Consider the following 58,434-nt stretch of genomic DNA (forward strand, 5'->3'; position numbering starts at 1 on the left):
TCTTTCCCAGTCCTAAACAGACCACACACATAAGAAAAAAGTCATTTGTGTAAGTCTTTTGCCCAAGAATATTCAACATAGGAAATTGTAGAAGTTTGGCATTGTCGGATGGCAGAAACTCAGATGCACGGACACAGAGAACAAGGTGGAACACATGAGCAAAACCAGACAGAATATGAGAGTGATTACACATGATGGTACTCATTTTCCTGATTTATTTACGTATGAAACATTCCATCTATATCATATCTATCTATGCTTAAAGGCTGAACAACCTTAAAAGTTGGATGCTATTTTCATTTTGAAGTGCTAGCCCTTAATGCATTAATCATGAAACCAACTAAGTAAACAGGAGACTCACTCCCATTCTTTATTGATGAGGAATTTAATATCGGAGTCGTGATGTGCGTTTTTGACTCTTCTTGATCGTTACTTATTTAAATGGAGCACAGAGATACTGACTAACGGGGTACGTCATTGACAGGGCCAAAAATAGACTTCCCTGGAATGTGACTGGAATCTTAGAAAGTGGTGAGTGAGTGTTTCTATCATTGTGCACCTTGGTCCCTGATTCACTCACTGCTTCTTCTGTAACTTTTACTGCTGTTACTTCATTCATCCATATATCTATCTAGCTATCTATTTATCTATCCTTTCTCCCATACTTATGTTCATTCATGAATGCCATCCCTCTGTCAGCCCTGTCAACCCTCCCTCCTGGCTATTTATACTCGCTGATGAATCATATGTTGTCATGGATGTCACGCCTGCGCAGTAGACAGCGTGAAAATCTGAATCATCGATGGAGAGTAAGGGAGGGAGAGCAGGGTGACTGTAGAGTGATGGGACCCGGCTGAGGGAACAGCAGCGAGTGATCACTCTCCGAGCTGGTAATGACAGGTAAATGCAGATTTTTGTATCATTTTTACAAATCCTGGCAATCCTGTGTTGGCAAAGCTGGACTGTTGCCTGGCAGAAAGCCAAACGGGAATTCAATGACAGCACAAATCATGTTGCACATCTGGAAGAGGCATCCATGTGGAGATTAACGTCGAGCAAATGCTGATTAACACTTCGTGTTGTCATTTTTGTATCAAAAGTCGATTATTTCTGTCCGCATTTGCAGGTCTGTTTCGGCCGTTTGTTTCTTCATCACATTAACTGAAACTTCGACCGTATGATTACAACAACAGAGCTCAATGCACGTTTTGGTTTGGCTGTTCTTTTTTTCCCTCTCTTTCTCTCTCTCTCTAGTGCTTCAGACGTTAGTCGACTTGCTTTGGTTGAAAGTTCGCATTTCTGAGTTTATGTTATTATTATTATTTTTTTTTTAATCGCACTGTGCGTCTGTTTGTGGCTCTCTGTGGGAGGTGGGGGGTGGTTGGGAGGACGGATGGATGAGGTCTGTTTTCAGACTGGCGTCACATATTACGTCTGTGTTTTCCTGTTGGTCTTAAATGCTGGATGAAGCTGATGGCGTCCATATCCCAGTTCTCTTACGTGCGTGTATATTCCCCCATCGGTAATCTGACTGTACCGCGTCCACATCTTTATTTTTGTCCAACTGTGTCAGTTTAGCAACCAGGTTATCGAATTTAGGCTTTGCAGTTGAAAGCAACAGCATAATTCGATAATTCGGTCAGTTTTCCATTATTTGGCGGCTGCCTTGCACATATGCAGAAACTGGAGCAGGCAGTCTTTGTAGGATCTGGGCCGAGACAAATGTTTACCAGCCAATTAAGCAGTGGCGTGATGTACCTCGGAACATTGTGCCCTATCTTAATGCTGCGTCTCATCAGTCACACTCATACAACATGATCTTACTGTTTAAGTCCCCATGTCCTCTGTGTGTGTATTTTGGAAATTTATGGAAGTGGGACGCTGCGTACCTGAGGTACATATTGACGAGTTTCTTGTATACAAACATCACTGAATGCGCGCGCAGCAAGGAGGCAGACAGTGGTTGGCAGTCAAAAGGTTGGATCCCACTTCTCCAATAAACGACCATTTTCTTCGTTTTTAAGTTCTTGTTGAGTCAACAATCACATGATTTTATCATATAATGCTACTTAACATTTCAGAGTTTTGATAATAATACAGAAAAATGTAAACGCTGCTGCTCTCCTTTTCTGACTTTGTCAGCGGGGTTTCACTGAGGTCATTATGTGGTAACGTCCGTGACAAGTTACTTTACAGCCTGCTACAGTTAACAGAAGTGACACCTCAAACCACCCACTGCCAGGAGTATTCACCATTCCTACACTACAAACAGTTCCAGCCGCTGGCCCAGACTGAGCGAGCTGTCACATTTTTTTTTATGTGAGGATTTGATACATCATTGAGAAGGTCATTGAGTGTTTTTTTTCTTCTTCTAATATCTATGTCTTCTGTGTAGTTTCTTGACACGGGTTCAGAGTGTTGCACGTGGAGATACAGAGACACTGCTGCATGGGACTCGCAGAACCTCCGTCCTCTTTCACTGACACGGATCCTCTTCTGCTGCAGGCCGTGGTCCCCTTGGAATTTTGAACAATTTCCACCCATGTTCGTAGGCGACTGGTTAAGTTTACCACCTTGCTATCTCTTTGTAAGACCTCGGCCTTGCCAAACAAATCAGCGCTGGTTGAGCGCTTCGCTCGAGTTGAGTTGCGCGCGCACTATTGTGATGACGTACAGAAATCCGTCTATTTCTGAACGTACATCATCTTTAATGTCCCAACGTCAGCGAATATATCCAAATAACAAGGTCAGTGGCTGGATAGGATGACTCCTCCCACGTGGCTCTGTCACCGCACAACTTGTGTCATCAAGTGAATTATTTTACATTTTACGCTCACGTATAAAATAGAGATCTAAAATGTTGTTTGGGGGAGGTGTTTCCCCATTAAACCTGTTTCAAGAGATAAGTAACCACTGTTACCCTATTCAACACTACATTACCCACTAGATCGACTATGCATTTTCATTACTGATGAACCACAGTGGTTATTGAGTGCCAGGTTTAGTCTCTTCCACCCAGCTGTTGTGTGTGTTGTCAGAGCACACCTCAGTATTATGGAACTGTAACACACACTAAACCAAATGTGGTGTGCTTCGTGACTTTTTGATTCTGTTGACATTTACAAGAAAAATATACCAACAAAGCTGTCTTTTTAGTCACACTATCGTTCCCTTTTCTAAGTCTTTTGCAGAAAGCCAGAGGCAGCAATTGAAATTTGGTGCCAGCTGACTTGTTTTTTTTTGTATGGAGGCTCTTGCTGTGTAATCACTTTGGATTCAAAAGACTGAGAGCCTTAATGTGTATAAAATTACATTTCCAGCAGGACTTTCTCCTCATCTTTTCTTCTAGAATCACTACATAGCTCTTCTGTGCAATATAAAGGAGTTTCACAAACAAGAGCATTCGTAACAGGACTGTTTTTCCACGTTCACCGGAGACACATCTTACCTGATGACATACATGTTTCACATCTACCAACATTCTCACTATTCAATTTTCAGCTGCAACGTGTCACTGCATGATTACATCATTTACCTGCGCCGTCCTGCTACTCATATACACCCGTTACACACTGTCGATTGTCTCACTTATAGGGAGCAGGATAAGGGGCGGTGGGAAGCGTTACTTCATTGGCTCTCATGCACAAAGTTTTCCCGCAGTCTTTTCACTTTTCTGCTTCGCTCTCAGTGGTTAGGGTTCATAGTTAAAATCACACGGTTAGAGTGTGGATGAATGTATATGGTCAGGATTAGAAAAAGTACACACTGTTTCATCTGACGCATTTCAACACAAGTACCGAGATCGTACCCATTTTTGAAGAAATATATTCGTATACACCTGGTCATGATACTTCATATGAGGGTCGGACTGTATAAAATGTTCCCAGCTGTCAAGTTCCGGGACTTCTTCTTGCAAAGCTATGACTAAATCTGTCTGCAGACATGCACACATCTGACAAAGAACTCAACAGTATTTTTTTAATGGTTTCTGCTACATTGGATTGTTAGATCCAGCATGGCTATATATATATATATATATATATTCATAGCCATGCTGCTGTGGCTGATTAAAAACTGTGTTGATATTAAGAATTTTTGGAAAATGTACACTGCGAGAGGAAAGTAATTCTGTGCATTTCAGCAGTCTGTATGTGCCACTGAAACAATATCAAATGTAAAGATGAAGATGACTTGTCTTTTTTCATAACAGCAGACAAGGAGGATGCATAATTCATCTCAATGTACTGAGGAGCCAATCCCTTCAGTAGAGTGTTACATAATTAGCTTTGTTAGGGTACAGTACGTGTTCATGAAAGCATAAATGCGTTGTGTACGTGTGTGTACATGTGTGTGTACATGTGTGTATGTTTATGCTAGCTAAACGTGTGTTAGAATAGTGCACGTATGCACTCATGCCGTTTGTGTGTGTGTTCTCGAGTAGACAGGTGTGAAGGATGACTTCATGCTCAGAGATCTGTGGGTCAGAATACGGTGAGCAAGCTCAAGCCGGTGGAAACTACCAGCAGTATGGAGTCCGCTCCTACCTACACCAGGTAACAGTGCAGACACACGCACACAAACAGACATGAGTGTGTAAGGAAGTCTAACAAAAATCCTAATCACATACAAGTGTGGGGCACCTTAATGTGGGTTTCGGTTTCCATATTTAAATACCTACATAGATGAATAAATCAATGAAACCTCTTGAATTTCTTGCAGTTTTATGAGGAGTGCACAGGTTCTATCTGGGAGCGTGATGAAGATTTTCAGATTCAGAGATCGCCTAGCAGGTGGAGCTCTTTTCTCTGGAAGGTGAGGTTAACCTTTGCATTTGTCAAACTATTTACCATCTCACAAGCTTCAAATGTGAACACACTTAACCAACCAGTGAGATGCAGCTAGAGCAATTCTTGGATTTCCCGAATAATCTTAAGGGATCGACCACTGAGAGACTTCTCTCCCTCTGTGCAGGTCTGTCTCGCGTTTGGTAGCCTGATCTTATTTGCTGGCCTCATTGTTCTTTTGGTGGGTTATGCAACTCCAGCCAAGATTGAAGCATTTGGAGAAGATGACCTCTTCTTTGTTGACAGGTACAGGAATATGACAAATATGTGAATGAGAATAAGCCGATGTTTAATCTTGCATAAAGCTTCACTAAACACTTGGCACTAATGGTCCCTGTCTACATTTTTTTTCCATTTACTTCCTCTTACATTTATTCATAACATTGTTCAAGTGAGACAAGGGAAAATCCCGACTGTTTAATTTCAATAGCAATTAAGGGAATTCTACAGAAAAAAAGAAGATATTTATGTGGTCCTTTCCCAGTCTTAAACTTGGAACCTCTGTTAAACAATGCATGACATAGAACACAATGGCATCATTTTCAGGCATTCTTTTATGCAAAGCTCTTTATAGGTCTGCACTTCCACTGAAGAGTTTGTGGTCAACTCAGTGTGTGCAAAGTGCCTGGGTTCTGTGGCTTCAAAACAAGCCCAAATCACTACTTCCTCACTTCCGTGCTTGGCAATTGCTATGAGGTGTTTGTGCTTATATGCTAAATGTGGTCCTGCGTTTTGTGGCCTAACATTCCACTTTGGTCTCATCTCTCCAAAAACAAATTGGTGCGGAAATTGTAAAAAAAAAAGTAAAACTGACAACAGGCAATACCTGTTCAGTCTTTTTTTTTTTTTAAATGAATTGTTATGAACTTTAACATTTAATTAATGTGATCACTGAAGTTCGAAGAGTCTGAGACGGTTGGGAATTTGGAAATATTTTGAGTATTGCGCAGACTGACCTTGGGTTGAGCTTGCTGGGATTTCCACTCCTGGAAAGACTGGTAGCAGTCTTCAAGGTTTCCAACTTGTGAATAATCCTTCTCACTGTAGGTTGATGGACTCAAATTTTTTTTAAATAGCCTCTTATAAGATGGATGGACAGCAACAATTGGTTTTCTAAGATCATTGCTGATGTCTTTCCTCCTTATACACCTGGATGCTTCCAGACCAGCAAACTGACACCTCCGCTTTTATAGAGGTGGTATCACTTACTGATGTCCAACAGCTGACTGATGTTAATCTACTGCATTTGATTACCTGCACCTGTCTGCTACTCATCCTGTTATTTCCTATGGAAGCAGTGGGAGTGTACTTACAGTGGTCTTTCACACATTTCTGCATTTTAGCTTCATCTTCCCAAATATGATAATAATGAATACGTTGTGACATGAACAGACCAGATGACTTTGTTATAATGTCAAGAGAATTAACATTTTAATTCAATGACGAACACATTAAAGCTTTAAACTTCCTGTTATGCTTTTGAACAGCCACGCCGTCAGCTTCAACCGTGCACTGGATGCTTGTAAGCTGACGGGTGCTGTGCTGTTCTGTGTGGGTGGCATCTCCATGGCTGTGGGTCTCCTGCTGTCTGCCTTTGCCAAAAGCTACTCCAAAGAGGAACTGTATCTGCAGCAGAAGTTTAAGGAGCGGTTGGCAGATCTGCACGCGACAGTTGGTAAGGTGGCATCCACCACTTTTATGCGAACACACATGAATTGATGACCTTAAAAAAAAAAAACGTTTTTCCAGGCTGTGCCAAGCTCAACTAACAGTAACTGCTTATGTCGCAGGTACGCCAATAATGAGAGCACCGACCCCCGGAGAGGGAAAGGTGCCTGTCACGCTTTCCAAAGTGCAAAACATCCAGCCTGTTACCACAAAGCCAGAGCCCTGATCGAAGTCCAGATGAAGGCGTAAAGTGAAGTTTGAATGAGGAATGATCTGTTTGCAGACTGTGTGTGAGAGCGTGCTTGTGTGTGTGTAAGTCGATCAATGTGAGCAGTTTCTCTATTTGAAAGGTCAGCTTACATGACTGATAGTATTGGTTCCTTATCTTCATTTGCCTTGTTCAACATTTTAGCTTGTCTTTAAGGAGTTAACGTAGCTGAACAAAGTTGTGTTGTCATCGTTTCATCTCACTACCTGGAAAACCAGAGAACAAAGCACAGCACAAGCAAATAAGGATAAAGCATCTATTAAAAAAACAGCGCTGTCATTTCCACAAGATTCTCTTCTGGCAGGAGGATTCACTTCTTTTAAAAGTTGAGGGTATTGCTGCTGAAGGGTGTAAAGGAGCAGACGCGATGCTGGGCGATTGGCCTCTATTCAAAGAGATGATCAAAAGTAGCACTGAATACAGCAATCATTTATTCTGCCTCAAGGGAAAATCAGAGGATGATTGTTTGTATGTTTGAGAATACTTACCTGCATATTCAGCTCAACTGTTCATCCAAAGACAGACAATGACAGTGGTGAATTTCAATTTGAATAGATGTAGTACAGCATTTTAGCCAATGAATGCTTCTTTTTAGTGCGGTTTACATGTGACAGCAACCCAGAAGTCAGATAGTTTGCTAAAGGCTCACAGTGTCAGGTCAGATTAGACATGAAGACAGACTGGAACAGAGCTTCATGGCAGATTTCACACTGACATTTCCCTCTGTCTTATTAGGCCTATGACCCTGTTTCTGTCAGTAAACCTTCAGACAAAATCAATAGATGAGACCAGACACGGGGACAGAAGGTACATTAAAGCAAACAGAACATGCGGAACAACAGAGTGGGGGAGATTATTTTCCAGACATGACGAATAAGTGATTTTGCCATTCCATCGGCTGCATCTATGAATATAACTAGCTTTTATGACATGTACTTACTCACACTCTCCCCTCTTTTGTCTCTCTCTCTTATCCCTTTGTAAAAAATGTGAGCCTGTAGACACACGTGCGTTCACACAAGCGTGCACATTTTGCACCATTCTGAATCCAAATGTTGTCACAGTTTGGTGCTACTTGTGAAAACCAAGACAGAACAAGGGTGCACCAAGAGAGACAAACAACACGACAGGCAGGTTACATAATAAGATGGATGAGGAGAGCGCATTCAGCTCTCTGTTGAGCAGCAGCATCGTATTTGACAGCGCTAATGGTCGGTCTGTCAGGATCCAGACATTCATAATGACATCCTTCCTGCTCTCACACACTGGAACTTGAAGTGACATTGGTGCACTCAGCTTAACACAATGATGCATAATGCCACTGAAATAATCACCATGAAAGCATTCATGACAGTATTTGCTTATGTGCAGTTTTTTTCAAGGCAAATTTTGAATGAAGACAGTTTTAGTTTTATTTGATTCTATTCAGGTTAAGCATTCACCCTTACCATAACTGTAACTAACAAGCACAATAAGCTACTGATGGTCATGTTTTGCTGCTTTTTAAAAATGCTGTCTACATGTATTATTATTTTAAATATATATATTTATAAATTATGATCCTGCTGCTTTTAATTATGTTTTTTTTGTTGTTGTTTCTCTAGTTCTTTATCTGTTTCATTAACTGTACACAAAAACAGCATGTAAAGTAAAATACAACACTTTGTACTGTACATGGTGCGAGCAATGTTACAATAGAAGTCACCTAATTTTGCATTAATGCTGCAGCTCTTTCCAAACGGGCTCATCATGAGATCAATGCAGCAACACTGCGGGATACTTATAGTTTAAAATGATACATCTCTCCTCTGGCCATTTACAGTCGGTTAGTGTGAGTTGACCTTTTAATAATCCTTCCCACAATCTCCATTCACCTGTTTTTCTACTTTTAGTCTAAAAAAAACAAACAAATTCTGTGATGTGATTTTAAACCATTTGGCCTCAAATGCAAACTGAAAATAATGCTAAAACTATGAAAAATGATGTAACAATAAATAAGGAGTTTACTCAGCCAGTGAGCTGTGAGGAGAGGCCAAGCTGTTAAGCAAGCTGTCATTGACAAACCCTCCAGTATGGTCAGTACTTCAGCAAGTGATCAGTGGACGTGCAGATTTAATTTTCGAGCTGTTCCATGCTCCATTACAGTTTCATCTGCCCTGAATCTTTTTATTTTGATCTAATTTCCTCTGATTCTTAGTCCATGTCTATCCTGATGTAACAGTGGATTCTCCCGGTCAATATAAAATGACTGTACTTAATGGGAATTGGATTAAGAAAGAAAAATCTAAGAGTGTCTACATACAGTGTGTCTATTTTTCAAAGAACACAATAAAAAATGATATATCCACAGCTCAGAAATGTGTGAAATTTGTATTTATCCTTTTATTTCACTCAGTTCTGTTTCATTCTTGTAACACAACTGCATAACTGAAGTCATCCCAGAGAGAAAGCAAGCTCACCTTCATGTCTGATTACATCATACTCTAATCTCATCTGATTCAGATTCATTTGATTTAATTCATTCCAATTTATTATAAAGGTATGTAACATTAGATTTTGCCACAGTGGAAAATAAGACCTCCCTTTACTAGAAAGAGACATCATCAGAAGCAGATTCAGGGATGTTGGACATCTTCCTCGACAGGTTGTGAAGTGAGAGGGCAGGTCAGTGACGTAAACAAACACAGGCCAGGGATACATGTGATGGGATAGAAAAAAAAAAGAATAATGTTACATACATGCAAAATAAACAGAGAAGGAAAGTAAAGAGAGAAGAGTGAGGCGAAGTACTAATTTTATCCTATGAGAGGTCCCACAGCAGTCTAGGCCTGCAGCTGGATAACTAATGAGATATTTAAGCTAACCCTAAATATAAGATTTGTGAAAAAAAAAGTCATAAACCTAATCTGAAAGGAATAGATATTGTCTGCCTATCGGACTCAAACAGTGAGTTGGTTCCACTAAAAAGGAGCTTTCGGTATAAGTGAAGGCTGTGCCTCCCCTTGTACTCCTGGCAACCCTAGGACCCACAATTAAGCCTGCAATCTGAGATCAAAGTGCTCTGTTGGGAAAGTATGAAACTGCGAGGGCTTTATGCGATGATGGACCACAGAAAACTACCGTTATCTCCATTATAAGATTGACACAATTAAAGAAAGGCTCCCTACATTGATGTTCCTCCAGCCTTCATTACATTAACAGAATTAGAATCAATCAGGGAAGAGTGCTATTCAGTGGCATCATGACACGCCCACACATACGCACAGCCGGTGGAAGAGATAAGCCTGAATTGATAGTGACTCCAGAAATAGTATCTTGAGCATCATCACCTCAACCAGTCAGGCCTCATGACTCACACTCACCTCCTCTGCTTTTCTGTGCATCTCTTGCTCTTCGCTTTCTTCCTCTTCCTCACCCTCCCCTTCACCCGTGTTTTCCATGTCTCATGGGACGGTGACTCACAGACACACTGACTGCATAAATCTCAATTTGAACAGCTGCAGGGATAAGAGGGCAGTGAGGCCATCATGGACACCAAATTAGATCACAGTTTGCATTATAGTTTTCCGCCTGTGGGAAGCAGCTTATTGTGGTTTTATGCAGCTATGTTGTTGGGGTGAAACTGTGAAATAAAATACTGAATGAAAGAGAGGAGGCAGTCTTTGCAAGAGTGTCTGGGTTCTCTCTACCAAAACACAGCCCAGGAGAGATTTAAGAGTTAAAAAGAAATTTAAGAGATACAATTTTTTTCAAAAAGTGATGTATTAATATAGATCTGTTGCACTACTGCAGTAGAGCAGAATGTCACAGAGAAGGTCTTCCCTCAGTATAATTTGCTCCACACCATCATCAGCAAACCACATGTTCTTCAACATTTTCAGTAGGTTACAATTTCAGTTAATCACTTACAGTTGTCAACTAATCAAAAAATGAAAAGGGCACAAAACTAAAGTTTAGGCACCCTGCAGAGTCATTTCTTAAAAATAACCCTTTCATGGCTGCACTACTCCTCATAAAACACATTTTGTTTGGGCATCTTGTGTTGATTTATTTATTTTTTTAAATGCATCTAAATCTGTTGGACTTCTGGGCCATTTTCAATGCTGTTCTCTTTTTAAATCGGTGTAAAGAGTTCAGTTTCTGTTTAAGTAAGGGAAACTGCAAAGTCATAATATAATCTTCAGCTTGTCTTATTGTGGATTTTGAGGTGCGTTTAATATCTTTATCTTATTTTGAAAACAATCTTTTCATGTCTGCAGCAATTGCAGAACTGATGCTGATTTGGTTGGGTTTTTTTTTTTGTTTTGTTTTTCCATAAAATCCTTCACATGCATTTCTCCAAACATACCTTTGCCCGTTATGGCTAAAGAAAATCTATTTGACTTCAATGAGTCCACTGTACTGTTCTCCAAAAAAATGCATCAGTCTTTTGATTTGAAAAGTTTCTGAAACAGAGGGTTGAGATAAACATGCAGAAACTAGATAAAGCCACATCTCCAAATAATGTTACCGCACTCTACTCCACAGGCCGCTAAATCTTCCTCAAGAGCTTCTGTAATTCGATAAAGGTTGTGATTTGCCCCTCTGGCAGTCTCCCAGTCAGTATCTTTAGAGAGTTTTCTCATTCTTCCAGTATTTAGCGTGGGCTCTGCTTTTCAACTGCTGCCGTTTCTTATTGACACGAGAAACGGAGACTGTGGCATAGGTATATGTTAATAGGTATCAGTTATTTAAATTTACAAGGCATCCATTTAGAAAAAGCAATGGCTGCTTATCGTTGGGATAATGTTAGAGTTATCAGGACATTTTTAAGGTTTTGCTATTTGTATCACCTGGCCACCAATGATTGCGAAAATTTCTATGGGTACCCAGACTTTTTATATTATGCCCCTTTTCTTTTCCCTTCTGTACAAAACAAAGTGTTTCACAGGTGAAATGTCTCATGTCTCCGTTGGACATGTTCTGTCTGGTCAGTTGGTGCCAGCGGTCAGTGTTACACACGTTACTGCATCCTACCATGAAAACAAGTTTTACTCCCACAGCGTTCTTGGGGTCTAATGACTTTTTATTTTGATGAAAGTGTTGAACATTAATTAGACACATTTCTAATAATAAATCTGTTTGTAAAAATGAAAAAAAAAAAGAAATGAAGATAAACATGTTTAATAGGCTAGAAGGAGGACATTTTAGACAACAAAGAATCCTAGAATAGCTTTATCGTCACAAGCAACATTAAAAAGCAACTGAACACCAAAGACAAAAATATTGAAAGACAGTTATTGAATCATTACCACACCTCTAAATATATTTCTTACTGTTATTCACGAAGTTTTATTTTTTCATCTAAATAAACAAAGAGGATTTTCACAGTGTGACTACATTATGAAGGCTTTTAAACTCTGCTCACTGTGTAATTTAGCTTAGCATTCAGACTGATACAGGATTATACTTAGCTTAATTTGCCTGCTTAAATAGTTCATGTGCATCTTTTGCCCAAGAAAACACGCCAACATGCCAATCAAAACCATCCTCTTGTTTCAAATAGTTCTTTAGACGTGGAGCTATTTGTTGGTTTCTCAGCTTCATTCACCTCATTGCTCACAGACAGCATTTACTCAAACAATAAAGCAGCTTAAGAGGTAGCAGTGTGCCTTAATGCAAAAATAAGGATATATATCTATAGCTTTCATTTGTTTAGCATGTTAATGTTAGTGATTTTGTACTTATTCTAATTTATATACCAGCCATTCAAAGATCAAAGATTATCTAGTCAGCATTTTAAAACTGCTTTCCTTTTTATCCAACATCCAAGACCTTCCAGCAAAACATCTCTCACTGCTCTGAAGTCATTGTTTTATATTCTGCATCTGTAATTCGTTTTGATTCTATTGCTTAATATTCACAGTACTGCTTGTCATGTACCTTTGATATTTCCTCTTTCTTTCCTAATCCTTCTCTTTTTTGCTGTTCTGCTCATCCCCATTGTTTCCATTGACTGTGACATCTTTGCAGCTGGCTGAACCTTTCTCCCCCATTTCTGCTTCCATTTCCACTTCATGATCGCCTGCACTCATCTCTCCATTCAACTTGTTCTTTTCTTCTCCTTCTCCTGACTCTTTGGTGGCTTCCTGTTTTGATTCTTTCACATCTTCCTCTTGGTTACTATTGCTAATACTACTTCTACCATCTTCAGTTTCTTTTGCCTTGTTATTTGACTCAGTCTTGTCTGAGTCACTGCTGTTTTCCGTCTCTTTCTGTTCCTTCCCTGTATCTACATCCTTAGCGTGGTCATCACCATTTTCCTCTCTGTTACTACTGTCTTCCTCTTGGTTACTGTTGCTAATACTACTTCTAGCATCTTCACTTTCTTTTGTCTCGTTATTTGATTCAGTCTTGTCTGGGTTGTTACTGTTTTCTGTCTCGTTTTTCTCCTTCACTGCATCCACATCATTAACGGGATCATTACTGTTTTCCTCTCTACCACCACTCTCTTCCTCTTCCTTGTGTTCATCTTTACTTTTGTCCATCTCCTTCTCAGCCTCAGTGGACGTATGGTTTCCATCCTCTTTCTCTTTATTCTCCTGTGTCTTATCACTGTTAGCACTGCCAGCTTCCTGTTCCTCACTCTTCTCCTCCTTCTTGCTCTCATCTTTGACCTCCTCTTTCTTTTCCTCTTTCACTTCCTCCACCTTCTCCTCACCTACTGCTGTTGCTCCTTTTTCATCACTTTGGTCATCAGCTTCCTTCCCTTTTTCTTCCTCTTTTTCACCATTTGTCTCTGTGTTTTCCTCCCTGTCTTCTTTGCTTGTGGATGCATCCTCCTCTGTGGTGTTTTCAGCAGCAGATTCTTCTTTCTCTGCAGCTTTTCCACTCTCGTCCTCTGTGGCTTTTAGATTAGCATCAGATTCCTGTAATACAGTTATACCACTGAATCATTTCTTCAGCTTAGAATGTTTTAACGAGCAGTATGATTTGACTGCTTACATAAGAAACTTCTGACTATCCCCCTCCTAAAAGGCAATGGCTGTTCTGTTGGTAAAATTGACAATTCGGCAGGTACACATCTTTTTCAAGACATATATGGCATGAAAATCAATAATTAACTAATAGCAAAGACATATTTGAGCCTCCAGATGTCTCAAAAGTACATCAAACATGTATTTGTTTAATTATTTGTTAAATAAATTATTCTGAACTGTGTATGATTATGATTTTCTACAATTTATAATTTTTATTTTGAAAGAATTGAGGAACTAACAATGTCAATACACATGAAGATTTATGAGTAGGGTATGAAGGTTATGTCAAATGGAATGTACACCTTTCAATGCATATTTTGTCCCTGCAAGAGCCTCTCATGCACAGAACAACATGTTCATGTTCATACCTCTTCAACTTTATGGTCTTGGGGTTTTTTTCCATCCGTGTTTCCTTCTTCAGTCTTCGGCTCTGCATCATCTGGACATAGAAAGTAAGACTGAGCAAATGGGTGAGACTCACTTAACAGAAAGGTGGATGTTTCCTTAAAGTAAAAATGTTGAAAGAAAATAAATGTTTGCCCTCCCAGTGTCAGATATTGTGTCCATATTGATTGTTGGGGGCATTGTAATATGTAATATGTGGCCATATCTCACAAGTGTGATAGTAACCTTGAACCATCAGGACAACATCAGATACAACTGAGAAATACTGTAAAGGCAGTAAGTTAATAGGATTCAGTTTTGACAGCTTCTAGTCCTCCACTGACAAGCAAAAAATAAACATTTTCCTTGTTAACATTTTCTAATTCTCTACAAGACATATTGTGAGCAAAATCACCCATCAATACCATGGCTGAGGATTTATGTTTGTATCTGCAGAGCAACACCAACAGCCTATAAGAGGTCAGACATCCCATATGTAAAAAAAAAAACATCGGAGGAGCAAATTCTGTGGAAGCCGGGAATGGCCTTTTTTTTTTTTTTTTTGCACTGTTATCTCGTGATAAAGACTTATTATTTCGTTATCTCGATATAACAGATAGTTTTTTTCATGATAACGAATTAATTTATAATGTGTTCGTCTTGATTTCAACTTACAAGAGCTGCTATGAACAGCTTTACATAGCCTACCCGTAAGTTACACTTTACGTTAGTTTGTTTGCTTGACTGGGTTTGTTTAGGGGTTAGCAGATGAGAGGCTGTCAGAGCCCTATCTATCCAGCTGCTTTAGCTAAGGTAAACGGAAAGAAAGCGATCTTTGTCATATCGAGATAATAAAATAATGAATTTGTTATCACGAGAAAACACTCTTTGTTATATCGAGATAATAAATTGTTATCACGAGATAACAGTGAATAAAAAAAATTTTTAATACATGGCCTCAGCTTCCATACAACTCTGACCTGAAAATGTCAAATTTTGAGGAACACACACAGATCTTCAGGGGATTAATAACAGTTTGAGTGGGACTACAGATTAAACAAAGATTGCACTCTTTCAACAAATGAAAAAAAAGTGTCTGAATTCTGTTTCCATTCTATCAAATGTAAGTTAATCTCTTCACATACACACTGTTCTGCTTTTAAAGACCCCGAAACTACATTTCTCAAGTCACCTCAACTTAATTACCTAATTTTAAGAATCCACAGAATCTGTCTTGGAAATAAGGAAGCTTTTGTTCAATATCCAGTGAGGGACTTGTTGAAATCATTCTTCTCAACAGCTGTACACACACACAGCACATGACTGACACCTTGTGGTAAAGGAGAAAAGCTATGTCTTGCGAGTAAACAACTTTCACCAGACAATGGAGCCGCTCTAGGTAGAGACCAGCTCATTTGGTGATTCAACATCACATTGGATCAATTACAATGCCATCATCATCATCCTTGTAGATGCCATCCTAATAATCAGCAGGACTATTAAATGAATATAGAGCACATCTCCATACACAAAAGTCAAGGCTCACACCACAGGTGTTCAATGATAATTCCTTAAATTGCGTAAATACCTCAAAATGTGACATACTAGTAGACAAAAAGACAAAGACTAAATACTTTTTTTCAATGCAGTATACTAATTAAAAACCTGCCATCTCTAAATAGCCATAATGTGACACTGTGAGTCCTGATATTCAAATGAGGGTCTCATACTGCAGCTCAATGCACACACATTTCTATTGAAGCTATCAGCTCAGTAAGGCAGGTTTGTTGGAGTGCAAAATGAATATAGGAGCTTTTCAGTCTTCATGTGAGCATGAGCATCAAATGCTTTGGAGTAATTAACCCTACACATCATAAGAGGAATACAACTACACGCTCTGATAAACAATATAATTACACACTTGTTTAGAAACACTGGATGTGACTGAACTTTCCAATCAGAAATAAGCACAAAAAGACTATGAAAAAAAAAGTGTAATAATTAATGTCTTTAATATGAGTTTCCCTTTCTACACATTCTAGTTAAGGAAGAAAAATGACTTGGGTAGAGATTAGAAGAGTTTATGGAGACATTTAATGCATTTCAAATGCAAAACTGATTGAAGTTTAGCCATGGTGGGAGATGAAACGTTATGGTAATAATAGCGGACCTCTTTAAGAATATTTTATGGAAATCACCCGCATTCATTAAGAGCGAGGGCCGAACGACGGAGAGTGAGCAGTAAGCGGCATAGAGCTGCTACGACTCTAAACATCCTAACGTGATTTGAAGATGAGGCACTGGCTCATGAAAATGCTAAATCAAATTAAACACAATATTTAGAGTATCTGCTTCTTGCTGTTGATTAAATCCAGTAGAGTTGGGTTCTGGCACTGTAAATGATTGGACCGTTTGAAATATGAGTATGCAAGTAAGTGTATGTGTCCTTTTTTCAAAATTTCGTTAGCAAGGAAACATATGCACAAATCCCTTTTTATACCACTGGTACAAAAACAGACAAACACACCCTCATTTCAGGGCTATGGCTACATCTCATCCATCAGCACGTGGTACAACAAGGATGCAGCTCTAAGTGGGCGTAATTACTCATATAAATGGCTCTTACTGCCATCGTCCTGGAAGGTAAAGTTATAAATGATTGTTGTTCAACGGAAATGTAATAAAAAGCAACTGAAGATGAAGTAGCAGCTTAGAAAGATAATATTCGACTCCTCGACAAGCAAATTCCATCTCTGTTTTCACGCAGACCTTCATTTTGTGACCTAATGCTGCTTGAGTTTTGCTCAGATGAACCATGAACCTATATACCAGTGGACAACTCGTCGCATGGCAAGTTTCTGTATTTTATTTATTTTTCTAAAATGAAATCCCTGCTCAGCATAGGTAAAGAGGTTATTTTGCTGCAAACTTTTTTTGTTTACTTACATTGCAATTAATCTAAACTTAGTTTGGAAAGTTGGATAACAAACCAGTATGAGCCCAGCTTTTCTTTTGACCCACAGATATAGAAAGATACACTTTAATATCATCTTTGAAAGCTTTTCAACTCCCTTGGAAACGTTATTTGTGAAGAGTCAAGCAGTGCAATCATGCTGACTCCACAGGACTTCTAAAATACACCGGGGGAGGATTTTATTTTTATTTTTCCCTTTGCAAATAGGCTTATTGAGAATGTATGTGTGCTTCTGTGAAGTCGCCATTCTAGTTTTTAATGTTGGGCAAATTGTTTACTCTGAAAGGCTATGTATTTTTTTCAGGATCAGAAGGGTGGCTCTCAGGGTGGTGACACCCTGAAAAAAACAAATAAAAATGAAAAAGCCTTAAATAAAAGAGAACAAACTTTTGAAAAAAATTCTAAAATGTTTGCATCTAACTTATAGGTGATAAATACTTCTCAACAATGCTTCACAAAGTTTTTGATCCAGAAAAAGAGCAAAAAAATCAAATGCGCTCAACTAAAGCACGCAGCTGCTCCATCCCTCACCTGATTTGTATTATTTTGCCAAAGCTAAGAAATGTAAAGCAAATAAAGTCGATCAATCACCACAAATAGATCCACATTTGTTATTACATCCTTTCCGTTTCTGATAGTCATCACGAGATGCGCAGGCTTTATAACCCCTGACGGGCTGACATCTGCCTTACGGGCATGCTGGAAATATGTGCTGCTGCAAATACTTTGAAAGTCATGGTGTATGAAATGACTGCGCTTTATGATTCTATAGAAATACAAGTAACTGCTTTACATAGTGTGATTTGATTATAAGCCAAAGCATTAAAAAACTAAATAAATTCATAAAAGAAAATAAAGAAAGTAGACATTGCTTCTACTTTCGATGAATTAGCTTTGTGATATAAACAATGATACTGTGAAATGCCCCTTAATGTACCAACATCACTCCATGCAATGCTCTATTCTTTATGCTTTATACCTACTTTATATCATCATATAGTGCATTATATTGCATATTTACACCCAGTGCATTTAATCCACTCAGCACATGCCTGAGTTATAGTGCGGTGTAAAACAACATGGGTAGTAACTCTGAATGCTAATTATGAAACATTGCCACTCAGCAAGTGTGCTCCAGTCACTGATCAGGGCCCTGTAAAAACATTTAACGACTGTATGGCCAGCTATCACAAGAGAGGCCCGGTTGGTGTTGAGTTTATAGTGATCTGACACGGAGAAAACAGTCCAGCTGTTTAGTGTAAAATATGAAAAAGCTGATGAGTGGGCACTTTGCTGCTGCATCTCTCGTCGTCCCTTGCTAATGCTTGCAGGAAATATGTCCTCATGTAATTCATAGCTGTAAAAGACACACATACTCACATATGTGTATGAGACACTTAAATCTTTTCACTTTCCGTGGGTGGATCATCTCCACTCCAAGATTCATTAAATACAATATTACTGATGATGAATATAATTTGCATTTATCAAGTTTGTGAAACATTTATCAAGTTTTTTTTTCTTGCAACATGCCTCTGAATAAATAAGGGCTGTTCACTTTCTCTTTAGAGGACCTTTTCAACAGTGTAGAAAATTCCTCATATCTACTGTAGTGTGCAGCAGTGTCCTTAGATAGCTTTGACATTAAATCAAAGGAAAGCGCTGCTTAACAATGTTGCAGTCAGACAGACAGAGTAATATTTATAAAGGTCATGGCTTCAGCTTAAATTTTAAATAATTCATGGAGCTTGTTCTCTCTCTATTTTCACAGTTGCCTGAAACCTAACAACACAGTATCTTCATTATATGAATTCTCCAGTCTCAATGGCCTCAGTCTCATCACTTTTTTATGAATACATATTACATTATGGATATGTTTAGCTCTCAACAAAGCAAAAAAAAACTTTAAAAAAACCAAAACAAACAAACATGAAAGCAAGTTTTAAAATGCTGTGTTTATATGAAAATGTTCTAAGTCAGCTTCAAAACACTGAATTCGTATTTAATGATTAAAGCAAAACTTCAAGTCCTGAAGCTTCTGCATTGGGCCAAATGTGTTGTCATTTACTACTGATCTTTACACCCTTAAGAGTGCATTATTTCAACAAAAACTTTCTAATTACAGAAATAATATTCGGATGCTGAACTGCAAAAGCTGACAAACAAAAAACACTTTGCTCTCACATCACAGCAATTTCAGACGCTCTCCAAAGACATGATGTAAGCCTCAGCTATCCATAAATGTCAGTTATTTACTCGTGCCATTTAGGTTGTATGTCAGAGCGGTTTCAGTGTTTGAGGCTGATATAAACCCTGCAGATACTGATGCTCCTATCACAGCTGCTCAGACGTGCGTCTTCCGAGCTCAACCAACACGAGCAATGCAGACTTGATTTGAGGTGACAGACATGAGGGAAAATCGCGTCGTCGAAAGTGTCACATATTACCCTAACCTTGCACTTTGTATGTCACAGCCAGTGCTGTTGTATGTCACAGCTGAAACACTTGTTAGCAGATTAATGTGGCAGATTAGTACTGCAACCCTGCTCTTTAATCCAGTAATCCTGCATCAAAGAGTCATGAAGAACCTTTTTCTGCTGTGGTGAAAAACGGGGAGATGAAAGGGACGGAAGAATGCATGCAGGATAGATGAAGGTTGTCTGAAATGTGACATATGAGCATCTATACAAATGCACATAAAAACAGGCAATACACACACAAATATATACAAAACCCAGTGCACATAAACCACTCTTTCTTAGAACTTTGCAATTTTAAAAGCATCTCCTTTATGTGTTGCCATCTTTCAGTCTTTGCTGATTAATCTCCTCTTTTTTCTTTAACATGGGCACAAGATTATAGACGAACAGCCTCTTTAAATACAAGTCTATTGCCTCCTGCCGCTGTTTTGAGACCTTTTTCACTCTGACAGGCACTATAGATACACATACTAACAGGGCTAATTCCTCAAGGCAGAATCACATCTTACGACACCAGAGGAAGAGGCTTGATCTGGCTGGATAGCTTATGTATACAGAGCCAAATGTGTAAACAGACACAAAAACAAACTAATTCACACTCGGAAGTCTGCATTTCTCTCTCATTCAACTTTCAAATAACATGAAAAATGTTTTCATTCTCAATTTTATTTTTCAAACTGAATTCAAAAGTCTTTTCAAGGAAAATCGTGGGAGGGAGGAATAATGCACATCCTTCATGAAACTTAAATTGAACTGCTGCACTCAGAGATGAAGCTGGCCTCATGAAAAGGAGGCAACAGGCTATTCAGAGCTTGAGGTTTTGTGTAAACTGAACGCCCTTGAGGTTTCAGTGCAAGTACTGATTGAGCTGCATGGGTTATTTGGAATTCACCATTTCATCCCATCTTGTTAAACAAAAGGCACAATCTACCATATATACTGAGAATACACAAAGGTGTTCAGAGCTGTTCCGCAGGTGCTCATCTGTCAATAGCACAAGAGGCAGACTGCAGACTTGCTGTTGTACAGTTTACTGTAAAGCAGTATGATGTCTAGATTTTTTGAAACAGCGGCTGCTTTCATCATATTGCTGGATTTCAAGCTGCAAGGATTTTTATTGATCCCAAAAGTTCTGCTACAATCCATCATCAAAAAACTAGAAAACTGACTTGATTCCCCTTGCATGGCACCCCAGCCACTGTGAGCTGTTTTTTTGATTAATTCTATTAAAGAGCAAAAAGTATACAAAATAGCAATTACTGTAAGAAATACATTTTATTACTTTTTTTAATTTAATTTAAGTTCTGAATTAAACTGAACAAATACAGAATAACTTGCTTCTGGTTTTAATTATTATGCTCCCTCACTGATGCACACAAGGAGGCAAGGACAAGAAAAGCTGATTATCAGTAGACCCCGTCTCTCCCTCTATCTTTGCTTTTCCCGTCTCTCCTCTTGTGCATACCTGTCTGTCAGTCCTTCCCTCTTGAAGCACAAGGCTCTTTTGTTGATTTTCCGAGCAGCAATTTGGCCCCAGCAAGGGGCACAGGCAAGTAAAAAAAATCTGCTTTGATGACTCTAAATGGAGAGATTATCCAAATGAAAGGCAATTATCCAAACCCCACCCATCACCTCTACCCTTCAATATCTCTCTGCGCCCTTTTTTTTTTCTTCCCCACTCAGCGCTCACGCTCTATCAGCTCAGGCTATTCATCATATTCACTATTCAGTTCGACTGGTATTCCTTCTTGCTCTCCCTTCTTCTTCCTCATAATGCTCTTCTGCTCTGCCTCCATCATGTCGACCTTTTATTCCCTCTTCTTTAACCTTATCTTTTATCTTTACCTCATCGCCCGTTCGAATGCATCCTTTTCTTTTTTTCTCTCTCTTCTTTCCTCTCCTACTCCAACTGTTATTACTTTTCTTTTTCCTCTCAAGAGAGCCATTAACTGAATTGGTCACAGGGGCCCTTTAAAGAAGAGAACACTGATAAACATCCTATTTCTATTTTGAGGTAAGCAACAACTGCTAATTACCACTATACAAACTGAACACAAAAGCAGCTTCAATAGCAAATGCTAACTCTGGCCAATTTGGACAAATTATTTACTAAGCGTAAAGGGGCTTCTGTAACTATGTTGGTTGAAGCAGAAGACAGGCAATGTGTCTTGCTGGTTAAGTCTTTTAAGCCAGATGTCTTGGTTATACCAAGTTCAAATTCATTTCATGACCTTTGCTGCATGACTTGTCGCATCTCCTCCCTCGTGTCCTTGCTGTCACTCACCACCGTGTTCACTCTAATGAAGCAGAAAAGTTGGTAGCTTCGCAACACACCAGACTGAAGCTGCTGGAGTTATGCTCAGTCCGGCTCCCAGAAGCTGATAGACAGTGAATAATGGGTACTGGTATAAAAGCATGCATACGTAGACACACACTCTCATACTGAAGCCCCCTCCCCCTTTTTTTTTTACAAACAGAGGGAACATTTCAAATTACAGGGTCAAATATGTCTTATTTGTCTTTTTCTTTTTTAGTATTCCTATCATCTGTCCTCACTCCCTCCTTTCCCTACCAAAAAATACATAAATAATGACATGACACCTTTATATTAATCTTTTGTTTGTGTTCCAGTGTTCCACATCAGAGATCTGAAGTGTGGCTTTCACGCTGTGTTCTTTCCACAGTCTCTGCCAGTCTGTTAACTTTTTGGCTGGATTCCTCTTGGCACTAGAGCTGAATGTGTTTACCTCATACCCAGCCAGGGCAGGATTTCTCAAAGGGAAATTAACACCAAAAAACACCTCTGCAATGTTGTGAATCACCATATTAAAGTGACATAAACACTGTGTTCCTACTGAGAGGCTAAATACCAGCACAAGCCTAAACTTAGCTAAAAAGCTAATGGGTACAGAAATAATGAGTTTTTGGTAAACCAGTGGGAAGCTTTGACAGAGGTGAAATGTAAAAATAATATTGAGGCATTAGTTTACTTTGGGTGAGGCAATAAACTAAGTGCCAGAGATGCCTTTAAGAAATCTCAAGCTGTGGCTTCTTAGAAGAAAAGGGAGTCAGCACCATGGACAGAGACAGACTAAATGCCACAAATAAATTGTATTGCACTCACAATGTCCTGCAATGAAACAAACAAAAAAATGAAAAAAAATAAGGAAACTATCGCATCTTGTTAACATGACAGTATTTGGAAGCGATTTTAAAGGTCAAACAGTAGGGGAACGCACAAGGAAGTGAAGCATTCACAAAGCCGGTCAAACAATCTTGTCATATGCCTGATCTTGTTTTTCGAGTTGTCTGTCTGTTAATTCAATTTTTGCTCAATGTCACCCAATGTGACCAATAATTCAGCATGGTTTTCTGTGCCTGGAATATGACATGCCAAACAATTAGATACAGAGGATTGTGAGGGTGGTATTATAGATACAAATGCATACAAGCGCACACAGACAGAGCTAAACACACAACCCAAACACACACACATACATAAACGCACACATGCTCCTAAGTCCTCTCTTTTGATGCAAAATGCCAGCTCCCCTGAACCACAGACACAATTCTCCACGCACCTCTGAGCTTCTGCTGTCAACTCTCCTGCCTGATAAGGATAGAAGCAACATCTATCATGTACCACAAGATGATGTCATTGGGTTCAAACAGGATACGGAGCTACTATAACCAGCTATGTAACTAGCATTCTGCAACAAAAATATTAAAAAAAATCCCTTTAAGAGTATTAATTGTGTGCTTTCAGTCTCTTATACATGTTCACAAAAAACATATGTTGTGTTATAGAGGAACAAAAGCTCTCCGTGTTGAGAAGACCCTATCCCCACCAAGCACAAAAGACTAACGCAGAGTTTCTGGAGGACAATTTCAGACTAACATAAGGATCACAAGCCCAGAGGATGATGTAATGTGTTTCTTGTAATAATGGTCAATGTCATCATGCTAGACCTACTTTCAATATTTCAGGCTATATGTTTTGCAGAGCAACAGTGCCACTATGTGGGCATTTAACTATGCAGCAGGTTACATAAGATGTCAAAGAGACTACATTACATCATTTGTTGGTATATACCGGTAATCTTAACAGCATATTGTAAGGCATGAGATGGTCATTCTTTATGGGAGAAGACAGTTAGGCATAAGATAAATGTCCAGGCCAAGGGGTTGATGCAGTATGACACTGTGGCAGTTATCTTTCATTTATGTCTTTGAAAAAGGACATCTAGCACAAAAAAATGCATTGACTTTTCTCTTCAAATCTATACAAAAAACACACACACACATAAAGCGTCTTCCTCTTGCAGTCACAGCATATAGTGACAAATAAAATAAACAGAAAAGATGTTGATAAGAAAGGTTAAAGTGCATTTGTTGCTGTTTTTACATAAATTAATTCAAAGTACATCAATGTACGGATATGCATTGGCTGGAGGAGGCTACACACAGACGAGAGGAGCCTTTCAAGTACATGAGAAGCCCTCCTCATAATGCTCTTCTGCTCTGCCTCCAAAGTTTTGGCCAGGCTAAAATGGGTAGGGGTCATGGTGACCCTTGGTCACTTCTTAGCCCTGTCTCTGTTAAACTGCATAATCACAAATAACCGATTCTTGTTCCTTTTGAGCAGGAAAGCTTGTTGAAGGAAATTATTATTGTAACTATAGCAGATTATACTTGTATAATTAATATCAATTATAAATATACACATAATTTCACTGATATAAAATGCTTTCAAATGTTTTACTTGAGTGACTATGAGGATATTTAGAAAATAAGCAAATCGAGTCCTTGGAGCAGGGATCCTGCAGAAATGTACTGCTGTGTTTTTCTTTGCTGTAATATTATAAAAAATAAAACACTTGATTTTGATGCTGCACTGATGCCAGAGTCATAATAGGACTGTCAGACCACCTTTAAATGAGCAAGTATAGATACACGCCATTACTATTAACACAGATTGATTGTTTGTTTTTTTGGTGTTACCATTGTCAGATGTGCCAAGAGAGAAGCTTTGTCTACTTTTCCTCTTCCTGTAGGAGAGGAGTCTGGCCTGAGAGATCTCCCTCACAATTGAGGACAGGTTTTCCTTGCTGCTGCCGTTGCAGTTTGGAGGCGAGGCCTTGGACTCCCCATCTCCACTGTCACTGCTTCGAGCCACAGACTTACTCTGCGGGAAGTGGAAATCAAATAAAGTCACTTAGAAACTTAGTATAACCCAAGACAAATAATAAAGGCATGTGCATCTGTTTGTCTGATGATTATGGCCTACAATTTTTAGAGTTTTAAAAGAATTTGAATACTTTTAATATTTTTGAGGCTAATATTTTCATTAATATTTGACATTTAATATTTGTTTTTGTTGCCAGCCATCCTTAACTAATGTTAATAATATAACAAAATCAACAATGAAGGAAACCAAACGCTTCCTTTCACAATTTTGCACTGTTATTTGATGATTGCTTTGCAGGCTGAATGATTTCACTCCAATTGTGGTGTTATAAAACACCAACTTTAACAACGCAAAACGTTGCCTCCAGTTCTTACTTCTCCACTTTGTTTTGAGAATCTGTAGATGGGTGGTAGCGAGTGCGCCTTCATCCTGTAGAAAAAGAAGACAGAAAGGATTTTATTGACATGCACTTCTGATATCCCAACACTGATGCCTAAGACAGGCTTTTAGTTAAGAGTAGTTTATCTTATCATACTGCAGCCCTGTGACTCATAAATGTCAAGTTTGAACTTTCAGTCAAGTTGTCATTCCTCTGACAGCATGTGAATTTAGCAGATTTTCTCAGTTGGCAAGCTTACCCTCTGATTCTTCTTGTGCCTCTGGGCTTTGTGAAGAGAATGTCACTGTATGGAAGCTTCTTGAATTTTTCTCTTCCCACGGCCACATACAGTTGACCGCACTCCAGCTGATTTCCATCAGTCACCTGGTGGCCTTCATAGGTGTAGAGGCTGGAACAAAAGAAAAAGACACACTGGAGTTATTAAATGGCCTTGTTATCACAATGTGCTCATGTAATGAGTGGGTCTAAATATACAGACAGCAGCATACAGCAAGAGCAAAAGGAAAAAAAAACAAGAATAAGTGTTTGTTTTGTTGTGTGTGTCAGAAACACTGTAAGCAGACACACTACATTTGTGCAGTCTGTGCAGTGTTTTACCTTCGCACACCTCCCAGTACTTTCAATCCCATCTTCTCTGTGATCATCTCTAGTATTCTATCAAACTGACCCAGCACCCTCTGGTGGATCAGCAGCCTCATTGCAGCGTTCAAGACATCCCCATTTGCTACCACGCTGCGCAAAGGAAATACGCAAAGTAATACCAGAAACACTCCAAGTTTGGTAGAGCAAAAAGCATCCTGTCTGTCAAGAATCTATATATGAAATTGTTTTCCATTCATCAAAAGATCTTAATTGTGAGGTTGGTATTGTGGCAAAACACTGTTGGTGTACCAGAGGGGAAATTCAACTCACAATATTGTGCAAGGCTCCTTAATAGGTTTCAGGAATCGAGCTGACACGATGATTCTATTCTGTGGCAGTGGTTTTGCCTGAAAAGAGGAAAAAATAATGTCAAAACATCCGAACGTACATATTTTCAAAGACAAATTAAACCTACATGGCACATTGTACATCTGGTATGGGCAATGAAGCTGAAAGTATCGATAAATTTCTGTGTAGTGACAACAGGGAACTGTTTAAAGCTTATTTATGCTTATTATGATGATCAGTTTGCCCACTTTGGGGTTTGGAAGGACAGTTGGAAGCTTCAGGGACGGACTCAAGGGACTTTTGCTTTAGGGGCTAAAACAAACAATGAAGATAATATTGTCCAGCGGGAACAACATTTAAGGTAATCCTAGGTTCTAAATATAGCTGTCCGTGCAGGACAATCAGCAGCTTTATTAATGTGCAAACTCTAGAGTCCAAACTGCTTTGGGAACCAAAGTTCCTGGTGGGAACAGTTGGCTGCAGCAACCAGTATAACTTTCTTATTGTAGACAACAATGCTAGTACAGCGTTTTAGTAAAACATGGTACACAGATTGTGTTACATCAAAAGCTTTTACCCTTAAAGGTGTAAGAGAGGCAGCTATTTTACTCCCTAACAGAATCTGTCTCGGATCTCTTTGACACCAAAAGAAAGAGCCCTTTGTGATCCTTTGAGATTACAAAGGGCCCTGCAGGTCCTCATCCCATAAGACCTGTAACCCACTGTGACTCTCAGTAAGATGTGGATGCTATGAAAAAACAAGTTAAGAGTGGGGACATATTAAGTCTTCTGGGGTTTCTGTGTGCAACCTGGCAACTGAATTGGGAGACCCACAAAAAAAAATCAAAAACCAATTTTATACTGGAGTGCAAAAGTGAGTCATAATTCAGAGTTGTACCAACAACGAGGAATAAAGTCAGTATTAATCCAGCATATAGACTACATAAAAGGTTCCAAAAATACTACGAAGTAGTCATTTTCAACCTTATTCACTCTGGCAACAAAAATGACACAAAGCATCCTTGTAATTTAAATGCGTTCTTATTCACATGATGGCTGAAATAATACATAATCTTTACATTTGCTGCTTGTTAGTTGATTCAACAACACTATTAGCCTTTTCAGCAAACAGTAAAACCGCAGAGACATACATAACCCACTTAGCTAGTAACCGGTGCAAGCCAGGAACAAACAGAAACGAGTGAGACATGGCAGTGTCTGGGGAGCTATTAGACATACACATTTGTTTTTCTATTGGCAGATATTTTCATCTTTGAACAAAAAGTTCCCTCAGTTTGTTTTAATTTCCCTGTAGACTTAGTGACGAACAAACCAAAGACCTTATATTTTCACTGGAGTGCATATCAATATGATTCCAACCAAGCGTTCCATATACAAGGTTAAACGTGGAGTCAGTCCTCCAAATCACAGTCTCACAAGTTCTGTGCGCAACAAGATCCCATACTTTGGCTGAAGATGGAAATCACTTTGACCAGTTTTTATTTCAGTTAAGGTAACTACAGCCAAAACATTTTTTTGTCTAAACTAATATAGTTATAGTCATATAGGGGAGATTTCATGATGTTTCTTTCCAGTAAAAATGTGTGAAACACCATGACCAATACCACTGACGGGTGTTTTCTCACCACAAGGTTTGTTTTTCTTTTTTTCATAGAGCTAAAAGTTTTAACTTCCCTCATACTTAAATGCATAAAATCTCTGCATCAACAAAAGATTTGCCAGTAGTATGCTAATATTTGTTAAAACCTATGGGTCTCCATACTGCCTAAGAGAACGGGGCATCGTAAGGAACGGAATTTCCATAGCAGCAACATTAAAACTTTAATGAATAATGGCCTAAGTCAATAAAGACTAAGAAAACTTTGGCAAAGAAGGATAAGAAAAAATTAAAAACATTCTCAGCATGATAGAACTAAAGGTCAAAGGACACCGGAAGTTTCTAAGGTTTATGCATTAGTTGCTAATACACATCCTTGCTTTGCCCGGAATGAAATCTATTTAAAAACAAACAAACTTGTAAGTCCACTTTGTGTGGAAAGATGACCTGCAGTTGACTTTCAAAACAAATCAGCTTGTCGGCTACATGACTTAAAGCAGCTATCGCTTTGCTGTGACTTCACGGTGAGTGATTAAAAATGCATTATAAGAAGGGATGATTATGATCTATAAATCAATAATGCATGGCCACTGAGACAACAACATGTTTCCTCACTGGCAACAACACAGGAGGAATGGTTAACATCACACCTCGCATCTTAATAAAATCTGCATAGTGTTTTCCTAACTGTTCACATTTCTTGGATTTTTGTGATGGATTCAAATGTCGAAAACTTGGATGGATCAAATATGTTGTGGCTGAAACCCTGCCTCAGAGACAGAGCAAGTGGAAACTTCCATTCAACTGTATGTAAAAGGGATTTTAGTTATAAGGCTCCAAAAATGCAATTGAATGAGGTATTCTTGAAATACTGAAATAATAAAGCATCTCAATGAAAGTTGTAATGTCCTACTTTTTTACTTTTTTTACATGATGAGATCTGTTTTCTTTCTTGTTGCATCATGTGTAGACAATGGTTGCATCAAACCTATGGCAAATTGAAGCAGCTTTGCATAGAGCGGCACGCGTGTCATGTTTTCCTTCTGATATTCTTTAAATGGAGAAAGACTTATTGAGCTGACTGCGTTAGTGTCATGGTTCCACCACTTGGTCACTGTGAAAACATTACTGAGTCATGTATGCTTGTCCACAGTTCAAATCTGCGGTAATGTCACAATTCGGGCCTTAAGAATTGTGAGATGGAAACGTGTGCAGGTTGTTTTGTGTCATGTATACCTCAAGTGAGTCCACAGTACAGAACTTAAAGGCCTGTGGAAAACATTGTTGGTCTTGATCCTGTGGTGTCTTGCAAAGGAGTCAGCAGACTAAAAACATGCCTACATCATCATGCAGTGACATTATGAGTGGATGTTGCACTACACATCATTATACAAGCTGTGTCGTCACAGAGACATAGGGAAATGTGGGTGGGAAGACCTCCGGCCTTTTGTGCTGTGGACAAACTAGCTATTAAAAGGTTTGCCATGAGATTTGTTTGTCCATAAATTTGACATATCATTTTCAAACTTAAAGCTGGCTAGCTTTTTACCACTCCTGTCTTACCTGTACTGGCAGAGTCTGCATCATCCTCTTCTTTCTAGAGCCAATCTGCAGATAACTATAAAAAGAAAATACATAATATAAATTACACAAAGTATGGTGATGTATTTGTGATCTATGAATCACATTACTATTTTTCATTAGTGGATTTGGAGTGAGGGGACAACTTTAAAGCTGCCGTATTTATTGTATGATGGCATGACTAATTCTTATTACTCATGCCACATAACTATAGGACAGTCTTCAATGATGAACAAAAAAATGCAAACATATTCATGGTTGTAAAATGGATTATCTCTGGAAATATTGCTTATTTCCCACACATTTCTGTTGGATATCAAAACAACTATGCACTATGCAGTAAGAGCCACAGTCCGATGCAGAAGATACTCAAATATGTCCCGTGGTATTTGTTGTAAAAGTACAGGAGCAGCCTAACATTATGCAAACTCAATGCGTCCGCAATAACTTCCTACTCTATTGCTTCAGTACTGCACTCTATTCATACCTGAATGCACAAATCTCATCATCTTCTGCATGAGTCCATATATTTTTAGAGCATGCCTCGCTGCAGGACTGATTGCATTTGCATCACAGTGTGACTCAGAACTGGTGAAAAACTGTCGAGTCACATAAACTCCAAGACCCTGACACATTCAACAACTCTGATGCATATAAGTGCCCGAAACGATTTGCAAGTGAACTGAAACAGATTGTATTAATTTACAGTGAAACATTTAAATGAAATCCAACAGATTTCAATTACAGAAAATTAGTGATGTCCCACGGCAAATACCATTGTGTATTTATTCAGATAACACGTATGTATATATGTCAATCCTAGGTCATCCTCATATTTAGGCACCGTCACTGTGAGAAAAAAAAAACATTTCAATATGGGCAAAGCAATACTTATTCTTACTCCAGCTTTTTGAATCTTTCCTTCCCAGCAGCGACGTACTGCTCCCCGCTCTGCAGGTTCTCCAGACTGTCCACCTTGTGACCTCCTCTCGGCGTATAGATGTTCCTCACCGCTCCAAACGGAGGTTGTATCCCGCCGGTCACCTCTCGTAGCAAAGTCTCAAAGTTGCACACCCTCTTTTCGTTTATCACTATCCTGCGAGCCTCGTAATATGGGTCACCATTTCGAAACATGAAGACATTTTTCACCACGGGCTGCGAGAGAAAGTGTGGCTTCTCCGAGCTCATCTTTGTGCGTAAAAGCAAACTGACGCGCGATTGACAGAAATATTAGTTATAATAAACTCACAATAGCCTGATACCGGTTGCGATATGTGAGCATATAGGTCTCCATAATGTCATGGGAGCTGTCCCATCCTTGCTAAATGTTTGCTGTTTGAGCTATGGAATGGAGCAACAAAATGAGGCACGCGGATCTCCGGTCAACATCAACGCGTGTTCACCGCTGCGACGCAGGTTGTGCTAAAAGCCGGGTTTGTGCAGTTTCCCCCTTTATCCAACCAGGTGTCATGAGAGCTCATCTGTTGGGATGTATCTATGGGAACAAAGTGCAGCTCTCTTGCCGATTACAAGGGACTTCACACTGTGAATCATCAAGTGGCCAATCGTTTACCGTTGAGCAAAAGAGTATCTGACAACGGTCTCCATTGCTTGTACCCAACAATCAAATAAGCATGAAAATCGGTGACCGCTGTCATCAGAGAAAGCAGCGAAGGTCAAAATGTGAGACAGCAGCCATATGAGAAGTTAAATGCGCATCAGGAGATTAAGTGAAAACCAACAGGTGGCCGGTGACATCCCAAAAGTGGGACGAAAAAAAACATGTTTGTTTTGTGAGCTATAATTGTGCTGCACTACAACATGGGACAAACTGTATGACTTTTGTTTGACACTGTCAAGTGGAATATGACAGCTCTGAAAAGACAGATAAATTAACATTAGTCTTTAGTCTGTTGGTTTTCTTGTTTGCTGTTAAACTGCGAATGTAGTAAACTATTGGATACAGCAGGATACTACCAGAGGGATCATATTTAGCATGGTATGGTTTACAAGTTAGACATGGGCAAACGTCCCAAGTAAGCGTTAACATAATGCACAGAACATCCTTATCTACTACTCTCCCTGGCTTTTCAAAATCTGTGTTGGTCTTATTCTAAGTACAAGCGCAGTACCTGACACAAACCCATTCCTTTTGGAAGCCACTAGATGGTAATAAAACATATCGTGTGCATTATGTAGCAGAGCATTCTATGGCTGTTGTGTGTGGTGGGTTATCTGTATGAATAGTTTGTACAAATAACCTGCCCAGGGTGTACCCCGCCTGTCGCTCAGTAACAGCTCGGATACGCTCCAGCCGCGACTCAGAATTAGATTAAGGGAAAATGGATGGATGGATAAAATATATAGCAATTCCACGTAACCGTATAAGTTGCCATTTATGTACCAGGAGAGGGCACCCTTGGGCCTTTAAACCTGCATGAATCAGATTTCTAAATGTGGGACAAAGTTTTACAGTAGTTGCCTGTTTTATGTGATATTTAAGGTGTGCAAATATTCTTTATCAGGAAGTCAGTTGGATTTCCTCACAGTGCACGCGTATTGTTGCGCACTTTATTAGAGGACCTCCTCCCTGTATTATGTAATTAATATGTGCTCCTCTGGCACAGATAAACATGAGGTGAGCACTGTGTGGTGTGGAGTACTGCTGTCAAAATGAACAATTAATCGTGTGATTGCAGTGATTTGAAATAAAATGTGATCATGATTGCATAATTCTCTCTGTCGTCTTCATCCTTTTTAATGATAATAGCTGAAATGGCAAAAAAAAAGAGATTGTGGAGGAGGTGGCTGATAAAAATTAATCCGCAAAAATTGCATAAACGCGATGAACATGTCAGTTGACCGTATGATGATTTAACTTGATGCTGTACATGGAGTGATGTGTTATGCATTAGTTTTGCCAGCAGAGGGCAGTGTAAACCAAACATCATTCCACACAGTTTTGAGAAAGTAGTTTTTTGTTTTGTTTTGTTTTTTAAAGTTGTTTGCTGTAAATCCATCCAATCCTTCTTGCCTAACTAACAGCTGCGAAGTCATCCTGACTATTACAGTGGTGGTGCATCCGAACTGCTACATTTACCATAACTTTCTAAATGTGAGACCACATACAGACCTGTACAGTGTGACTCATCGGAGGTGTCTGGATGCATGTTGTGGAAATTCCAAACTGTTGTAAATATACACGCATATCTACATTTTGCTGTAGGTGAATAAACCTCAATATCATATCACACACGTATTATTTCATTAATATTCAGTATCGACGGCTGGAGAGGTTCCAGTAAAACCGCTGGCTCCTTGTCGATTGTGTTAATCTTCTTTGACACAATGTCAAGACAAAGATAAAATCACAGACGGCACCTCGAAACAGTAAAATTCCATTTTCTTTCAATCTCTCCTTGTGTATATCTTTTCAGTGTCAACATCAGTGGCAAGACATGAAATTATACATAATTGCTGTTGTTTATTGGATGTGATAATGGCACCTTTTAAAACCGTATCCTGGGATGGCCAAAATTGCCTCGCAATTGGCCCAAGCCTGACAACATTTGGAAAATCCACACTGCAAACGCTTGTCATTGTGTGTTGCTACTGTCAACAAATTGATGCAAGGTCACACCAACAGACATGCAAACTGAGATGTATTAAGCAGTCCCCTTTATGTCATAAAGAAATACATATCAGTGAAATCAAAAGGTTTACAGGAAGTATTCATTCAGTTTTCTGCTCTTAGAATGATATATGATTGTTTTTTATGATGGAAACTATAAATGTGTCATTTTCTATTCCTATTCTGTGAGAGCTATAGTGAACACTATAAGAGGGGTAATTATAGAGTGGAGATGTAAAGGTAACAGAGCAGTGACGTGTTGAATATTTGATTAAAGAACACCATTAAAATGTAAAAATAAGCATACATATATGTGCTGTATTAATAGTACCTTCTTTTCCAGCTGCAGCCTGTTGTAGAGTAAACATGGTTTCAAAGACACAAATGTGGCCACAAATTTACGCTTGGTCAGGGGTGAAATAGGACAAAATGACAAAGATGACACATATACTTTTTCACAATTATTTCTGTCTTTTTGCACACCAGTGCTAACAGTAAAGTAAGGACACTATACCTACATGCGCAGCGGGAGGCTACATTGGTCTGCCTTAAATAAAATTCACTGGTTCCCTTTTGGTTACATTTGTGCTTCAACCCTTAAAAAAACACTTAAGTAAAGAGGAATGGTCAGACCACCCACCATCCAGAACAGATGTCTAGTCAGTATTTTAGACAATAATGATCCTAAAACACTATCTGCTGTGGGTATTGGGTCATTTATCTGCGCAGATTGACACTGAGAAGGTGTGTTTGGTGCTCTTGTTACTGTAATGAACGCGGTTGATTCTAGGTCATGACGACCAATCTTTGAAAGGCTCATTTATTTCCAATAGTCATCATATTTACGCTGCCCTTGTGACCCCTCTGTTTAGGTGGAAGACATCCCTTGTATATATAGAATATATGTGTGGAGGGTTGGTGATCTAGTTGACCATATGCCATTTAACTGAATAAATGGGTTTATTAATCAGCATTTCATCAGAAATTCCGAGGATATGAAAAGTGCTGTGCTCCTAATCAAAATGAAAAGAGTGCACCTTCATACATACGTCAGTCTAACTATTTACGAAAGCACTGTGGCCTTGGAAACGAAGGTATAGAAAATGAGAATTTCATTTGAGAAAGAGAAAACACAGCGGTAGTTTTTAAGTGTAACAATTTTATTAATTATACTTTATTTGACGGTACAAAACAAAATCATACAGTCAGAAACACCACAAGGCACAGTACAGCAGCACAGGCATACAACTTGGGACAGAATTAACCCTTCAGCGTGTTACATGTACTATAAGGGGAGACAACAGGTCATTGCTGACCAGTTAGGGGAGGGTTTCTGATTAAACAAAAAGAGTGAAAAAAAAAAATTTCTCATCAGTATCCTTAAGGCTAATATATATGTATATATAATGCTTGTTGGTCTTGTAATTTAATATCTTACAGTACAATACAATACAAGTCCCTATACATTACATTTACTTACACAGATATATAATTCGGATTACTTCTTTTTTTTTACATTACACACTATTCATTTGCAGATTGATAAAAAGCAGCTTTTTAAACAGTCTTGATATACAGAGTAGGATTGTGTAAACTGTGAAATTAAAGCTTTATGCTTTCTGGAGGAAACATGACAGTCATAGCTTTCAAATCAAACCCTGAAACAGGGGAGAGAAATAAAAATCTTGTGCCACTGCTTTGTTGCAACTGGTGGTCTACTGAATATAAGAAAGAAGGACTCTTGGTAAAACATCTTAATTTGAGGAAGGGATATCTGGATGTCTGTGTTCTTTGGTAGATCAAATCAGCATGGGGCTGATGGTGTTCTGCACAGAGCCCCCAAAAGTTGAAGAATTATTTCGAGGACTACTTTTCCGTGCCTCTGAGAGGGTTGTATTCTCAGGAAAGTTGCAAGATGACAGGGATAGGAAAATCTACTTTTTTTCCAGGCTTGCATACTTTTCAGTGTGTGACAATGCAGATGTTTGACTGTGGCAACAGTTTCCAAAAAGGAAAAATCTACCGGAATGCCCCCTAAAGTCAGATGAACTTTACAAGCTCCAGCTTCAAAATCCAAAATGGCTGTCCCACAAATAAACAAGCGGTGATAACTGCAGTGACTAACTGTTCTAAAGCACTGTTTATTCTGTCACATGATACAACAAAATGGAATAGTCAGCCGACTGTAGTTCGAAAACTATCCATCTCAATGTGTTCCATGGTCCTTTTACTTTTCTTCTACATTTTCGTTCCTAAATGGTTAGGGCATAGGTGTTTAGGGTTAGAATCAGTATGGATAGAGTAAGTTGTTACCAACTGTTCATTGATTTGGGGCTCCCACCATTGCCTGTGACAGCTGTTTTGAACATGTGGACAAACATACCTATGACACATTTAGTGGTGAGACAGGGCCACGGAAAGGAGAGATTATGTTACACTTTACAAACTGCATTAAGTGCTTGTTATTGGTTATAAAGCGTCAGTCTGCAAGAAAACCCACCTGCTGGTTGTGAGCACAGCTGCAGCTGCTCTGCATGACGGTGACATGTGAAATTGAGGCTGGATGTAGTGATTGTACAAACTGGCTGCTAAGTACAGTCTATAGTGCGATATGCCCAACAGCTGTAGTGTCATATGAACCTTCAGTGACAAACACAACAGAAGTTCAAGAAAACCGCAGCGTCGATATATCTCAGCCAGCAAAACCATAAACTTAAAAGAGTGAACAGCAACAGCTGAGGTGCACTGACCCTTGTTGTGTCATAACCAGTGGGAGTCTATTGAGTCCCATCATATTGCAAACAAAACTGTAAGACAATATTAAAGACCTTGGAATTTAACAGAAAAATACAAACAGCCCTGTAAAAAGAGGGGACACTATATAACATGGAATTAGAAACAGAATGCACTGATTTGTAAATCTCCTAAATCAATATTCCATTCTCAATAGATCAGAGTACATATGAAATGTTGAATGTGAGGCATTTTTTATTTATTATTATTTTACAATGTTCTACTGTGAATAAACTATTGTTTTATGAGATGTGTAAATTCTTACATTGTGTTTTTGCATTTTACACAGCATCCCAACTTTGATTGGACCTGGGGTTGAATTACATTGTATGGATATGTTGCTCAGAAAAAACCTGTTCAGGTAACTTTTTGGGGGCTCTGTAGTTTTCTTATTTGAAAGCTAGTCTGACACAGTAACATTTGTTATTAATGAAATTTTGGATTTGATCATATTTTGGGTATACAGTTATCTCTGTGCTTATCATTTTAAACATGGCTGATGGTGTTAAAATAAACTACCCCTAACAACTCTGCACAGTACACGTTAATTCCCTTCATCAAATAAACAGCTGAAAAATGGCATAAAATGGGATTTATTCTTAGTCGGTTCTGTGGATTTGTGAAAGACCAACTCAGTCAGCAAAATTATGTTATATTCTGTTGGCTACTAAAGAGGACAAAACTTGTAAGTCATCTCGATGTAAACAAACATTTGTAGGTTGCTTTGCAGGAGCTTTGACAGTGCAATAACATTGTAACAGTCTTTAAAGAAAGAAATAAGTAAACTGACCTGATATGGAGTGGGATTCAGTAAAACTTTTGGTATCAATTTAATTTCATCCTCATTCCTGTCGGCTTGATACAGATCCAGAATATCAAATAAATCAATTCGTAAATAAATCTACCTACAGTTTGAACTTTATTAAGAAAAAAGCAACTGTGTAGCACCTCAACATCAGCACAAGTTTTATTGTGTTGTTCTTCAGTTTTCCCCATCTTTCTTTTCCTATTTCTTGCGCCATTATGTACGTGACACAATGTGCATTATATCTGTCTGTATTCTCTCACCGGTTGCTTTCACTTCTCATTGTTCTGTAAGCACAATGCTCAAAAGAAGAAAAAAAAAGTCTAAGGAACATTTCTCACACCGATATCCAGCAGGCTTATATGAGCATGGTATGGTGGAACACTATGTGAACTGTTTGACTGAATCCCATTCACCAGCTTGTGGACTAACAGCGGAGAGGGCCAATGCACAGATTCACACATCCATTGTTGAAAAAAAACACTAACATTTGTATGGAATTTTTCTTTTTTTTTGGCACTTTTAAACTACTCCCACCACCTCTGTCATTGTGAATCATTTAAATGGCTCTCTTCTTCTTAGCTCTTTAGACCTTTGTTGTGCTCGCATTCATCCACCTCGCGTCCATTCTGTCATTCTTTCTCTCTCTTTCGCTCTTTCTATCTCACTCTCTGTAGGTCTCAGACCACCAACCAGTGTTGCAGCTGCGAGACAAAAAAAATGCAACGTGCCCATGAAATCACAACTGCTAGAATCATGCCAGTAATCTCATTGGAAAAGGAAATAAAGCAGTGGAATACAACTTTTATGCTAAAGTGAAACTTATAAAGGTGTAAAGATGTAGAATCAAGGTTACACTCACAGTGAACTGCCGAACCTCCCCGTTGTCCACCAGATGATGTTCTGTTTCGGGAGTGATGGCATAAGCCAGTCTCTGTTCAAAAAGAATAATTAGTCCCTCCTTGATCAGAACATACACCACAAGGCAGATGTCAAATATCGACATTTACATGTTAGCTAAGTTCATCTAAGAAGATATAGTTCAGACTTACATCACAAAACTTTCCAGGCAGTGTGCAGAGTTTGTAGATGGCATAAAGGGGCACCATGGCCATTGAAGACATGGCCAGGCACCACCCTAACATGTTAGCCCAAGCGGGAAACATGTAGGAGCCATAATTTGGAGGGTTGAACGTGGCAAAGCTCACAACAACCATAAACTATGGGAGAAAATGCAATGAATACAAAATCTTGGAAAAATGTCACTACAAAGAATATTCTCTTGAAAGCAAATTGAAGAAGTTGTCCTTGAGGACACAAGTGAGCCTTAGTGTTGACAAGTTAAAAGAAATAACATAAAAAACACAGCATTTCAACCATAAAGGCTCTGAAACTTTCAAGATACCGTATTTTTCTTATTTAATTCCCCACAAATACACAGCTTACATCTTAATACATCATTACATTGATATTCAGTGTATCTGTACAACTTGCTCTGTGATTAAGTTCACTCTCCATGCCTTTCTGCTTCTCCCTACACAATTAAGTTCACGATCAATGTCTCGTTATTTGTGTTCTCATGTCCATTCCTTACATCCTGCTACATGTTCCACAGTGTTAATAAATGCAGGATAACACATGTTCAACATCCAGTAAGCAGAGAATCTTTCACTGTCCAGTTGTTGCCCTCTCATTTAAAATTTCTTGCTTTTCTAATTCCCTCTTCAGCCCAACTGACGGATACGCAGTTTTACAATTCAGATTTAAAGAGGACATATTATGGAAAAATTTTTTGTTCTTGGAAGCATGTATTTGCATGTTTGAAGTCATCAGCAAGTGTAAAATTCCCCCAAACCACAACTCCTTTGTTTAAAACTTCCTTGTTTACAGAGACCATTCTGATTTTCATTTCAAAATTACGTCACTTGTCAAGTTCACTCCACCTTATCTGCAAAGCTTTGACCTCAGAGTCCCGTTCACTCACATCCACCCTGCTTGACCGTTGGAGTCAGTTTTGCATGGAAATGTTCTGTTGTCAGCTGTATTGAGGAGCATGCATCATACATCTACCAGCAGCCTCAGATATATTAGAACACAGTGGATAAACTACTGTTAGCCCGATTCTTTCATTGGAAGCCCAAGAACAAGCTGGAGAAATTGTTCATTAAATAAAGTATTTATTAGTGGTCACATGTAAAGTATATTGCTGCGCAGGACTCGGAGTGCCAGAGCTCCCGCAGGAAATCCGTCAGGCCGAGCCCCGATATCCGGAAAAATTTCATATTTATATTCAGCTTTATCTCACAGAGGTTGTACTCACACTTGTCAGAGTATAATTGGCCAGTTTTTAGTGGCATGATCAGGCCAGCCGCAGTCCTTGTTGTGTTCTTTGGATGTGATAAACAATGTGAGTGCTGTTTTAAGCGTAGATCTAATGTACCAGAACTATCTACTCCTATAGAGATGTTTTGTCTGACCCAGTTGTTTATGTCATTCTAAGGTCTTGGACCATTTTAAGGTCATCGATTGTGCAGTATGAGCAGAGTGGAAAAGTACCAGCTAGGAACATAGGTTATTTAGGAAAATACAGAATATGAATACATAATGTCTATGAACAAAGCCAATTATAACACTATATTTGAGGGTAATGTTCCAGCAGAGTTAACTAAAGTCTGCGGATGAGCTGTAAACCATTTTTCATCAGACTTTTTTAACAACTTGGTCCAGTTCAACAGTGGACTGAAGAAAGTGAGCCACAAAGCGGGACCAGTTCCAACTCTCAGAGCCTAAGCTTTAGATCAGGCCAATGAAGACGTCATACACCTACTTTTAAGGAGTTATTGCTATAACTTTTTGAAAAATGAACTTACTATTGTTACAACATTACATTTTTTTAAGCTTTCTGGTTGAGCACTTACAAAGTCTCCATACTTTCAAACTCTCTTAGCAGACAGATGAGTTTCAACTAACCGTATTTTGACCAAAACATGTTCACACATCTCAATAAGAACTCAAAAAATTGTGTGAAATTGTTTTTTTTTTTTTTAATTGGCATAAAAGGGCATATGATGTAGCCTTTAAAACTTCAGGATTCTCATCATGGCTACGTGGAAAAATTGACCTATTACAAGTTTTCAGGTGAGTCTGAGCTGACATAGTATATGTATTTAATTAATATAGATAGGTACTGTATATAGGTAGACAGATTTTATAATTGTGTTGCTCCACTATGTTCAAGATATAGTTTAAATCAACCATGTGTATGCTTTTATCTTTCATCATGCCATGAATAGAGTTATTAAGACTCACCAGGAGGAAGCAGGGGCTGACAAACTTCCAGCAGAGCCTCCAGTACCTGCCTGGTCGCTGGCCAATCATCTCCTCAATATCATCACTGAAACGATCCACTCCTAAAACACAGAAATACTCAGTAATACCCCAATGACGAGGGTAAAATTAATTTTAGAAGGTCACATGCAGAGGATATTTGGAGTATAATCTCACTCTCTGCCACAGTCCAATACAGAGAGAGGTATTCTATATCAAAGCAGTGGGTGGTTTTGTGTGTGCTACTTATGCATGGTTCCCATTGCAGGTATGATACCTGTATCAGTAAAACTAGTAAGATCAAAAAGTACGGTTTAATCATACTGGACAAATTAGTTCATCAAATCTTTCTACAAAGTCAACTGTAATAAGCTGCTACACCATCTTCATCTCGGAAGGATTTTCCCTCTCTCTTGCTAACATTTATTTTTGTTTTATTTGGCGCCTTCCTGCCTGGGAGGCATCTCTCAATGCAGGGGAATATATCCAGACTGACGAGCAGATATTCAGCACAACCAAATGTTCTCAAGCAGTGGACAGCAGAACGAAAGACCAAAGCAGCCAGGGGTCGAGGGTTCCTGTCAGCAGTTATGACGATGGGAGGTGGAAATAGGCCCACAAAGGCGCACGGAGGCCTTAGGCTTGATTTATCTGGGCTGCCAAGGTCAGGACACACCAAAGTGGGGCAATATGCTGACCCTTTTGCCTCGGGCCTTTTTAGTATTTGGTCCTTTATTCACCTCTTTTTAGACATGAGACAAAAAAACTTAATATGGAAGTTCAGGTCAATTGTTCTTCTAGACCTTTAGATTGTTTTTCGTAAAGCTTTGTGCCTGCAAGTGTTTTAAAAAGGGGGTCAAACTGCAGTCTCTGGTTTTAGATGGTTATGCAGTGAGTGAAAATCCGCCACAAAGCAGCTGGTCTGCAGGTGGATGACAGATTCCATTCAGAGCATGAGGCCACTTAAAACAACATCAGGGGCAGAATTAGGCTCAATTTTTATTCTTTAGATTATTATCATTATCTGAGGTTGAGAGAAGTATTTCTGAGTGGTCAGAGTCTTACCTGCAGTAGACCACAGTCAGAAAGCACTTAGCTTGGATATTCTAAGAGGAATACTGGCAGCCGAGTTAAACTAACAGTGACTCACAAATAAAGCCAGATGAGTGGATTTTCACCATCTAAAACAACTAAAACCAAAAAAATATATAATAGTGGTGACATAGTGGTGAATTTTATAACTCATCACTTTTAAAAAGCGCATTTGTTAAATTTGTCACAACATTCTCAGCTAAAGAATGTCCATGCTGCTGTGCATGATTACATGCACGGTGAATACCCAGTATTTCCTGCTGCCCGTCAGGTTTGACTCTGCTCATCTTTAGGCTCTCAGGAGTAATCCCAAAATACCATCTATGAGACAGAAAAAGTGAGTGAAAAGCTTGAAAAAGCGCAAACGCTTACCAACTTTTAAATCTTTGCAAAAAGAAAATGAAATAAGCTCATCGGCTGAATTCCTCCCTGAATCTCCAAAATGAGAGTGCTCTGACTGCCGTCTACTGCAAGTAAGACACATTAAGTCCTTTATATAAACGGAATGTCCCTTTGATAAGAAATGCATACAGAGACATAAAGAGGTACACATCTGCAGTTGGGGAATTTCTTACACATTGTACCTGTAGAATACTGGAAAAGTACAGTGAAAAAAAAATTTGTTTATGAAGATGTCATAAAGCCACAGAACATCTCATTCCCAGATAAACTAAAGATTCCTTGAGATCTGTTTTGCTCAAAATGTTGATACCAAAACTACTTAAAATGAAACATGAGAATCTGGTCATCTGGGAGAAACTGTAGGCCAACTCCACTCACAGCTATCACAATCCAGCTATTAAGACAGCTGAGTCCTGCCCATGACAAATTGTAGCTGCCTGTCCCGCAGTTCTACTTTTCTTTATTTGTTGCCTCACCACTGCTGAGAGAGCCCAGAGTTAACACTGACAGTGGTCGGAATTCAGTCAATTTGTTGACCTTGTGAGCATCACATCAATGGTATCCTAACACCAGATGTACAGAGGTTTGGGGCAAAGACTGAAGATGCCAAAACGATTAGTAGAAATAGATCCTCTAAGGCAGTATTCCTACATTTAATAGAACTATGTTGTATTGAGGCACAGAACAGCTAGAGCAACAGATATCTCATCAGCACCTTAATAAAGAATCAGCTTTGCTGGCCATGAAACAATGAATCAAGTGTTTTCCCTTCTTTTTTCTCCAGTCCACTTTTCTCACCATAGAACCACGCGATGCCGATGGCCTCAATAAGCACTCCAAAAAGAATCGATGTTCCTGCTGCGAAATGGTCCAGCAGAGTAAACACATACATCCCCCCCTGCAAGTGAAAGAAAATAGCATATCATTGTAGGTTTGATCATGCATGTTATGGTAATATTAACAATAGGAATTAATTGTAAATATTGAGATATTTGTTGTCTGTTACCTATTAAGAGTTTTAACAAAAGATTTGTCAGAATTACAGTTGAATATCCCACATCAAACAAACAAAATCAGTATACCAAGAAACAGATCGCCCAGTATGAAACTTACTTACACTTGTGACACAGAAGAGGGATATGAGAAATGTGGCAACAACAATGAAAAGGGTGAACAGCTCTCTGTGCTTGTGAAGGAATTTGAATTCATCAATTAACCCTGTGATCACTGACTCCATTCCACCCATCTTCAACAGGAACCCCCCCCCCCAAAAAAAAAAGCAGAAGGAGACACAAAGTTAGAGAGTATTGAGCTGCCAAGTCATTAAAATACCCACAAATATCAGAGATATAACATCACAGTCAATCTGAACCAGAGCACGTCACAGTTAAGGAAAAGGCAAATGCTTTCTAAGAGGTGTGAACGTTGGTTAGTGCATACTCACAGCACTGTCTATGCCCAGTGTCAGCAGCATGATGAAAAAAATAACTGCCCATACCGAAGACCCGGGTAATGTTGCAATGGCTTCTGGATAAATGACAAACACCAATCCGGCACCTAAAAAGCACAAATTTCAAGAGTAAAAAAAGTAAACACTGGCATGACAAATAGCATGGTGCTTGGAGATAGAAAAAAAAAAAGATGTGATTATTCCTCAAAACAGCTGTAAATGAAAAAAGAGTGTGATGACTTGTGAATCTCATAAACCAGTATTATTTATAGTAGAACATCGAAAACAATATCTAATGTTGAAAGGGAGAACTACTATTTCATGAAAAATATAAGCCTGTCTTGAGTTTGATAGCAGCAACACACCTTTGGGCCAGGGCATGCCACAGTGAAGGAAAATGACTCTTCTTTTAACAACAGTCTGTAGAGGGCTGGTCTGAGGAATGTTGTCCCATTCTTGTCTGATACAGGATTTTAACTACTGAACAGCTCTTGGTTATCTTTGTCTTATTTTGCATTTCTTGATGCGCAAAATGTTTTCAAATGGTGAAAAGTCTCGACTGCAGACGGATCGGTCCAGCACCTGGACTCATCTCCTATTGGGGCATACTGTTGTAATGGAGGCAGATTACAGTTTAGCACTGTCTTGCTGAAATGTTCAAGACCTTGCCTGTAAACGAAGTATCTGGTTGGGAGCATGTGTTGCTCTGAAATCTGTATTTACCTTTCAGCACCAATAGTGCCTTTCAAAATATAAAAGTTGCCAGTTCCAAAGGCACCAATGCAACCCCATATCATCAAAGATGAAGGACTTTTGAACAGAGTTGTGATAATAAGCCAGGTGGTCTTTCACCACCTTGAATAATCTGACCATAGAACAATTTTCCACTTTGCCACGGTCCATATTAAATTAGTTCTGACAACAGTGTTTCCGGTTCATGACAGAATCTTGCCTGTTTTTAATGAAGTGCTGCTGAGGGTCTGCAAGTCAAGGGCGTTTATTTTTTTAGCCATTTCCTTTGATAATGATTTAAAAATATTCCAATTATCATAATTCTGCTCCAGAATTTTTAGACACAGTTGTTTTCTGATTGCTGAACCTCTGCCCATCTTTACTTCTGAGAGACTCTGTCTCTTTAAGGTGCTCTTTTTATATCCAGTATTGTTGCTACTCTGTTGCCAGTTAACCTAATTAGTTGCAACATGTTCCCCCAGGTGTTTCTTTTCATCGCCGCTGACTTTTGAAGCCTTTTGTTGCTCCCTCTCAACTTTGTGTTGCTGCCATCAACGATTAACGCAATATTTTTCATGAAAAAAATGCCATTAAGTCTAACTTTCAACAATTGACATGTTTTCTATGTTCTATTCTGGAATTGGTGTTGAATTACTAACAAGTGAGGAGAATAAAAAAAAAGAAAGTTAATCTGACAAACAAGTGCGTAAAGTACAACAGGAAATGGCAGCGGGTGTGACTTCAATCATTGTATTGAAGAAAACTTAATGTTCTGATTGTAGAAACAGCTTGTATGAGCTCCATATGATAACATACCATCTCTGGCAACTTTGTCCAGAGCCACATTGTGCTTATGGGACATGTACCCAAGGAAGGAGAAGACCACAAAGCCAGAGAAGAAACTGGTTAAAGAGTTGATGGAGCTGGTTATGATGGCATCTCTGGAAAAAATACAACGGAAAAGCAAGAGTCCATAATAAGAATGTAAAGAAAACTCAATGGTGTAAATTTAGTATGACTGATACAGTGATGATTATGTCAGAGTTGGGTCAAGGCCTTTTTCCTGGTGACTCACCTGTCTGAGTCTGAGAAGCATAATAGAAGTATAATAATAGAGAGCTTTGATTCTTTTAATAGATTATTCTGTTGGGTTATTCTATTATGTGACAGAGGTTGACACAAGTAAGTTGAGAAAATGAACTAGAGACAACTTCCTAAAAGCATGCAAAACAAGTGATTTCATCCTTCTCATGCCATGTTCTACAAAAGGTTAGTGCAAGGAGGAATCCTCGAGGTGGATTGTGTCACGTGTCAGTTATCAGAAAAATTTAAAAAGCAAAAGAGGAGATAAAAGCCACCTTTGGCGATGCTGATGATTTTCAAAGAGAGCAACAGTTCTGACTGGTGTTACGGCTGTCTGTTGCACAGCGTGGGGTTAAAAACATAGGGGGCTTCGAAAAGCTTCAAAGGTCATTGTAATTCACCTGCTTATGTTGCGTGCATGTCTGCTTTGCAAGAAAATTCCCCTCCTCTTTCTGTCTCTGTGAATCCCCACCTGCCTCTCAGTGTGTGCATTTACCTGTAACAGTTGTTGCTGAATTTGTTGTAGCTGGAAAAGGCAATTAGCACACCAAACCCCACTCCCAGTGAGAAACAGATCTGTGTCGCTGCCTCAATCCAGACCTGGGGAGCGACAGAACAAGCACACTTGTGTGAAGCGGCAAACAAAAGGCACAGGAGAGGAAAAAAGCCATTATTAGAGATAATTGCAGGAAACTCATTCAACAGCAGTAGATGAAAGACGCTTGTGAATATGGGGAGTAATTTTGCAAATTACAGCTCCATGCATCTATCTAATCTAATTCTCCAATTGCTCCCATGCATCTCTCAGTGTCTTTCCATCTTGCTGTCTTCATCATTCTCCATAACTGAATCACTCAGTCCTGCATATTTGCTTATTGAGCGTCTAAACACCCACTATTAAGCTAAATAAAATATTGCACGTTGTGATTGCAAGTTTCACAGATGAGGATAACACTACACACAATTTTCTAATTTTATTTAAGGCCTTCAGTTAATGCTTCTTTAAACACCTAAAATCAATGCAGTGTTTAACTCATTTCCCAGTTGTGGAAATTCACAGGAATATTTCTGAAGTTATCTTACCATTTAACATCACAGGTGAAAATTAAAAAAAGGGCAAATTTGCCAAAAGAGTCTGCTGCTTACAGTATTTATGCCGAATGTGTGGTTTGTTTCCCAAGAAAAAGTTTTTTGTCCCTTTCTCTCGATTATTTCTGTATTTAGTTTTATTGTAACTGTTTCCTCTCTTCTTTCTTTTGCCCCATTTCATTGAGTCAAGGGAGGTTCCCTATATTGGCAACTCTCTTTTGTCCTTTAACTATTAGCTAATTGCAATATATATATGCATTTGAAAAAAAAATGTCACTTGACTTTTCAACTTCATCCAATGCAATTTGATTTTAATAATCATAATACAGAACTACCATTCTACAAGAATTGTTATGTATAATGTTGTAGAAAAGGTTAAGGCGTCGTTGGATAAAGGTAGGGTTGTAGAGGCCATGTTCTTTACTTACGGAAAATATTCAACAATATTGAGGAGTAGTATTAAGTCAATAGTTTATTTTCTTTTCTTTCCTTCTTGTTCTAGACCCACACATTTCTTCAGAGCCAACAATCACACTTTGACAAATGTTTGCCAAAGTTTGAATAAGAATTAAAACTGCAATTTATAATAAAACAGGATTTGTTTTCATTTTTGCTGATGATAGTTGATTTTCACAAATTTTTAATATATCTTATATATATATAGTTTCACAGATATTTACAATTTATAGAAATACATGCAATAGTTTGGGTTTCTGATGCATTTCCTGAGATCTATTCATTCAATGATTCCTTTGATACATTCTGCACGTCGTGCCTGCTAGGTCTGCAAATATAGCTGTCTTTGTTAACCATTTCAAAGGGCTGTAATGTTGAATTATATACTTTCTTTCCATTGCTTTGCATTGTGCAATATTCACAGGTCAACCAAATATGTTGCAAAAGAATCCTCTTTTTTAAGAGAAAAAAATAGGATCCCTACTTTTTTCACTTTTCTTTGCAAATTAGATAACAGATAAAGAAACAAAAAAAGACTTTCACTTAAAACGTCAAAGCATTCAAGCAGCTTTAAGCCACCACTGTTTTGTTCCTCTTCTCCCCCCACCAGTCTCGCCTCCTTTTTATCCCCCCTCTCCTCAGTTCACACTCACCTTGGCATCACATAGTTTCAGGAAGTCCACAGAGAGGTATGCCTTAATGCCATCAATGGCTCCGGGCAAAGTGACTCCACGGAGCAGCAGCACAGTCAAGACCACATAGGGCATGGTGGCTGTGATCCACACAACCTGAAAGAGTCACACAAATTTCACACACACAGTCGTATGCGCATAAAGAATACTCCAACATTCATAGAGCGGAAAAAAAGGAGGCATACACACACACACACATTTATTCAAATGCTAATCAAAATCCAGAACCAGAGGACTACACAGCTTACATGAGCTACTATATGAATTTGTCTATGTTGAGGAGAAATTCTTAAAGTTTTGTGGGTTTTTAACATGTTGAAACAATGTCTGCTACATGTCCTACCTTGCCAGAGGTCTTGACTCCTTTCCAGAGGCTGAAGTAGAGCAAAACAATCACTACAGCCAAACAGGAAGTCAGCTGCCAGCGTGGACGGCCCAGGTCATCAATACCATTACTGTCCTGAATATGAAGGACCCCTCGTCTAGGCGAGAGAACATTCGGTTATGTAATGTCGCCGCTCTTAAGTCACCACTGACAGCAAGTTGTCTTATGTGCATTTTCTCATCTACTAAGAACTCAGTACACAGCAGTTCAGGGAGTCCCGGCGTCAAAAGCAAAAGCTCTAATCCTGATATTTCTTTACCTGATGAGGACAGTTTATTGTCTGCACTTTGCTTATTTGAATTCATGAAATGTTGTCAGGCCAGTAGCAAAGCTACAGTTGCTGCTCATAGTACAAAAGGTATCATATTTAAAGGAGGTAAACTAAGACATCTACAAATCCCCTCCAAATAAGATGTTGAAAATGTTTTATTACGAGTAAGACATTTTTTTTTTGCTTATATACTGCAATGTGCTTGTATTGTCGATCTTAAAGAAATTGCACAGGCCTACTGTTAATCAAAAGCTCCAGAATTGACCAGTGTTGAGAGTTGATTATCTGACCATGTGCTGTGAAAGGGATTTTTCGCACTGATGCCACAGGGTACCGGCTGTTTTAACAACATTAGGGAGCTTAATAGTGGTCCATTATGAGAAAGGACAAAGGTCAACTACAGAAAGGATTTCTACATATAACTTACAAAGGAAGAAAAATATTTTGACACCAAATTAATCGCAGTTGCATGAAAAGTACAAATGAAGTTTTGGATTGGGCCGCGTTATGCTCAGTTAATGTAGACATTGCACAATAACAACGACCATAATGCATTACAAACAACATGAGCTAAGATATAAACCTGGATCTTGATCATGAAATTGTTGAAAACAACCAATGTCTGTTTCTAACTGCTGCTGAGTACATCTGTGAGGTGTATCATCCAAGCTGATATAACATAGCAGGTAACCAACTTGAAGGTGTACTCCTCATATTGCATCCCAGAAAGTTCTATTACATGCATCATCTAAAGGACAGACTGACAGGCAGAATGACTGAGCGGTATTGGTGCCTTTATTCAAATGATTTCAGAGGGAGCCTAACAGATGAGACTAAATATGAATAACAGTGTTCGGCTGCTGTGGTAACATCATTTGCAGGTGGCAAATACCACACTGTCACTTCAGCTGTCATGGATGAAATGCCTCAATTGTCACAACAGAACAACCTCTCACTTGCTGGAACAGGAGACACCTGCTGAGCTTCATAGAAAGGGAGGCAAGATCTGCTACGTGCAGCCAAACTCCAAAAAAATATGCGATACTGGCCTTTGATGATATTATCATTTTTTGATAATGACAGAAATCAGAGCAATCACTAAATTTGGATTAAAAAAGAACTGCATAAGTATTCTGCACCAAACCCCATTCTACATACACCTACAAACAACATTAGACTTCATCAAAGACCTGTTAAATTAGAGCAATAGACCAGGTAAACTTACTCAAAGTACTCCTGGGCTGGTGTGGCTTTGTAAATGTCCCCAACTGAGCTGTTGTCAGCCCAGTCTGAGCAGTTGGCACTGTTCCAGGTGTTGTTGCAGTGGACCCAGGGCAGCTCGCGGGTGAATGAGGAGAAGAGGTAGAACAGTGCCCAGGAGATGATGACATTATAGTAGAACCCAACATAAAGAGAAATGAGGATCACTGTGAAGCCTACACCTGTTAAAGGAAAACAAATTAGGAATGATATACATTTTGGATTTCATTCATTGTAACCATTGGCTTGTTGGTTACCCATCTGACAAAGATCCTTTGTTTGTGATTGCCAGACCTATGAATCAATTTGGACAATCCAAACTTGGAGACAGCAAGAAAGTTCCTTGTATGCTTCCCCAGTACATAGGTCCAAAGACAATGCTCTCAACCGCATGCCCTAACACAAGCAGACAGCTCTGGACACATCGAGTAATCCCACATGGAAGGCTTTGGTCACACAAGTAACCAATAAGCACATACTCACTATGACTGGCATCCAAAGTTCTATTGTGGTGAGGGGAGAACCTTACAGAGACTTTACAGTAGTGAAATGGGCCATGTTTACACAAGATACTTGAAATCAAACTGAAGAAAAATGAGTGTCTTTGAGGATAAAAATATTTACTGAATTTGATATGGTTTTAGAACTGATCACCAGCACACTGGTCAGAAGCAGTAAATTTAAGTACACTATAATGACATGTTAAAATCGACTTACTTAAGGTGGCTGCATAGTTTCAGCATCTATACACTGCTTTGAACTCTGCAGACGCGCACGCAGTATGTACTACAGTCTATGGTGGATTATAGAGATGCGTATACTAACAATTCTTTTGCAAAGTCTCTTCTCAAAAACAGGTGTTCCATGTTGTTCTGTTCTGTTGTAGGCATCGCACTCAGTCTGCTCTGTTATCATATTTAGGTTGCACACGGTCAGCCGCAGAGAGACGTGAAGGACCATCCTGGTGCGGCGCAGATAAACTCACTTAAACTCACACATAAACAGAGTAAACTGTGTAAAACCCTGAACTGCGTTTCAGGATTTTATGAGAGAAGTTGAGCTTTGTTAATGGGAATGTACTGGAACCATAGGGTTTTTTTGGACCCCGAGTTCAACAGTAGTCAGCAGTATTCCACATGAAAGAACGTCAGTATTGGGTTCACTTTTTTTTTTAATCAACTTCCCACATCTTTATACATAGTACACATTTTTATTTTTTCTAATCTAATCTAACAGCTGTTAGTCAGCAGAAAGAGAAGCCTCCAACTATAGATTTTACACACCGCAAAGCACAGCCTCTTCCTCAGTGTGAAACCTGCCGGCGGTCTCACAGAAACAAAAACTGAACTTCTAAATGTTGTCTCTTCATGCCTTAATTATCAGCAAATCTGCCCTTTCTAAAAATCTGAGACCATGTCCACTCTTCTAAGGCTGAATTTAATTGTTGACCTTTGCTGAGAAGCCTGACCACAACTGTGCCTTATTGATATCTTTGTAATGTGGATGTGATATTTGGCCAGGGAGCGACGTCTCTTATTAGCACCGCATGTGGCCATGCTATCTCTCCATCCCGGCCTCTCAGGCTTTTTCTTCAAATGAATTGATCCCGAGAGGAAACCAGCTTGTTGATCAGAATAATTACTGTCAATATGGGCATGTGTATGTGTGTTTGAATAATTACTGTTCTCCCCCTGCTGAGAGGCAGAGAGAGAGTGAAGCGTGTGATTAGAACGTCAACGTACTCAGTGTGTTCTCTGACAGACGACACATGTTCGCACACAGGAGGCTGATCCACACACAGACAGGAAGACATGGAGGAATTCGTACACACTGTGGACAACCTTCAGACCCGCAAGGAGATGGTTTCACACGAGACAGCGCTATGGGGTCTCACTAGGAAGCAACAGATCGTCTCCTGTTGCTAATTGTGTCTAAGGTTGCGATTCAGATACATATTTGAAGTTTTTAATGTGGGTTATTGTAATTTTCTTTAAACATTGATAGAAAATTGCCCCCAAAAACTGTGCAGAGAGAGATGGATGAAAGCACACATTTAAAAGCTCATAAAGCGTGTTAAAGCTTAAAAGTTGAAACAAACAAAGTCTATCATTATTGTCCTGTGACTTTGCTTGAATTGGTCTTAATGTTTGTTTCTCTGTTAGTGTGTGTTTGGCTGGTGTTCTCCTGGGCGGCGCTTTGCTTAACGATGTGTTGAAAAGTACTCCCGGAGAATGTCAGCCAGCGTTACCCGACTGGACAATCAGAACAAGAGTCTAAAAGCCCAATTTTCATTTGCTTTCCATCTGAGTGGCAAGAGAAACTGATGTTCTGTGAGGGATAAATAATGCCTGTCGCTGCACAGCATGTAGACAAGCAGACAAAAGAGACTGGCATGTGGACAGGCAGGCTTGTGGGCAGACATGTGCACAAAAAGACATGCCCATACTTAGCGGGGCATATAGAAACAGATTTATTGTACATATACAAGCGTTCCTGTGAGAGCATGCATGACGAAGATTGTTTGGATTTTGTCCTAATTTCACAAATTAACATTATTAACTGTTGTTAGAGGCAGAATTTGGTCGAGGCGAGTCAGGCAAATCTAGCTGGGTCAAGCTGATCCTGAGTTTATTATACTGATGTCAATGCAGTGTGACCATTTAAATCTGGAGAAGAAAAAAAAAACTCTGAAACTCTCTAATAGACAGACTTTAATAGAGTGTGTGGATTTTAGTCCTCTACCTTTGCCAAAGAGTGTTGTATTGTTTATAATGGAAAAAAGAAAGAAGTCTATGACAGGAATTTTCATATCGGATTTGTGTACTACATCGTTTGATTTATGCTTTTAAGTGTGAAGAAAGTGTCTGGATGTTACATTACACTGATCTAGCAGATACTTTAAGCTAAAACAACTTACAGGTGAGGAACACATTGGGGAGCAATGGTCGGTTCAGAATCCTGCCCAAGGACACTTTGACCTGTAAACTGGGGATGTTAGGGATCAAACCAGCAACCTTCCAATTGAAATTCAACCACTCTGCCTCCTGAACTACGACCACCCTGTTCATGACTCTGTCTGTCAATAAGAATATATACTGAATATGCTGGCATTTCCTACCTTTAAATATGGGACAGATCTTCCAGACGCCTGCTGCGCCCTCTCTGTTGTACTGTCCCAGAGCCAGTTCCATGTAGAAAAGAGGCATCCCTGCTATCACCATGAAGAACAGATATGGTACCAGGAACGCACCTGCACACACACACAAACACAGCAACGTTATCATCGCCACACACACACACATATATTACACATTTACTTGACATGCAATTTGAAGCTAGGTGTTTCATGTTGCATAAAGCATGGCTGCGGTTAGTTTAGAGCAAAGAGATGCAAATGTGAAAAAAAATTGTGATTTAATGATGAAGAAAAGTGGAAAGATTCTTATTGGTTTCTCACACAAAAACATTTATATCAACTGTAAAATCATTTACACCAGTACGCTTTGCTAATCCGTGACTCATGATGATTTCACACATTAAATAATGCAGAGATGTGCCATGGATTCCTTTTTCTCACCCTTAGTAAATTATCAGGTCATTATTTATGTGATTAGTTAACACTTAATAGATTATCACTTAAAAAATGCTTTTTTTTCCCCCTGTGTACGCTTAATGTGTGTGTGCTGCCATCAGCCTGGTCCTTGAGTTCAAACACTTACATAACGAACATGGACACAGTTTTAGTAGACAAACAAATCAGCCAAACTGCTTGCAAGTCATTTTGTTTACAGCAAAGTGTGCATCAAAAGTCTTTAAATGATGACCCCTCGAGTCTGAAAAAAAATCACATTAGTTTATATTGATATTATTATGCGTTAATGGTGGACAACAGGATTTAATAACACATCCTATATTGTTGAAATCAAATAACCTTTCAGTTAAAACTTATATGATTTCTTATTGTAAAGTGTTGCCTCAGGTTTTATGGGGAGACCTCACAGAGATGAAACACTGCTTTGTGCCAAACTGCCTCTGTTAAACTGACTGACTCTGTTTTTCTTTTTTTTTTAAAATCTGGCTTGATGTAAGGTTGAGAAACAATAACACAACATAATGTCTGTGGTGGTATATGGTGCAGCCTTAGTGAAGCTATAAAAATGATCAACATTTGGTGGGAGAAAAAAAAATGTGAAGAAATCATCTAAAAGGAAGTCAAATCAAATGTAGGTTGAATTTTGAGCCATACTTTCTGTCAGCCTTGACCATGGCTGCAGTGTCATCTTATTCCTAGCCACGGTATCATTTAAAGCTCTTAAACATAATGAGAGCTCTATGTTAAACAGCAGTAATTAGTGACACTGATTGTTAGGGCTAATCTATGCAGAGCAGCTGTGGTGGTTTTTCCCCTATTTTGATCTCTGCAAAGGGTTGGGAAAAATACACACACACACACACACACACACAAACAGCAACCATCACACACAAGGATCTGAAACACACATGCTGCATGTATGTGCAAATAGTCTCCACATGCACGAGTATATATAGTGCAAGATAAAACATACAGTAAAATAACAGCATGTGAATAAATTCTACCCTCACCTGCACTTCTTTGCACCTATTTGCACTCTCTTTCTAAGGAATCACAGTAATTATCTGGTACCTCTCTCAGTCTACTATTTGCACCCATCTCACCTCCTCCATTCTTGTAGCAGAGATAAGGGAACCTCCAGACATTTGCAAGGTCCACGGCAAATCCAATCACGGACAGGAGGAAGTCGATTTTCTTCCCCCAGGTCTCCCTCTCCTCCTCCCCACTGAGGTTAGTCTGAGTCTGAGTCGGAGCCGGAGCCACTAAGGTGGTCGAGGTGAACTGCACCCCGTTCTGCTCCTTTACAAGGATCAGCTCCACCTGATTGATCACATACAAGGTAGCATCAGACGGATGTTTCAGATGGAATTTGGAAAAACAACCATACCGCACATCTTTCCCTTCTGATTTGCTCGGAAAGTGACTGTCTGGATCTGCCAGAGCCCAGGCACAGACAGATCATTTACATGTACACACTCAGATATATGATTTAATGATCTTTTAGCTTCAACCTCGTTCTCGGGTTTCCCACGCATGACAGATGGTGCCTCTCACCTTCGCATCATGTACCAGCCAAATGCTTTTCGTGTCCTCTGTACTATGTGGCAAGTTACGTGCGTTTTCAAGGATTAGAAAAAAAAGGAAAATCAAACATTTTTACTTTCAGAAAATGAATAAACATATATATAAAAAAATGCACCTATCAAAAGGCTTGCACCACAGAAAGATTCTGTGAGGATGTCTTAATCAAACTGAGCTGCGTGTCTTTAATCCACTCTCAGCTGTACTGACCTCTTTGGGACCCATGGTGTTAGGGGTGGATTTTTCAGGGGCTACAACTGAGGACATCACTCAAGCAGGGACTGTCTGTGTCAGCTTGAAGGAGTGCGCAGACTTTGGGTGCGAGACGCCAGCAGTTGAGAAAAGGAAGGTAGGTGAGGCTCACGAGTCTTGATCGTAGAATGACATAGAAAACATAAGAAGAGCACTTAATTATTCCCTTTGTGAGAAATACATACACATACACACATACACACAAAGCCTCTCTGGAGATGCAAGATGTCATTGCAACAATATCATAAAAAATAAACCAAAAATTCCCAGAGTACAAAAAAACAACAAAAAAACATATTTAGTATCTTTATAAAAAAATTGCCAGTCGAAGTTGATTGTTTCCATATCATGTACTCTCCAGCATGTAAAGCTGCCAGATGTACACAACATCAAAACAATTCTTCATGCATATGGGTTATTGCATTCATTTTTTCCAGCTTTGAAGTTTCATGAAATATAGAGCGAGCAAGCAGAGAGCGCAGGAAAGCAACAAAGGGTGAAGGGATTCAGACTGAGGAGAGCAACAAGAGGGGATGAAGGACCATCTGTAGAAGGTCATCACTGCGTGCACATTTCATTTCACACTTGCTGATCGCCATTTTGAACACAGATTTGAACCAGCATGAACGCAACTGGTCTAAGCCCAACATGTTGCATGCAAGATTTGACTCGTAATTTAGTGTGTTAAAAGGATTTTTTTGGAGAATAAAAGTAAAAAAATTAGGCCCATAGCTAATTTTGAGCTTTTCTTTTTTTGTCTGTTGTTTAAAAAAAAAATTCTCCAAAAAAATAAAATAAAAACAATTAAAACTATATTGCATTAAAAATGTTTTAATAATTTACTTTTATATGGATCGTGTCACGTAATTTTGAACATCTTTGACATGAAATTGCTGAAAATCTGCCACACATAGCAATTTCTGAAATCACACGCCAGAAAATTATTTAAATTATCACACACACACACAAAAAAAACAAAAAACTCCAGGAAATAAAACACTGACCTTTGAAAAAACGGCAAGTGAAAGCTCCAACAATTTGCTGCTTTGGATTACTTAACTCCAATGCCGAGGTTCTTCGGTGTGCCGCAAATTGATGACGACCATATTTTGTGCAGATCTCTTGTCACAAGTTAGACTTGGACCCAGATAGAACGATGAGGAGATGAGGATAAAAGCAGAAAAAAGAAAAGAGAGAATAGGAACTTTCAATCTGTGATGAGTTGTAGAAAGCCCTCCCACCCTCCTGGGTTCCAGCAGCAGGCGCACAGACAGCAGAGCACTCTGTGGTCTCGTATGGAGATCTGTCTGCGGGACCTCTCTTGAAATATTAGAAGCAATCAACAACACTCCCCCCCCATCACCGTCACTCTCCTCCCTCCCTCTCTCCTCACATAAGCTTCATCCATTCCCCCTCCTCTCTCACCCATCACTGCATTTTCTCACCTGATTTAAGCGTTTACGTGGATGACTTTTCTGTCGTATTAATATACATCTGTCGGGTTTCTACATGTCCATATGTAGTATTTTGTATGTAGAATACCTAGTGTGTAGCACTCTGTGTTTACTGTAGCAGATTGCAATCTGGTTGAAACTGTAATAACAGGAGCATGATATTTCTAATATGGTTCATCCCAGTCTTATGGCAAAATGTGAAATAGTTACATGAATTTAGTATATTGATTTCTAGCCACAGACACAATTTTCACTGTTTTTCATTCTATTGAACACACAAAAAAAAGATAACTTTTTTTAAAATTGTGATAGAGTCATGTTTTGACTGCATTTGGAGGTCGGAGGATGGTGCTCGATACTCCACTGGGAGACTGATCACTAGTGCTTGCAAGTAACTGTGTTTTGATAAGTCTCTGCATTCAGTCACCGTTTTCTTCAGCCTTCACAAAATGTGCTGGACACCTGAAACACTTCACTAGAAATACAATACACAGAAAGTCATGCTCCATGGCACAGATTGAAACGAGCATAGCAGATTCATCTTGGTGAGTAAAAGTACGTAGTTTTCAATTGTTGGATTGGATTCGCAGCATTAAACTGTTGTTAATAAATTTCCATTTGGAATAAGTCACACGTCTCACCAGAAATTGTGTAATATGTACATTTGGTCACTTAACCAGAATGTAGTGGTGGAACAATGCAATTTATTTGGAAATTGTTAGTGATGTACCCTTAGGCTGCTTTCTGACATGACATGAGACGCGATCCAAGACCCTGAAAGCTACGAGCCGTAAGCATGAACATTTTGTTAACTGTCTAACCACATAATTTGTAACATAATAACCTAACCATGTACATTTATTCCAACCCTAACCATGCATTTTTTAAGTCCTGACCCTCAACTATTTGCTGGGACGGAATGACTTAGAGAAACTGTTTTTGCTGGTTTAGTCGTGAATGAGCAGCACCTTCCATTCGAGGCAGTGGTCTGCTACCATCTGCCATCTCACGGTGTTTCTGTCGAATGAAACAAGCGAGATGTGATTAACGCAAGTCATTTGAGAGGGACATGTTCAGAGTAGTAAAATGCTGATATGCAGATGAACTTCTGCAACGTTTGTGTGGGGAACAGAGTAATAAAAATGTAATTGCCTAATTTTTGGGCCATCCCTGTGAAACACTTGATCGAGTTGAGCATCATTAAGTTTTTCCAAATGAGTCAAAAATCCAAGTAGCCAACAGATCTACTAGAACTCAAGTTGGGAAAATAAGTTCTTAGGGGCTTTAATCCTTGTGGATGTGAGTTGTTAACACCCTCCATGAAACCTGTTATTCATATTTTTTCCCCCTCTCCACTTGCCCCATCCCTAAACAAACCCCACCGACCCACCCACACACCACGCCAAACCAGATTTCCTGCAATGTCCAGCAGCCTCAACACAATCCTTCCTGACACCCGGATTTCTCCCATTTGAAAGTCAACCAAAACAGGATCATGGCTTCAAATAACACAATCAGCCTGCTCCCCACGGACAGATTTATGGCGAGCCTCGTGTCCAGAATGACAGCTTCTTGTATGCAAGCCAATCATGGTGATCAATTGGCCACTAACCCCAAAGTCTGCTGCCTCGGCAATGTTTTGCACCTTTAAAGTGCAATCATCAGTCAAGCCTCAGGTTTCACATCAGAAATTGGTGGGTCGATGTAAGCCGTGCTGGAATTATGAGGTTTCGGATGGAGCTTGGACAAACGACGAGTTGCACATAATCGAGTGTCTTGTTTTCATAAATGCAACAGCTGAGACCCAGAGAGGCGACAGGAAAGAGAGGGAGGGGAGGGAAGCTGAGGACGGGTGAAGGAGGGAAAGCAAAGTGGTGAAGACAGGCAGACGGGAGTAAGATGCAAAACAAACGTGTGAAACATGCGCTTTAAATACCATTTAAATGACCATTTCCATTCTGTCTTGAAGTATGGGAACAAATTCCTTATTTTTGATCACGAAAGCACTACTTTTAGACAATTAGAACTTTGCCCTTTAACACAAGATCACGTCACCTGCTGAGCAACGCTGTGCAACTCGCATTCAGCAATCACTTATGCTGTTTGTAATAAGATTTGCTGGGGAGAGTAGTTGTTGATAGACACCTAATTAACAAGTGCTCACTTTAATTATTCAGTGATTTTCTCAATATGAGAAGTCAAAAGCAATTTGTCTTCCCCAAACATGTTAGGGACTTAGGGCCTGTTGAACACATGGCATTATTAGTTATCCATCCGCTTCACACTCAGTGGAAGCACATGACCACTGTGACAGCACAGTGAGCATAATAGACATCTGCCAACACACCGACGTTTAATAGGCTAAATATTCTCACCAGTTCAACATGCTCTCGATTAGCACTGAACTTAAAGGAGCAGAGGCTGATCCGGAATCGTCTTTCAACAAAAATCAGATATCAAGACTCACTTTGGAGTAAGAGGAAAGGCACGGAACAACCAGAATTTTTATGATTCTTCCTCTGGGCACCGAAAGATCCCACAGGAATTAAGAAATGTTATTCTGGACACGTGTCAGTGTTCCGATTATCTCGGGTCAGGTGTCACAGCTGAGGCAAACCAGCACCAACTTACCCTATCACCAATCACGAAAGAGACTTCCTCACACCTGCCTCCGCTTCTGATCCGGTTTAGTCTCACTTTAACATCTTTGCCGGTACAAAACTAAAGCATGGC

At 39.2% G+C, this 58,434-nt stretch overlaps 3 protein-coding genes across 4 annotated transcripts; 1 reads left to right on the plus strand and 2 right to left on the minus strand.

Annotated features, from left to right (window-relative positions):
- The first annotated feature begins 797 nt into the window (after positions 1 to 797).
- nrsn1 (neurensin 1) lies at positions 798 to 9,127 on the plus strand. The gene is made up of 6 exons (XM_072394635.1): positions 798 to 900; positions 4,442 to 4,553; positions 4,720 to 4,812; positions 4,972 to 5,090; positions 6,332 to 6,519; positions 6,635 to 9,127. Exons 2-6 carry the CDS (start codon positions 4,455 to 4,457, stop codon positions 6,736 to 6,738), a joined length of 603 nt encoding a protein of 200 aa, XP_072250736.1. The 5' UTR covers positions 798 to 900; positions 4,442 to 4,454; the 3' UTR covers positions 6,739 to 9,127.
- A 2,815-nt stretch (positions 9,128 to 11,942) lies between these two features.
- Positions 11,943 to 30,542, minus strand: LOC140315727 (uncharacterized). Its single transcript, XM_072393317.1, has 10 exons — positions 30,256 to 30,542; positions 29,337 to 29,391; positions 26,138 to 26,214; positions 25,823 to 25,957; positions 25,464 to 25,613; positions 25,200 to 25,254; positions 24,639 to 24,822; positions 14,168 to 14,238; positions 13,265 to 13,688; positions 11,943 to 13,105 (listed from the first exon to the last, which is right to left on the minus strand). Exons 1-10 carry the CDS (start codon positions 30,540 to 30,542, stop codon positions 12,726 to 12,728), a joined length of 1,818 nt encoding a protein of 605 aa, XP_072249418.1. The 3' UTR covers positions 11,943 to 12,725.
- Positions 30,543 to 36,505: 5,963 nt separating this feature from the next.
- Positions 36,506 to 54,846, minus strand: slc6a3 (solute carrier family 6 member 3). Of its 2 annotated transcripts, XM_072393318.1 has the most exons (16): positions 54,819 to 54,846; positions 54,206 to 54,264; positions 53,518 to 53,734; positions 51,941 to 52,072; positions 48,788 to 49,004; positions 47,250 to 47,388; positions 46,868 to 47,002; positions 45,166 to 45,269; positions 44,403 to 44,527; positions 42,849 to 42,961; positions 42,522 to 42,650; positions 42,203 to 42,302; positions 39,893 to 39,993; positions 37,636 to 37,803; positions 37,446 to 37,517; positions 36,506 to 37,287 (listed from the first exon to the last, which is right to left on the minus strand). In XM_072393318.1, exons 1-16 carry the CDS (start codon positions 54,844 to 54,846, stop codon positions 37,264 to 37,266), a joined length of 1,863 nt encoding a protein of 620 aa, XP_072249419.1. In that variant the 3' UTR covers positions 36,506 to 37,263. The 2 variants fall into 2 exon arrangements, with proteins under 2 accessions (XP_072249419.1, XP_072249420.1); XM_072393319.1 differs by lacking the exon at positions 54,819 to 54,846 and having other exon boundaries at positions 54,206 to 54,327.
- Between the last annotated feature and the right edge of the window lie 3,588 nt (positions 54,847 to 58,434).

Source organism: Leuresthes tenuis, unplaced genomic scaffold (genome assembly GCF_036924035.1).
Source record: "Leuresthes tenuis unplaced genomic scaffold, fLeuTen1.0.hap1 SCAF_10, whole genome shotgun sequence".
NCBI classification, from domain to species: domain Eukaryota; kingdom Metazoa; phylum Chordata; class Actinopteri; order Atheriniformes; family Atherinopsidae; genus Leuresthes; species Leuresthes tenuis.

Coding starts and splice junctions, on each gene's coding strand:
- nrsn1 (XM_072394635.1), top strand. CDS start 4,455: ATGACTTCATGCTCAGAGATCTGTGGGTCAGAATACGGTGAGCAAGCT. Junction 4,554..4,719: donor TCCGCTCCTACCTACACCAG/GTAACAGTGCAG, acceptor AATTTCTTGCAG/TTTTATGAGGAGTGCACAGG. Junction 6,520..6,634: donor AGATCTGCACGCGACAGTTG/GTAAGGTGGCAT, acceptor CTTATGTCGCAG/GTACGCCAATAATGAGAGCA.
- slc6a3 (XM_072393318.1), bottom strand. CDS start 54,846: ATGGCGATCAGCAAGTGTGAAATGAAAT. Junction 52,073..53,517: donor CTGCTACAAGAATGGAGGAG/GTGAGATGGGTG, acceptor GTGTGTGTGCAG/GTGCGTTCCTGGTACCATAT. Junction 39,994..42,202: donor CGGCATCGCGTGGTTCTATG/GTGAGAAAAGTG, acceptor TCTGTGTTTTAG/GAGTGGATCGTTTCAGTGAT.
- LOC140315727 (XM_072393317.1), bottom strand. CDS start 30,542: ATGAGCTCGGAGAAGCCACACTTTCTCTCGCAGCCCGTGGTGAAAAAT. Junction 25,614..25,822: donor GTACTGGGAGGTGTGCGAAG/GTAAAACACTGC, acceptor CTTTTGTTCCAG/CCTCTACACCTATGAAGGCC. Junction 25,255..25,463: donor GGCACAAGAAGAATCAGAGG/GTAAGCTTGCCA, acceptor CTTTTTCTACAG/GATGAAGGCGCACTCGCTAC.